We start from the raw sequence: 72,089 nt of genomic DNA, 5'->3' as shown, positions 1-72,089 counted from the left end.
TGTACAGTTCCTTTCGCGTCACCTCCATTGTCGGGTATGCGAAACGCACGTAGCGTCTATAAAATATAGCATTGCTACAACCTACCGATACGAGAGTGATGCCGCCTACGGGCATTTTACATAAAAACCCGGTCTTTTCAAATCTTTATGTTACAAATAGGAAACTATCACGGAAGCTACAGGAAAAAATCAGTCTCAGTCTTTGTTGATCAACTTTCGTACATAAAATAAGATTGTTGTCTGTACATCGCTCAGAATTTGAAAAGAACGGCATTTCTGTATCGATCGTGTCCACAATAACAAGGAAATTGACTTTATGGAGTCTTGGTTGTAGGCAGCTCCACATCGTTCATAAATAAACCAGCCCTCATGGATAATAAGATTTATTTACACCACACACAGTTTTAGTACACCTTTGCATGTGAGATAGGTTACACTGATTACACCAACAAGACACAAACAGGCGTGATGCTCATGCTCACTCCACGCAGCCGAATGACGCTAGTTTAGCAAGCTATACCCTGATGCAATGTTGCATCGTGCACAAGGGTGTGTTCTGTATGTGGGGCGAGTTCATTCTGCCTGATGCCGCCACATCACCCCCCCCCCCCCCCACGGAGAAGGAAAGTTCACAAATCGAATGGACGGGCAAAGCGAACTCTGCGTCCTGATCGTGTTGTGTACTTTCTGGGTGGTGATGACGCATCAGGTAAGTCAGGTGTAAAAGAAGTGCTAGGTTGACTGGATGAAATGGGGGTAGCAGATGTGTCAGGTGTGTTGGTGCGGGTAGGAAGAGGAAGGTTTGTTTCTATGTATGCAGGTTTAACACGGTCTGTACTCACTACTACTTCTTTGTTTCCGATCATTAGCGTCAAAGTCTTCTCATTACGGCTGACTACAGGGTAAGGACCAGATTATGGGGGTTGTAAGGGAGGCTTCACATGATCAACTCTCAGGAAAACATTGGAGGCAGTTGCCAAGTCTTTGAAGACGAATATTTTCCCTTGACTATGGCGGGAGGCAGGAACAGGTCTTAGTTCGGCCATTACCTTCCTTAGGTGATTTACAAAATCCGCAGGGTCAAGTGGAGTAGGGGGACTGGGCGAAGAAGTAACCATTTCCCCAGGGAGGCGTAGAGGCTCCCCAAAAACTAGTTCGGCGGGGGAAGCTTTCAGATCTTCCTTAAGAACCGCACGCATGCCAAGTAATACTAGGGGTAAGGCTTTTATCCACCTTGCACTATGACACATCAGAGAAGCTTTTAGCTGTCTATGAAGACGCTCCACCATACCGTTAGCGGATGGGTGGTAGCTGGTTGTACCGATTTTTGTTGTACCAAATTGTGTCATAAGTCTGCGAAAGAGTGTAGACTCGAATTGTCTTCCTTGGTCAGTAGTTATACGAGTTGGGAGACCAAATCGGGAGATCCAACCACTTATTAGCGTATCTGCTGTTTCTTCAGCAGTGATGCTGCGCATCGGCCATGCCTCTGGCCAGCGAGTAAATCTGTCAACAGCAGTGAGGATATAATTATAGCCTTCGCAGACAGGCAGTGGACCAACAATATCCAAGTGAATGTGGCTGAAACGGCCTGTGGGTGCTCCGAAATTCCCCAAAGGAGATATATTATGCCTCGTCACTTTATTGCGTTGACAGGACAAACAAGCACGAGTCCAGGCACGAGTGTCTTTCTGAATAGATGGCCAAACAAATCTATCTGAGACTAGACGAGAGGTGGCTCGAATACCTGGGTGGCTTAAGTTATGGAGCTTGTCAAAGAACTTGCGTCGAAAAGGAAGTGTCAGGAACGGACGAGGTTTTCCTGTTGATGTATCGCATACAATGGTAGTCGTGGTGCCCGGAAGGGTTACTTTTTCTAATGTCAGCGACGTACCACCATGCAATAAGGCTTTGAGTTCGTCATCGTCCGCTTGGGATCGAGCCAGCGCAGCGTAGTCATCTTCTAGTGAGATGGCTTCAACACGAGACATTGTATCAGCGACAACGTTATCTGCTCCCTTTAGATGCTGAATATCAGTTGTGAACTGGGATATGAAGGACAGCTGATTTAGTTGGGCTGGGGGTAGTTTTTCTCTGCGTTGAGAAAATGCATAAAGCAGAGGCTTGTGGTCCGTATATATGGTGCAGTGTTGTTCTTCCAGTATATAGCGGAAATGCTGGACAGCCTCGTACACAGCTAACAGTTCCCTGTAATAGGCCGGCCACGTTGTTTGACGCGCTGAAAGCTTCTTATTCAAAAATGCTAGGGGCTGCCAATGGTGTCCAACTTTCTGTTGCAAACACGCTCCAACTTGAGTATTTGATGCATCGGTAAAGAGACCTAGAGGCGCATCTGGCAATGGATGAGCGAGTTGAGTGGTTTGCGCTAGGCTTTCTTTGCATTCGTGGAAAGCACGTTGCAATTCTGGAGTCCAGGGGACAGGTTTAGAACCCTTAAGCTTAGAATTGGCTAGGACGTTCACCAACGGCGCCTGCAATTCAGCCGCATGTGGTAGGAAACGTCTGTAGAAGTTGACCATGCCCAGGAACCGGCGGTGGCCCTGGACAGTCTTCGGTAGAGGGTATTCCAAGAGAGACTGGATTCTCTCTGGTGGAGGTTTTGTACCGTCCTTTGAGAGCCGATAGCCCAAGAAGGTTACCTCACTTGCACCTAATACGCACTTGGATGGATTTATGACTACACCGTAATCAGCTAATCTCTGGAAAAGTATGCGGAGATGGTGCATATGCTCTTCAGCTTCCCGTGAGAACACCAGGATATCGTCGATATACGGGAAACAGAAATTTAAATCTCTAGTGACCTCATCCATAAAACGCTGGAAAGTTTGTCCAGCATTTCGTAACCCAAACGACATATAGGGAAATTCAAACAGCCCAAAAGTGGTTGTTATGGCTGTTTTGCAAATGTCACTGGGGTGAATTGGAATCTGTTGGTAGGCCTTGATAAGGTCAAATGTACCGAAAATGGTTGACCCAGCAATGTTATGGCAAAAATCTCCTATGTGTCGTACTGGGTAGCGGTCGGGTATTGTTCTTGCGTTCAGTGCCCGGTAATCGCCACATGGACGCCATGAGTTGTCCCGCTTAGGTGCAAGGTGCAAGGGTGAGGACCAGGGACTATTAGAAGGTCTCGCTGTACCACACCTTACCATGTCCTCGAATTCTTTCTTCGCTATCTGCAATTTTTGGGGTCCTAGACGACGAGGTCGACAAGAGACTGGTGGGCCTTCGGTTGTCCTAATGTGATGTACAGTATTGTGTTTAATATCACGTTGGATCCCAGGTGGGCGAGTAATGGACTGAAACTCAGCGAGCAACATGCTGAAAGGTGAGTCGGTGGATATTGCAGCAGTCTTTACGCTGGCCTGTTCGATAGAAGCTACAGATGCCTTAACGTGTAGGCCGGTGGTGCCGTCGAGGAGGCATCTGTTACGACAGTCAGGGAGTAAGTTATAGTAAGCCAGAAAATCAGAACCAATGATGGCTGTGCTAACATCAGCAATGACAAATTGCCAACGAAAGTCACGACGTAAACCAAGGTTGAGGTTCATGGAAAGGCTACCGTATGTCCTGATTGTACTACCGTTTGCAGCGCTCAGCTCATACCCAGAAGCTTTGCAAGTGCTTCCCAGAAGCTTACGCGGGAAACAGCAAAGGTCAGATCCGGTGTCAATCAGAAATTTTGCTTTGGTATTCTGATCAAAAATAAATAGACGGCGGCCCGATGTAGAACAGACAGTTGCCGTCTTCACTGGCTGTTCGTTCCGTTTTCCGCCTGCCAGGAACAGGGACTAGTACATTTTACAGCTTTATCTTGGAACTTTTTGTGGTACCAACAAAGCCGGCTCTGTGGAGTAAGGGAACGGTCACGGCTTTTAGATCTCCTTTTATTGTGACTCCTGCCTCGGGGCTGGTTACGGGCCAGGGCATCGACTTTACGTGTCAATTCCTCCATCTGGGCAGCTAAAGTGTTCGGCGCAGCTGTAGCATGTACGGCCAAGTGGCTATATGGTGGTGTGACAGTAGGTGAGAGTTCCAAGATCTTGTCTGCAAGCTCTGCTATATCAGCTAGAGGCATTAACTGGGCCGCTAATATAGCCTGCAAGTGCTGGGGTAGTCGACGCATGAAAAGTTGTTTTAATATACTTTCGTCATGAAGTGAGCTACCGGCTAATGACTTTAAGTGACGTAAAAATTGTGATGGTTTCCTATCGCCGAGTTCTTCGTCACCAAGAAGTTGGCGAACTCGTTGCTCTTCGGATACGGAAAGACGACGGACTAGTTCAGATTTTAGTTTTTCGTAACGTCCTGTGGTAGGAGGGTTAATGACAATGTCTTCTACCTCGGCTATGACCTTGGTATCAAGCTGTGAAATTACATTATCAAATTTAGTCTGGTCGGCCGTGATGCCTGCGAGCCTGAATTGAGTCTCAACCTGGGCGAACCAAACAGTTGGTCTGTCATACCAGAACGGTGGTAGCTTTGCAGAGATTTTGGCAACTTGGCCAACATTGCTAGATGTAGCATCGGTACCAGTAGACTCATGCTCCTGGAGCCGGGCTAGTAATGCTTCGTTCTGCTCTTGCAAAGGCTTCGTCAAAGCAATAAGTTGTTGGAGTTGGTTCTGCAAGTTGTTATTTTGTTCCTCTAAAGCTTTTAATCGATCCTCCGCCATAATCAAGATGGGTACACAACACAGGGGCAAGGAGAAAAAGAATTCGGAAAATACCGTACAAGATGACAAAGAAGTAGTCAGAGGTACGATGTGTAGTTGTGTAAGTGTAATGAAGATGTGAGGATGAGCAACACAAGCACAAATTTACAAATAGTTTGAAACAATCTTATAGGTTAGCTGGAAACTAAATATTATGCAGGTAGGCCTAGCATATGATAAGAGATTCACAAACATATAAACTATAAGTTAACAAAATAATCTTGCAGATGTTACACACTGATTTTGGTTATAAATGAAAATATTAAGCATAAACCGTGGGTTCCAATGTCCATTTTAAGTCTTGAGGAATGTCCATATAATGCAACTGTATGTTATACCTGTAATGCAACAACTTAGAAACCACTAAAAGTCACGATTACGATTTATATATATATAGTACAACAATTCAAGCAGTAGTAATGCATGAGAAGTAGGTTATTTTAAAGTAATTTTACTTGTTTGAACAGCAAATAGGGTAGGCCTATGTTGTGGAGTAGTCTGTATCTTAGGCCTTAATTAGCAAACAGAGAAAGAAAATTGCACAGAAGATTGCTGGATTACGTACATCAATTTAACACCAAGATTGTAAGTATGGTTAGAAAACTAGGTACTGTCCATTGTAGGCCTATACATTTCTTTGTGATGTTCGTACAACTTCACAACGAATTTATGTTGTGAATAATTTGCAATATTCCGTAACAAGTAAAACGTAGGTTATATACATACAAGTTTTTAGATGATGTGTTGCGTTCTTGAAGATTAGCAGATGCGGCGTAACAGAGAGAAGTGGCGTAAAGTTGCCGCGTGCGGACTGAAGCGATGCGTATCACCGACGGCCGTTAGGATTCTGGCGACTGTTTTTGTCGTTTGTCGAATTGGTTTCATACTCGGAAGAGGTGGTAGTTCCAATGAAGTAAACAGTCTAATGCCTCTTTGAAATAAAGTGTGGTAACATACCGTGATCTGTGGTGAAGCACGTGGTCCAAGATAGGTTATGGTATGAGCGTGTTCTCCATACTCGGGGTCACCATTTATGGGGTCTTGGTTGTAGGCAGCTCCACATCGTTCATAAATAAACCAGCCCTCATGGATAATAAGATTTATTTACACCACACACAGTTTTAGTACACCTTTGCATGTAAGATAGGTTACACTGATTACACCAACAAGACACAAACAGGCGTGATGCTCATGCTCACTCCACGCAGCCGAATGACGCTAGTTTAGCAAGCTATACCCTGATGCAATGTTGCATCGTGCACAAGGGTGTGTTCTGTATGTGGGGCGAGTTCATTCTTCCTGATGCCGCCACAACTTGTTGATTTTCTTTCTGTCTGTAGGTACAGGCATCACGAGGAAATGGCTGAAGATAATTTAATGAAAATCGGTAGGTGAAGTCGGGGAATGAGGCCCTTCAACCTAGGCTATAAATAATTATATTCACGCTGATAAAAATTGTAGTTTAGGGGAAGGCTTAAAATTTAATTCTCTAATATTTATGATCCTATCGATAAATACTACATAAATAATGTTATATAGAATTCATTTTACGGTTATTTATGTCTTATACATTTTTAATGTACCTGTTATAACAGAGATATTCATGAATTTCGATTTTTTGTCTAAGTCCATATCAACGCCGAGCCACGAGATAATGGGTGAACAGAATTTAATGAAAATCGGTATATAAAGTCTGGGAATAAGATGCTATAGTCTAGGCCATAAAAACTTTTTATTCACGCTGGACAAAATGGTAGTTTAGGGGAAGGTGCCTAAAATTTTATTTTTAAGTTCCTATATTATTGGTACTATTGGAAAGTAGGCTATTACATAATAAAAGTTATAGAGAATACAAGTTCCAATTTGTTGTATGCAGTTTTACCATACCGACCATGATCATAGAATTCATGAACTTAGACATTTGTTGCTTAGTCCATATCAAACCGAGCATTGCTAGCATTATTTAATCGTCTTAACTGGTGATGGTTTTTGTTATTTCTTAAGTTGTACAACCGCATGGTCATCGGTCCGTGTCGACAAGGAAAACTGTGAAGGTGATTATAAAAAATGAGAAAAGGTCGTAAAGGAACGACCACGTGAAGAATAAGACATGAGAGAGTCATGGAATAAGATGCTATGTTATCTCTGAGTCGGAAGAAAACCAAACGTGAAGGCCTTCAGTATCGACAGCTCATAAAACTGACCAACAATAACATTACATTGATCATTGTTGTGAAGTGATTTTTTTCTTCTGCTGTCACTCATCCCCCTTAGATGGGATTACTGCTGTGTCCTGAGTAAAACAGCCTGCCTGGATATTGGCGGAAAGTAACTGGGGAGTTAGATAACTTTGCACATTCTATATGACTGTCCAGTCAGCGACGCATACTACAGCTAGTAGGTATAAGATTTGATCTATTGACGCCATTTTTGGTACCAAAACTCTTGAGAGACAGACTGGACAAACAAATAGCATGGTACTTAAAATAACAAGGAATGTCTATGATAAAGTTTAGCGATTTAGTCTCTAGAAATTTAATCTCAATTCCAAAAATGATTATCAAATAATTGCTTATAGATGGGGGATTTTGGTCTAAGATAAACAACTCTTTTACGGTTGGATTTTACCGGAAAATTGCGTTTGACAACATTTATTTAGAACTTTTTCTATGCACTTCTACAGGTAAAGCGAAAAAATAAGGGAAATAACAGTGACGGTCATGTGAAAGATTAAGTCCAAGAGCCGAAAACTAGCTCTATGGGGATTTGCCATGTACATCATACAGTCAACATTTAAAGGCTTTGTTCTTCTGCCTGTAGTCTATTTTTTAAATATTACTCTACGTCGTAACTTTAGTGGTGGCGCCTAGTCTCACAGACCCATGTATATTTTTAAATATATTACTCCAAATTATAAGCAACAAACAGTTTTAATTATTTTAATAGTTAAAATGGTTTACAAATAATAGGTAACGTTATTCATGCTTATGTGCTACATTTTACAGATGCACTTAAAATTCTAAGAGTTACTGTAAAAATGTGTAGTGGTAGTAGACATTTCGTAACAAAAAATATTAGGGTCTAGAATTTGAATTATTTGATATTACAGTATACTGTATTCTAAAATAGCAAAACATTAAATGCAAAACATTTCCTTCAAAAATAATCACTCCGGCCTTGAAATTCTATGATTGAATTTGTTGTTTATAAACATTTGGAAACTGGATACCCCTGGCATGAAAATTCGGCATGACTTAAAACATAAAAACCTTTACAAAATTTGCACAAAAATCACATTATCTTTCTCTTCCTTGTCTGATTCGCCAGGGCTTGATTTTAAATCGCTTTCAGTCTTCTGTTAGCCGGCTCCATCGTGTAGGGATAGCGTGCCTGCCTCTTACCCGGAGGTCCCGGGTTCGATTTCAGGCCAGGTCAGGGATTTTTACCTGGACCTGAGGGCTGGTTCGAGGTCCACTCAGCCTACGTGAATAGAATTGAGGAGCTATCTGACGGTGAGATAGCGGCCCCGGTCCAGAAAGCCAAGAATAACGGCCGAGAGTATTCGTCGTGCTGACCACACGACACCTCGTAATCTGCAGGCCTTCGGACTGAGCAGCGGTCGCTTGGTAGGCCAAGGCCCTTCAAAGGCTGTAGTGCCATGGGGGTTGGGGTTGGGTTTCAGTCTTCTGTTAATAACACTGCTATACGCTCACTTTCTTGTTCACTGGCCATAGTTCACTAAATAAAATTTCATTAATATAAGAGTTCATACTAAACCCACCGAGAAGTAAGTAATCAACATTTGAAAACATTACTTTTAACACTCTAGTGCGCGTAGACGTAATTTTATAGGAATGTGTGTGTGCACTTACAAGGGGCATTCCCTACTCGTCACCACCGATTTCGCTCAAATTTATAGAACATGCAGGGCTTGGCTAGAAATGAAAGTACCCGAAGTGGGAACTCCAGATGGCCAAGCGCATGGAAAATAAAAATTAAAATGTTGACGCGGCTCTCGCACCGTATAAGCCACTTACGCTAGCGCTCACGCCGAGGTTGTTGGCGTAGCGGTAAGAGCTTGGACTAGTAAATCGATGGTCGTGGGTTCGGCTCCCCGTGTAGAGAATATTTTTCTCAATTTTTATATTATTCATTTATTTTAATTTGTTTTATTTGTTTATATACAAAAGGTATATAGGACGTCATTTTTTTAATGAGCGCACAATTGTAGAAAATTTGGAGTTGCGAACTTTCCCGACGTGTTCAAACAGAAATTCTTCTTTTTTCTCCTTTACTAGGTATCTAGCCTCATTGGGTATATGCCATAAACGTGAATAGTCGTTTCACAATCATCATCATCATCTGTTTACCCTCCAGGTTCGGCTTTTCCCTCGGACTCAGCGAGGGATCCCACCTCTACCGCCTCAAGGGCAGTGTCCTGGAGCTTCAGACTCTTGGTCGGGGGATACAACTGGGGAGTATGACCAGTACCTCGCCCAGGCGGCCTCACCTGCTATGCTGAACAGGGGCCTTGGGAAGATTGGAACGGATAGACAAGCATGAGGGAAGGAAGCGGCCGTGGCCTTAAGTTAGGTACCATCCCGGCATTTGCCTGGAGAAGAAGTGGGAAACCACGGAAAACCACTTCGAGGATGGCTGAGGTGGGAATCGAACCCACCTCTACTCATTTGACCTCCCGAGGCTGAGTGGACCCCGTTCCAGCCCTCGTACCACTTTTCAAATTTCGTGGCAGAGCCGGGAATCGAACCATGACCTCCGCGGGTGGCAGCTAATCACACTAACCACTACACCACAGAGGCGGCTTCGCAATAAGATTCGTTTTCACCTGACAAGTGAAGGTTGCTCCTGGCGACTGTACACAAACAATAGTATCTTGGCACAGGTAGAAAAAAGTCTGACAATGAAATCCCAATTTTTTACTTTTTCTATGCCTTTTGCTTATAAATAAATAAATAAGTAAATAAATAAATAAATAAATAAATAAATAAATAAATAAATAAATAAATAAAATGAATTATTCACCTCTTTGCGTAATTGGAAAATGAATAATATAAAAGTTGACAGAAAAACAGTCTCCACACGGGGAGTCGAACGCACGACCAGCGAAGTAGCAGTCCGCGTTCTTACCGCTACGCCAACAACTGCTCGGCGTGCGGACTAACGTAAGTGGCTTATACGGTGCGAGAGCCGCGTCAAAATTTTTATTTTTATTTTTATTTTCTATACGCTTGGCCATCTGGAGTTCCCACTTCGGGTACTTTCATTTCTAGCCAAGCCCTGCATGTTCTATAAATTTGATCGAAATCGGTGGTGACGAGTAGGGAATGCCCCCTTGTTAGATGTGTAACATGAACACCGGTGCCAAGTCTGACTGACCCAAACGGCTATTATTTCCGGTTCTGTAACTGATCATGCAACCCGAGAGTGCGAAGTCAAACTAGATAAGGGAGAAACACGTTTGCAACCCCCCATCATTCGTCCACCAAGTACAAAAACATGTGGCATGGGTGTGAGAGACTAAACGCCAGTGCTGAAGGGTTAATCAGATACTTGGCTTTTGTACTGGAAGGAAGAGATGAAATTTAGGGCAGCAATAATATAAAGAAGGTGAAATTTCGAATTGCCACGGAGAGCCGAAAGGAGAGTACGTCACGTCCAAGACGCTGACAGCCATACGGCCACCCATGTGCCCCCGTAATCTCAGGAACAACTTGCAGATTCGACAGAGAAAGGGGGTTGCGGTAAAGGTGTGCTCAGTTCATGTGAAAGCTTGTGAATTTGATTCTCCGACAGGAAGACAAGAAATGTAGAAAATAATCTTTCGTACGTGGAGAAACCCAGGGTTTCACTCAGCCTGCACAGAAATGACTAGGAAGTTAATTTTTCAGGATAAAGGTGGCTGGCAATAGATCTAGGTGCTCTATCCCACGGCCCCACTACCTGCCGATGTTAATAATAGCTAATATTTAATAGTTAATAATTATTAAATAAATAAATAAATAAATAAATAAATAAATAAATAAATAAATAAATAAATAAATAAATAAAAATCATTAAAACTTAGTTAATAATATTCATAATTAATATTAACAATTATTGATAATTATTAATATTTAACGATAGTTAATAATATTAATGGTAATAATATAACTAATTTTCAATAGGCACATACAGAGAATGGACAACAACAGACTTACAAAGGAAATCTTTGATGTAGTAAACAGTTCAAGTAAGAAAACAAATTGGTATCATGAAACAGAGGAAGATTTAAGGCAGGTGGGGATCAACGGACAGATGATAGGAGACAGAAAAGAATTCAGAAACAAAGTTAGGAATACAAAATTTATAGTAAATGAGAAGAAGAATAAGAAGACAGGAACATTGTGGACAGAACAAAGGAAAGAGGAGCACAGCCAAAGGATGAAGTGATTTTGGGAAGGGAACAGGAGGAACGAAAAGAAGTGAACATTGTATCATCATGAGATATTCGACTTCAAACACTGTCCAAGAGGGCAAAAATGATACGAATAAATGAGTTTTAATGATATTCCACGAACAGCTTTCGTGGCCTGTAATTCGGAGACAACTTTGCATTACTAGAAAAATCGATATCAACTAAGATATAAGTACGCCGTGCGTACATTTAGGTAAAGATCCTCCCGCAATCGTATTGAATCCCGAATGTGCTGATGTAGCCATTGAGTATATGACTGAGGAGCAACCAATCAAAACATATAATGCCCACCTCTGTACAAAATTGAGTTTTATGCAGTTTCATGGAGTATTTTTCTTGCTCTACACATGGGTTTCCGATTTGTAAGGGCTCGAGGGCCGCGTGATCACGGGCTGCACTTTAATAATATGTCAATTTTCGTAAAATTCTGCAAATAGAACAGAGGTACCTGTATGAAATAATGTGAATAGTTCAATTGAAATGAAGGTTTAATAACTCTAATTGTTTAAAACACTCTTTTGTAATTGCATAAAAATGAAATTAAGTATAAACATTATTTTACCCAGGACAATAAAATTTGAAAGAAAACCCAATACTATTAGTTCATATTAATTATTTGACAAATGACAAAAAATACATAAAGACAAACTGGAATTAATAAGGCAGTAAAAAAAACTTGAAGAAGGACAATTTAATGGAAGTAGTGTGAAGGGAACAGTGATATACAGTTGTAAGAGCCTAGAATTCAAGCAATGTATTTCCTGAAAGTTTCTTTGACTGATCAGCGCTGTGTACCCGCCAGTACTACCAATGAGAGAAGAACGAAGTTTTGAAACTGCTTTTAACGTGGCCTTAACATTTTCGATGTCCTTCAAGTTCCATGAGCCATGTGAGGACTGTAGTTGTTCATTGTGTGGCAAGCTATGCGATCGATACCACGTGCAATTTTGTGAGAACCGGCGTATGTCGCTTAAGAAATTCTGCTCGGAAGAGAGTTAATACTGTGCAGATTGAGAATTATTTGATGATTTTGTAATTTGTAATAATCTACTTTGTACAGTATGTAAGTTTCTCTATGGCCATTGGCTGCAATAAATGTATTATTACTGCTTTTTACACCAATGGCAATGAAAGTACAGTGGTCTGCCAAATTATACTCAGAACAAGTATTTGCCTTTTGGAAGAGAAAAGCTGTTATATTTTCCATTGGTAGTTCTACAGCTTGTCCATTCATGAGTTATTTATTCTTTGGAGACTGCTACATATTTCAAGAAGTTGGCAAGTCCTGATATAGTGTCATGTCATTGTTGGTCAGTCTGGAATGTCAGCACTATTGGCGCGCAAGTTGTGTATTACTATTGTTTGTTGATGTCCTATGGTTATTGTGGTCTATCTGTTCTCTTTTAAGGTTTGTAATTGCAAGTTACTTTTACAGTAACGAATGCGCAGTACTTAGTAATAAGAAGCCGTGTGGAACAATGCATTAAATCTGTTGTTATTCTCAGTTTAGAGATTCTAACCTACAAATTGAGATGGGAAAGCTTTGTGACTTAAGCCCTCATAAGAAAGCCACAATTTCTACATTATTACCCGCTGCCAGTATAACAAAAGGCAGATTGCATCAATCGTGGGGGTTTCATAGTCATCGGTGAGAGATATCGCCAAAAAAAATGAAAACAAGAACACCTCTTAATTCATGCCGCAGAGGTCAGTGTGGCAGAAAGAGGATAACTTTGCCCAGAATTGACAGAATAATTCGCAATTATGCAACAAAAAATCGTCGTACACCTGCTGAAGTATTAACCAATAAACTTTGGAAGTCTGGGATTGCTTTATCGCAAAGAACTTTAGAGCGGCGTTTCAAAGAGATTGATGTGAAATGCCACCGCCCTTTAAAGAAACCAAAGTTGACAATTGGTATGAAACAAAAAATGTTTCAGTGGGCTAAGGATCATAAAAATTTGTCAGAGGAAGATTGGAATGAGGTTTGTAAAATACATGCAATTTCCTGTGTTCTCATGATATAAAATAATATTGGTTAATACTTTCTTACACTGGCATTGTATTTTTTAGGTTTGCTTCTCAGATTAATCTTCCATACAGACCCTTGATGATAAAACAAAGTTAGTTCGACGCCGCACCAATGCAAAAAAATTCAATGAAGGCTGTGTTGTAGAATGGGTGGAGAATCCTCTCCCCATAATAATATGGTCTGTGATTAATGACCCTCTGTATATTGTTCGAAGCACAATGCGGAAGGATCAGTAGGAGCTGGTGCTAAGGAACGAACTTTTGCCTCAAGTCTCAGATTGGTTCCCGAAAAATAATTTTACCTCCAGGCATGATTCAGCACCATGCCACAAGACAAAATCAGTAACAGCATTCCTACAGAATCAAAAAAATTAATGTATTGGACTGGCCAGTCAACTCGCCTGACATGAATCCAAGAGAAAATATTTGGAAGCACTGGGGAAAGAAATTACTAAACAAGGTGTCATTACATGCAAGAACATGCTGCTAGAAAGACTTAATGAGGTTTGGAACAGCCCATATATGGAGGAACAGGCAAGAAAATGGATTACAAGTGCGCCAAGAAGGGTCTCTGCATTGATTGCGGCTAAGGGTGGCTTCACAAAATACTAAACGTTTGATCATTACAAAGACAATTGTAGTTAAGAAACTGTTTTTTTTCTGTGTAAAATGGTAAATAGAATATGTAAAATACAAATGAAATAAAGAAAATGCGTGAAATATTACCAGAAATGTACTTATTTTGCCAAAATGTTTGCAATTCCATGTTTTTTCTATCTGAGTATAATAATTTGGCAGACCACTGTATTTCTTGGTATTCATTGCATGCTACGTTGCTTAAAAATGTCCACAGTCTGGTTGGCATGGAGCTCAAGAATTGGTATGGAAACCCATAGCATTTGTGAGGACACATTTTCCGCCGAAGTTTGGATTTAATTTTTTTAAAATCAAAAATAATCTATTCAGGTTAAGTGAATATTTAAAAAAAGAAAATAATATTAAAGAATGAATTAGTTCTGACTTGGGTATATAAAGCTTATGCAACTTAATACATTTTGAACGAGCTATGAAATATCATATATATTATTTCAGTAGTATAGATCCCTTTTGCGGAGCTCACAAGTAACTGATCGTGACAAATGCGTATTGTAAAGAAAGAGAATAGACGTTAGCAGTGACGAATTTCACTCTCATTTCAAAAGTATCGATAATTTCTTTAAAACTGAGTTTAAAGAACTGTACGAAGGGTGCGATTTGCAAATACTGTTGCTGTAGAAAAATACGCACCATCATTGCAGTTTACTTAACATTTTTGCCCCTGGGACGCTTGTTTTATGTCATTATAATATGTTGTAATTATCAGTGAAGAAAAGAATGATAGTAAAACCAAAAATCACTTCCGGAACTTCAGTATTACAATGCACTTGCATTTGCTTCCGTTCAAATGGATACCGTAAATAGTAAAAAACCAAAGATTACATTAACTGGTAAGGAAGACTGTCTTTTATTGTACTGATTTGTGTATTCCTTAGTTCACCAGTAGTTCACCAGGGGGATACTCAACCACATACTTTATGAACATGCGAGATATCTCGCACGGGTCCCCTAGTTTTCGTAAAATTTCTTCACATTTCTTAAAACATTTCCTTAAAGCCCTTGCGGACCGCCATTTGGAAACTCCTGCTCTATATGGTACCGTATTTAAAATTTTATCTATCTGTATACTGTAACATTGAAATAATACCTTGGAAGTAAGCGTTTAAAACAAATCGTATATTGTCCGCACGGGTGACAGAATCAGAACGTATAATGCCCACAAATGACATATTTTCATTTTTCTTTCAAAATGTAATAAATGTAGCTTATTCTAGACAATAATATTCAGCTTATAAAATTATTTTACTGAACCAGTTATTCTTTCCTACAGGCAAATATTAATTTTATGCTGTTCTAAGAGGGCACTGCAAACTTGAAGTCATTGAAAGTCTAATTTTTTAAGTTATAATTTTCAGGTATTAAAATTAATGTGAACTAATTATAATAAAAATACAGCAAACTCGTCAAAACATGTAATGACCTATAAAATGGATCAAATCAAATCAAATCAAATCAAATCAAATCAAATCAAATCAAATCAAATCAAATCAAATCAAATCAAATCAAATCAAATCAAATCAAATCAAATCAAATCAAATCAAATCAAATCAAATCAAATCAAATCAAATCAAATCAAATCAAATCAAATCAAATCAAATCAAATCAAATCAAATCAAATCAAATCAAATCAAAATCAAAATCAAAATCAAATCAAAGTACCTATTCACAAATGTGGTCTCTACCTCGGTGTCAAATGATACACAAAAATACATTGTTCTCAACAACTAAATTTTAAATTAAAAAGAAAAGAAGACATTTTCCTAAAATACACTATTATACAATTTACATAAACAATTTTTCTATTCAACACACAGTCCAACCTAAATAAATTTATATTATTTACAAAATTATACTCATAATATCTTCTGTACTTACACACATAGTCAACTCATATATAGTATCTGGAATCACTTCAAAAATACTATACAACTTCGGTAAGATTTAAATGTACTGCACATTAATTTTTTAGAAGCCCATTTTGGTACCTAACCTGCATAACGTCTATCAGGATGATGGACAGCTCATCACCAGGTGTAATAGATCACTTAAATAAAGGACATAGACGATATAACATCTATATTTTGAAACATTTCCTTGAATTTTTAGTTATTTTTGTTATTTTTATTATTACACTAATATTATTTACTCTCATTTTTGTTTCAAGTGCAGATTACAGGATTTGTTTTCTGTTATATACGAACGCAAGACATACTTGCAGATTCTTTTCCACTGCTTAACAATAAAATATTGTTTTTAATAGATGAACTTATTTGTACAATTGCATATGCAATTGTTTAAAGTAGTGTACACCATGAAAAAATCCAAAATAATTTTCCTCTCTCCTGAAAGATTATTCTTAATTTGTTGGTTACATCCTTAGGAGGTGGTCTTGATTATCGTTGTAAGAGGAAGTACAACTAGGGAACCATCCTCTATAGGTATAACACTAATCAGAGAGAAAAATGGAAGGGATTCGACACTTAGAAAATTGAAGAATTTGGCCAAAGTAAGGCAAGGACCACGAAGGGCTTGAAAATGAAAGACTCCTTAGGCATCGAGTGCTCTAATACCGTCGGGGTCAGAAAAGAACAAGAGTTGAACAAGGGAGATCGGATAGGACAGATGAAAGTGAGGAGCCTGGCACAAGTAAGTGGAAACAATGCCAGGACTCAGCTGAGGGCCCCGTGTTCGCCAACCCACGCTCCAAAGTTCAAGGCCCCTTGGGCCCCTATTAATCACCTCTTACGACAGGCAGGGGATACCGCGGGTGTTGTTCTGCCGCCTCCACCCACAGGTGGAATTACTCCTTATTTCGGGGAGTTCTTCAATTTGGTGTTTGTGTTTATCCAAATACACTCTTCTTCGTATGCAAACAACACACCGCACTACCAACTATCACAGAAATACTCAACAGGGAATATATCCCTCCAGAAGAGTTGGCGTCTGGAAAGTCATCTGACTGTAAAACAGAGCCCCAATCCACATATGCGACACAGTTCGCAACCGCGACCACAAAGGGATATGGTAAAACCGGCGGAAGGTTAAGAAGTCGAGAAAAGGAAAAGACGTAATCTTTGCTATCATTGTTACCAGCAACTCTTATTCCATACCATTTTCCTGTCAAATGATCACATATGAAGTAATGGTATCTGGCAATTTTTCAACAATGTTCTACCATGGGTTGTTAAGGAAGGTAAGTCTGTTGTTGAAATAATCCCTATGTATGCGATTCCTTAGCTCTAATAAATGTTTATTTCGTAATATTTTAGTCTCTTACAACTTAACTGTATTACATAAAATCTCTTGTGCATTGTACCATATTCAGAACTGCTGTATAATCTCATAACTGCCGTGTGGTCTGGGAGGTCTGCGATTCAGTTGAAGTATCTGCAAGTTAAACGGGCATTTCAACACAAAATAAAAGAAGTTTTATTTTGATTGCTTATTGATGCTATCATCCATTAGATTGTTCAGAAAAATGAAATGATGATGATGATAATAATAATAATAGTAATTTAATTTCATAACAGAAGTAATTTTTCTCTGTACTATTGATTCATTAAATACACCATTTTATTTTAATTTTAATATAGGCTAATTATGTTTTGTAAGGTGGAAAATAAGAAATATTTTAAAAGTTGTTTGAGCTGAACATGTAGTCTTCTCATAAACCGAACTCTTGCGTTTCAGATCGATACATCAATCAATCTGTCGCGAGGATTCAGGCACAACCAAATTTCCAACCTAATGATTGAAAATCTGTCAGTGCATTATGTGCATTCTTTATTTCTTTTGATTCCAGTGCAAGTGGAAGGAATGGTTTGTATTCTGCTGAGACGGCAAAGAAATAGGCAACTACTCAGAACTTTACTGGACTTTCTTGTGGACTCTGTCAACGGCCCCATCCTGAAAGTAGGGGGATTCGGACACGAATTCCGACTACTATCTCGATGTCAGATCCTAAGTATTAACGGCAGACAGCTCTAATTGAAGATATTCTGTAAAACGATTTTTCAAATAGATAACTTTGTTTCAAGCTATTCCTGTTTCTGTATTCTACCCTAAAATTGCCTATTTCTTTGCCGTCTCAGCAGAATACAAACCATTCCTTCCATTTGCACTGGAATCAAAAGAAAAAAGGATGCACATTCTATAACAAATGAACTCATATTGTTTTTTTAGTACCATTGCCATCAGGCAGACAAAAAGGAACTCTTCATCAAGACCTTTCTGTAGTCATGAGGATGCTTCAGTCTTCGTAGTAATATCATGTATTTCAAACGTTCGTATTTCACTTGACTCTTCGTTTACACTTTGGGCGAATTTTCGGCAATTTCCGTTGTTCCCACTCCTCTCATTTCTACCTGAATGGACTCCAATGTTTTGTTTTTTGTTTCTGGAAGTACAAAAATTATAACTAGCATAGGTAGAATACAAAACGCCGTGAATAACCAAAAGCTTCCATACATATTAAGACTGTCCACAATTATGTAGAAGTACTTTGTCATTATAAAGGCCATAAACCACAGTATACAGTAACAAAGCTTTTGTGCAATCCACAGTATGGGTGATGGAATGATCTCCGTTAAGACTACGTATATTAAAGGACCTAATCCAATCGAGAGAGAGACAACGAAAGTTGATAAACAAAGAACTGGGACCCATCCTATGACACTAACATCAACGTCTATATCTTTAAGATAAAAATATACTCCGAGCGCTAGAAGGGACGTCGCCATTAATGAATCGGAGATTAGTAATAGCATTTTTCGCCCTGCACGTTCTACCAGGAAAAGAGCTGCCAGATTTCCAGTAAGCTGTAAGAAGCCTACAATTATTGTAGAATATTCTGCTGGTATTGCGCCTCCCGCTTCCTGGAATATTTTAGTAGTGTAGTTAAGAACGGGTGATATTCCACTTAGCTGGTGATTGAATGCCAATACTGTCATAATAAAAAATCCACGAAGTGCAGCTTTGGAACATATGATATCTTTGATTGCCGTAGAGCCTGTCTCAGAAGTTTCTATTGCTTTCATCGATTCCATGATACTTTCAATTTCTCCCTTTACGTCATGATCGTCTCCCCTAAACCAACGCAAGCTCTTTGTAGCCTCTTCTACTCTTCCATTACGTAAGAGGTATTTAGGAGTTTCAGGGAGCCAGAAAAATAGACATAAGAATATCAGTGGTATAGATACGCCAACATACAGCATATTGTGATACGAAATGAAAGCACCAAGAATATATGCAAAAGCAATAGCTCCATTATAATGTACAGTATATAGCAATCCGAGCATCCCTCTGATATTCGTGTCGGCGATTTCCACCACATACAAGGGCGAAACAACTAGATGACCGCCACCGCAAAATCCACACATGAATCTTGCGATATACAGGTGAGTAGCACTGTTAGCAAATATGATGATGATCCAGCCAGTTACCATGAATGTTGCTGTGATGTAACCGGCATTCTTTCTTCCAATTATATTTGGAAGTACAGTGAAGATTGGCGTCGCTGTAAATCCTCCGAAGAAAAGCGCTGCGACTACCCAGGACGCTTCATCTGACGTAAGAGTTACTCCTATGGGAGAATCAGGTTCTTGAAGAAGCAGAAGAGCACTAGCAGCCCATCCTAAAGCAAATCCATAGCCCACTGAATTCAGATTTACTGAAACAAAGAGGATATATGTTACGTTATGAGGTCATTCCATGTTAAGAAAACAGTATCGATCTTATACAACTATTGGTGAAACTCGGTATTTAATTTCAAGATAAAAGGGGGAAAACCTAGCTGAAAAATATTGTTCTTTTAGGAGCTCAAGGAGACGGGGTTTTAGAGGCTGCTTATTTTGGTTTCCACTAACATACCGGTAAATGGTGGCACCGAAATTGTAAAACACGGTATTTAATTTAAAGATAGAAATGACTGTCCACTTTTGATCTATTTTGTTCTTTTCAGAAGGAATGCTCTTCCTTTATTTATACCAACTACAAGAACATTTTGACTATCTATTTCCCTTTGTAGATTCTCTAATCAATCACAATGATTCGAATGCTAGAATATATTAGTATTTATCATTCATTCATTTGATTAGGCCATCTTAGAATCGCATGAAACAGTTTTCTTCTTCTTGTCTTCCGAAACTTTCTTCGTGTGGTGTTTTCCTTTCTTCCGTCCATTTATTGCCTGATCTTCTTGCCTTTGTCAGGAAATTTACAATCAAATATACCTTTCCTAATTTATTTTCTATTTGCAATTTGTTTTTTTAATGTTGAGTGGTTCCATATGTTCTTCGGCTTCTTTGAAAATAGCAGGTATGGTTTTCATAATTTGCATAGTGTTCAAAAATATATTTCGTTTGTCTGTGTTCATTCTCTAGAGGTGACCAAAGAAAATTTTCTTTTTTTTTCTGAAAGCATGACCAATTTATTCTGATGCTTTGTATTGTACCCGTCTAAAATGGTACATGTTTATTGGAGAAAGAAAATGTGACATTTTCTATTGTAATTTATTCTTTCTATTGCCAGTGCAAGAAGAGGCGAACAGCTGAAAGTCTGACCTTGATCGAATGAGAGCTAGGGAACACATGCCCGCCCAAGGATAGCGTTTTGTTTCTCTGTTTTCTTCAAATTCGCTGCAAGTGAAGTGTAAATCACGTGATACGCAGACAAGTGTGTGCGTAAGAAAATCGACTCCATCATTCTAGAAACGTCTGCCAAGAGAAGGACCACACCAATGATATTTTAAGTGTACGATACAACCAATAAATGTGTGACTAGCATACACGTCTCCCAGGACAGTAATTAATATAAGACGCGTCCAGACGAGCTTTACTCTCTCTCAGAACATTACTTTCCCTTACAATCTTACTCTCTTACTTATTATTCTTTGCATCCGGGAGATAGTAGGTTCGAATCCCACTATCGACAGCCCTGAAAATGGTTTTCCGTGGTTTTCCATTTTCACACCAGGTAAATGCTGGGGCTGTACCTTAATTAAGGCCACGGCCGCTTCCTTCCAACTCCTAGGCCTTTCCTATCCCATCGTCGCCATAAGACCTATCTGTGTCGGTGCGACGTAAAGCCCCTAGCAAAAAAAAAACTTATTATTCTCTTCGTGGGTAAGAGCTATCTTACGCTATTATTTCTAGCATTAAAAGGAATACAGTGTAGAACATTCTATGAGTTACGAACAGACAACATGTTCAGGGACATTTCCACTAGAAATGACTTCGGCTCATGGAGACGTATAACTTTAAACATTTGTTAATCAAGAAGACAAATTTTTAAGTGCAAGAGAGTTGTGTAATGAAAGTATACAGCAGCTTAACATTGGATTTCCAAACTATAAATGGAGTATTATTCAAGAAACACTCTATCATGTGTTATAATCTGGTCCAGTGTACATATTGAAGTATTTTATTAGTTTCAGCTATGAACGAGTTAAATCAACTGGACATCATCTGCTGTAATTTACACCAGCGAGGGATGTTCCCATCCATACGATCATCAATTCTTCGACTGGGGCCTCCTTCGTGGGACATAACCTCTACGATGACAGCCTAATAGAGATGAGCAGCTAGGGCTATGAAGTAAATCAACCGGAGCCGTGATGTAATTAATCCAGCACGAGGACGGACCAACAAAGAATCGACTCCCATCTGCTACAAATGAGTACCCAACTGTATTATTTTCTTTCAATTTCAGTAGATTATACTGTGATCTTCTTCATAGAATTAATATTTTCTATTATTTTACTGTAGATTCGAATTTTTCTCTCTTATGTTTTAAGGTGGAAGGTAGATTAGAGTATGTCTGAGTAGCTCTAATTTAATGAAGGAATGCATGTAGTGATCATGTGAAGATATAAATTCACGTTATATTGGCGTATAACGATATGAAAGTAATAATAACTGACAGACATAATGAATTAATTTAAATATATGACTTAGAATTCAACCAAGGTTATGATTAATGTGATATTGACTAGAATTTTCTACGAGTATTTTCCATAAATAAATTATATCAATCGTGATTCAATTTCATAGACATTCGGGGAATAATAATTGTACCGGTTGGTACACCTATACGCCGCACATTTGAATTTTCCGCCTTAAAGTACTCCTCTACAGCTGAAACTCTGAACTTTAAAACTGAATTAATACAACCGTTTATCTGAAGATGTCACTGTGTTAATTTCGAATTGTTTTTGTTTACTAATTATCAAGAAGTGTGAACATTCTCTCACAGATGTCTCTACCAAAAACTATGACCATGCACCCCGGTGCGAAGTGAAGGAACTTTTCTTGAAGATATTTTGTATTCATAAGTTGTTGTCTTTACTAAATTTCGTTCTTTCGTTGGTGGGTTGGCAATATTAATCCTTTCTTTTCGCCTGTTTTGAATTTACCCAATCAGTAATTTATGTAATTAATTTCCCTCCAATCACAGGTTTCTTCTTCATTTTTGACTTGTAACTTTTAGCCGACCAATAAACGCATGTGGGTGTGTCTTAATTATCCATGAAAGGTCTCGAATCTTCCACGAGGGTATAAAAGTCGCCGATTTTCTGGTCCCTCGGCCACTCGTACAACATCTAGCTTAGTGTATAGAAGAATAGCAGGAGGCGGGAAGCGCCTCTTTCATCACTCAGCAGCCCTTCAAAAAGGTAATGGCCGTGTAACATCTTTATTTTCTTGCTAGCTCAGCAGTTTAATCCTAGGGGAAGGTCCGAAACCATTTTTGATGTAACCTATACCATTTCGATGTAAAATTTTCATGTTACTTTAACTGTAAATCGGGGATAGAGAGTGCTTTACCCTCTCGAGCTCCCCTGCATTTTGATCTGAGGTGACTACGTTTTCATAACCGATTTTCTTCTCTTTCCTAATGTATTAAAATTTTCTTATACCTTCCTAGTGTGGGAATAGCCCCTGTTGAATTGGCCTTGCGCCACTTATGTTTTAACTAGTTTCATGTAGGAGTGCAAGTTCTCGTCTCCATTCCTTTTGTACTTAAGGCCGTTTAAATTAACCTTTTTTTAAGGTCCAGTAGAATGGGTACAAGGTACCCCTGTTCATTTGTAAGTGTGCCTTGAGAGGCAGGCAATGCGAAAGTTGTTGTGGCCTTTAATAGCCTTGAAAGATTGAGAGCGGTCAGCAGTAGTGTAATGGGAGAGTTCTGCGGCCTCCTCCCGCGGGAAATTTGAATTTTGGCGGGAAATTTGAATTTTGGCGGGATATTTGAATTTTGGCGGGAGATTTGAATTTTGGCGCGAGATTTGAATTTGTAAACAAAGCCACGTGCTTTTTGACAGCTGTCATCGACAACAACGCATCGCTAACCTCACTGCTGCCATCTTGACGGGCCTAAACCTCAGTAGTGCCAACTTAACCTAACTAGCGCGAGGTAAACAAAGCCACGTGTTTTTGACAGCCACGTGCCTTTTGACAGACAACAACGCATCGCTAACCTCAGTACTGCCATCTTGACGGGCCTAAACCTCAGTAGTGCCAACTTAACCTAACTAGCGCGAGGTAAACAAAGCCACGTGCTTTTTGACAGCCACGTGCTTTTTTGACAGCTGTCATCCGCCATCTTTAAACCACAGAGCACTGTGCTGCCCTCTTTATCGTAGTAGATGTAAAATTCGTCACCTGTCATCGGCAGTGCTGCCATCTTGGCGGGCCTAAACCTTAGTGCTACCAACTTAACCTCACTAGCGTGAGATAAACAAATCCACGTGCAGCTGTTATCCGCCATCTTTAATCCATAGAGCACCGTGCTGCCCTCTTTGCGGTAGCGGATAATTTGAAAAATGCTTTTTGACAGCAACCATCTTTGAGCACCGTGCTGCCCTCTTTAGCTACTTACCTTTGAAATGTGGCGGCGGTAAATTCCACGTGCTTTACAAACCTATATGCTTTTCTGACAGCTGTCATCCGCCATCTTTAATCCAGAGAGAACAGTGCTGCCCTCTATGTGGTGGCGGCAAATTCCACGTGCTCTTGTATGGAAACAAATCAACATGCTTTGTTGAAAGCTGTCATCCGCCATCTTTAATCACCGTGCTGCCCTCTTTAGCTACTTACCTTTGAAATGTGGTGGCGGTAAATTCCACGTGCTTTACAAACCTATATGCTTTTCTGACAGCTGTCATCCGCCATCTTTAATCGAGAGAGAACAGTGCTGCAATCTTTAGTTGAAATGTGGTGGCGGCAAATTCCACGTGCACTTGTTTGGAAACAAAGCCATGTGCTTTTTTTGACAGCTGTCATCCGCCATCTTTAATCAACAGAGTACCATGCTGCTATCATGCGGGCAATTTCGTCAGCTGTTATCCGCCATCTTTAATTCACAGAACACCGTGCTGCCCTCTTTATGGCTACTACCTTAAGCACGTAGTAGCGGGCAATTTGAAAAGTTCTGTTAGCTATCATCCGCCATCTTTAATCAAGAGAGCACCGTGCCGCCCTCTTTAGCATCTTTAATCCAGAGAGAACAGTGCTGCAATCTTTAGTTTGAAATGTGGTGACAGCAAATTCCGCGTGCACTTGTTTGGAAACAATGCCATGTGCTTTCTTTTGACAGCTGTCATCCGCCATCTTTAATCAACAGAGCACCATGCTGCTATCATGCGGGCAATTTCGTCATCTTTAATCCACAGAACACCGTGCTGCCCTCTTTATGGCTACTACCTTAAGCACGTAGTAGCGGGCAATTTGAAAAGTTCTGTTAGCTATCATCCGCCATCTTTAATCAAGAGAGCACCGTGCTGCCCTCTTTAGCTAGATACCTTTGAAATGTGGTGGTGAAAAATTTCACGCGCTCTTGTTTGGAAACAAACTCACGTGCTTTTTTGACAGCCATCATCCGCCATCTTTAAGCAACAGAGTACAGTGCTGCCCTCTTTGTTGTGGCGGTAAATTCCACGTGCTCTTGTTTGGAAGCAAAGCCATGTGCTTTTTTTTGACAGGTGTCATCTGCCATCTTCAACCAACAGAGCACTATGCTGCTATCATGCGGGCAATTTCGTTAGCTGTCATCCGCCATCTTTTAATGAACAGAGCACCGTGCTGCCACAGATTCTTAATCCCAGTTCTTTGACGTCAGGAAGGGCAACCGGTTGAAAACAATAGTGTATGATATAAGAGGCTAGATACTGCTAGTTTTGTGTCAGGAAGGGCAACTCAACAAATTCTTGCGATTTAAAATCTTAGTTTTGCGTCAGGAAGTGCATCCGGCTGTAAAACAATAGTTCTTGATACAGCGATTTAAAATCTAAGAAGAGCATCTAGCTGTAAATCCCCGATTCTCGTGTTAGAAGTTGTAAAACAGATTCTTAATCCGAGTTCTTTGACGTCAGGAAGGGCAACCGGTCGAAAACAATAGTGTATGATGTAAGAGGCTAGATACTGCTAGTTTTGCGTCAGGAAGGGCAACTAGTCTTAAAACAAATTCTTGCGATTTAAAATCTTAGTTTTGCGTCAGGAAGGGCATCCGGCTGTAAAACAATAGTTCGTGATACAGCGATTTAAAATCTAAGAAGAGCATCTAGCTGTAAATCCCCGATTCTCGTGTTAGAAGTTGTAAAAGAGATTCTTAATCCTAGTTCTTTGACGTCAGGAAGGGCAACCGGTCGAAAACAATAGTGTATGATGTAAGAGGCTAGATACTGCTAGTTTTGCGTCAGGAAGGGCAACTAGTCTTAAAACAAATTCTTGCGATTTAAAATCTTAGTTTGCGTCAGGAAGGGCATCCGGCTGTAAAAAATAGTTCATGATACAGCGATTTAAAATCTAAGAAGAGCATCTAGCTGTAAATCCCCGATTGTCGTGTTAGAAGTTGTAAAGCAGATTCTTAATCCGAGTTCTTTGACGTCAGGAAGGGCAACCGGTCGAAAACAATAGTGTATGATGTAAGAGGCTAGATACTACCAGTTTTGCGTCAGTAAGGGCAACTCAACAAATTCTTGCGATTTAAAATCTTAGTTTTGCGTCAGGAAGGGCATCCAGCTGTAAAACAATAGTTCGTGATACAGCGATTTAAAATCCAAGACGTGCATCTAGCTGTAAATTCCCGATTCTCGTGTTAGAAGTTGTAAAACAGATTCTTAATCCGAGTTCTTTGACGTCAGGAAGGGCAACCTGTCAAAAACAATAGTGTATGATGTAAGAGGCTAGATACTACTAGTTTTGCGTCAGGAAGGGTAACTAGTCTTAAAACAAATTCTTGCGATTTAAAATCTTAGTTTTGCGTCAGGAAGGGCATCCGGCTGTAAAACAATAGTTCGTGATAAAGTGATTTAAAATCTAAGAAGAGCATCTAGCTGTAAATCCCCGATTCTCGTGTTAGAAGTTGTAAAACAGATTCTTAATCCGAGTTCTTTGACGTCAGGAAGGGCAACCGGTCAAAAACAATAGTGTATGATGTAAGAGGCTAGATACTGCTAGTTTTGTGTCAGGAAGGGTAACTAGTCTTAAAACAAATTCTTGCAATTTAAAATCTTAGTTTTGCGTCAGGAAGGGCATCCGGCTGTAAAACAATAGTTCGTGATACAGCGATTTAAAAATCTAAGAAGAGCATCTAGCTGTAAATCCCCGATTCTCGTGTTAGAAGTTGTAAAACAGATTCTTAATCCTAGTTCTTTGACGTCAGGAAGGGCAACCGGTCGAAAACAATAGTGTATGATGTAAGAGGCTAGATACTGCTAGTTTTACGTCAGGAAGGGCAACTCAACAAATTCTTGCGATTTAAAATCTGTAAAATATATTTTTATTCCCAAGAGAATCGAACCCGAGACTGCCGGGTGAGAGGCATGCACACTAAACCAAACTGTAGGCTATAGGTTACATTTTTTTTGTTCCACAGTCCTTGAAGTTGTATCGGCGCAGTCATTCTGAGCGAGGCGTGGAATGCAGGTGTTAGCTGAAATTGTACACGTATCTTCCTGCTGTAGTAACCTTGAACGAAGACACGGTGTGCTGATAAGCTACTTGTAACTCACCGTGTAAGCTCCTAACATGATTGTACGGAGAGGTTAAAACACACAGTGCTATTTTGCACACCCGCCTCTTAGATCATACACCATAGTTTTAGGACCGGTTACCCTTCCTGACTAGGATTTTAAATCGCAGTATACGCGATAAATTTGTTATAGCGGGTTTTATACCTAGATATCCCGGTACCGGCACATAGCCTACTCCTACCGAAGAAGCCTGCACAAGGCTTATTGCCTCCATCCGGCAGATGAATCACCATCAACGTCTTGTACTCAAAATCATTTTCGAAGGAGTCTGCACAAGGTTTAACGCCCCCTATCAACAGCCCTTACTTAATACTGGCTTTTTTGCACACCCCGCCTCTTAGATCATACACCATAGTTTAACGATCGGTTGCCCTTCCTGACTAGGATTTTAAATCGCAGTATACGCGATAAATTTGTTATAGCGGGTTTTATAACTAGATGTCCCAGTGCCGGCACATAGCCTACTCCTACCGAAGAAGCCTGCACAAGGCTTATTGTCTCCATCCGACAAATGAATCACCATCAACGTCTTGTACTCAAAATCATTTTCGAAGGAGTCTGCACAAGGTTTAACGCCCTCTATCAACAGCCCTTACTTAATACTGGCTTTTTGCACACCCCCGCCTTTTAGATCATACACCATAGTTTTACGACCGGTTACCCTTCCTGACTAGGATTTTAAATCGCAGTATACGCGATAAATTTGTTATGGCGGGTTTTATAACTAGATATCCCGGTACCGGCACATAGCCTACTCCTACCGAAGAAGCCTGCACAAGGCTTATTGCCTCCATCCGACAGATGAATCACCATCAACGTCTTGTACTCAGAATCATTTTCGAAGGAGTCTGCCCCCTATCAACAGCCCTTACTTAATGCAGGCTTTTTTGCACACCCCGCCTCTTAGATCATACACCATAGTTTTACGACCGGTTACCCTTCCTGACTAGGATTTTAAATCGATAACTAGATGTCCCGGTACCGGCAAATAGCCTACTCCTACCGAAGAAGCCTGCACATAGCTTAACACCACCATCCGACAAATGAATCACCCTCAACACTCTTCAATCATTCTCGCTACTTCGGAAGATAGCGGGTTCGAAATCCTACTGTTAGAAGCCGTAAAAAATAGCAAATGCTAGGCGAGGAGGACCTGCGCGATCGTCATAACATGATCTAGCTAAATGTAGTTTTAGCTCAATACCTTTAAGTGCCTACAGGTAAGGAATACCGCGGATGTAGCTTAGTACCCTCCCGTTTAAGTCCAGAAGTCGAGGATCGCGCGCTAACTTTCCAAGGCTCGATCCGCTGCAGAACTCTTAAATTCTGACACCTCGGCATCAACATGAGGTTCGATTCCGGCTTAAATACGTCAGCCTGCGGGACTTCAGGAGAGCTCTTGTTGCATAAACACTTCGTTCCGACTGTACTGCAGTTGTCAGCGATTTTCACATCCGCTTGGTAACAAGCAGCATATTTACTCGCTGCAGTCTGCGTGAAGCGCTCACAGTTCTCTGTATGCGTTTATTACGTACACACATCTCCCGTCTAAGTACTGTCTGCTGTGAATATTATTCTTCAGCCTTTATCTTAAGGTAAGGTAGAACTGTTAGATACTTTTTGCAAAGCAACTTCTACGCTAGGTAATAGACATCTACATTCATACATGTTCTTTTCTTTTCTTTTTAGGTACCGTTCGAGTTACAGGCTTGAAAGTACGCATTTTATTCATCCGAGTAACAGTCTGCAGCACGTGCATTTTTAAGGTATGTTTTCGAACTTAGAGTTGTAAAGATAGCTAGGTTAACTGATGTACTCTACACAACATTCATTTATGTTTCTTCCTTTTAGGTACGACCAGAATACTATCATTCGAGTTTCAGGCTTGAAAGTACGCATTTTATTCATCCGAGTAACAGTCTGCAGCACGTGCATTTTTAAGGTATGTTTTCGAACTTTGAGTTGTAAAGATAGCTAGGTTAACTGATGTACCCTACACTACATTCATTTATGTTTGTTCTTTTCTTTTAGGCACGACCAGAATATTATCATTCGAGTTACAGGCTTGAAAGTACGCATTTTATTCATCCGAGTAACAGTCTGCAGTGCGAAGATTTTAAGGTATGTCTGACCTCTATTCATTGAAACTTGGTTTCTTCCGAACATCGTAACTTTAAGCTAATCATAAATAGTTGTTCTCTTCAATCCTCATGCTATAGACGAGATTAATCTTATAATTTCAAACACGCACACATAGCTATGTCTGTCCTCAACAGGCTGAAACTTGGTTTCTTCTAAAACATCGTAACTTTAAGCTAATCATAAATAGTTGTTCTCTTATATCCTCATGCTATAGACGAGGTTAATCTTATAATTTCAAACACGCACACATAGCTATGTCTGTCCTCAACAGGCTGAAACTTTTTTTCTTCTAAAACATCGTAACTTTAGTCTATTGATAAATAGTTGTTCTCTTCAATCCTCATGCTATAGACGAGGTTAATCTTATAATTTCAAACACGCACACGTAGCTATGTCTGTCCTCAACAGGCTGAAACTTGGTTTCTTCTAAAACATCGTAACTTTAGTCTATTGATAAATAGTCGTTCTCTTCAATCCTCATGCTATAGACGAGGTTAATTTTATAATTTCAAACACACACATAGCTATGTCTGACCTCAACAGGCTGAAACTTGGTTTCTTCCGAACATCGTAACTTTAGACTATTGATAAATAGTCGTTCTCTTCAATCCTCATGCTATAGACGAGGTTAATTTTATAATTTCAAACACGCACACATAGCTATGTCTGTCCTCAACAGGCTGAAACTTGGTTTCTTCTAAAACATCGTAACTTTAGTCTATTGTTAAATAGTCGTTCTCTTCAATCCTCATGCTATAGACGAGGTTAATTTTATAATTTCAAATACGCACACATAGCTATGTCTGACCTCAACCGGCTGAAACTTGGTTTCTTCTAAAACATCGTAACTTTAGACTATTGATAAATAGTCGTTCTCTTCAATCCTCATACTATAGACGTGGTTAATCTTATAATTTCAAACACGCACACATAGCTATGTCTGTCCTCAACAGGCCGAAACTTGGTTTCTTCCGAACATCGTAACTTTAAGCTAATCATAAATAGTTGTTCTCTTCAATCCTCATGCTATAGACGAGGTTAATCTTATAATTTCAAACACGCACACATAGCTATGTCTGTCCTCAACAGGCCGAAACTTGATTTCTTCCGAACATCGTAACTTTGAGCTAATCATAAATAGTTGTTCTCTTCAATCCTCATGCTATAGACGAGGTTAATTTTATAATTTCAAACACACACATAGCTATGTCTGACCTCAACAGGCTGAAAGTTGGTTTCTGCTAAAACATCGTAACTTTAGTCTATTGATGAATAGTTATTTTCTTTAATCTGCATGTCATAGAAGAGGTTAATCTTATAATTTCAAACTCACAGCAATGTCCGATCTCTATACGTTGAAACTTGGTTTCTTCCGAACATCTTAACTTTAAGCTAATCATAAATAGTTGTTCTCTTCAATCCTCATGCTATGGACGATGTTAATCCTTTAATTTCAAACTCACAGCAATGTCCGATCTCTATACATTGAAACTTGGTTTCTTCCGAACATCGTAACTTTAGTCTATTGATAAATAGTTATTTTCTTTAATCTGCATGTCATGGAAGAGGTTAATCTTATAAATTCAAACTCACAGCAATGTCTGACCTAGACAGGTTCAAACTTGGTTTCATCCGAACATAGCAACCTTAGTCTATTGATAAATAGTTGTTCTCTTCAATGTTTTATGCTGTAGAAGAGGTTAATCTTATAATTTCAAACTCACAGCAATGTCTGACCTGTACAGGTTCAAACTTGGTTTCTTCCGAACATAGCAACTTTAGACTATTGATAAATAGTTATTTTCTTTAATCTGCATGCCATAGAAGAGGTTAATCTTATCATATCAAACTTACAGCAATGTCTAACCTCTATAGGTTGAAACTTGGTTTCACCCGAACGTTATAACATTAGTCTAATGATAAATAGTTGTTCTCTTCAATCCTCATGCTATAGAAGATGTTAATCTTATAATTTCAAACTTACAGCAATGTCTGACCTGTACAGGTTCAAACTTGGTTTCTTCCGAACATCGTAACTTTAGTCTATTGATAAATAGTTATTTTCTTTAATCTGCGTGCTATAGAAGAGGATAATCTTATAATTTCAAACTCACAGCAATGTCTGACCTGTACAGGTTCAAACTTGGTTTCTTCTGAACATCGTAACTTTAGTCTATTGGTAAATAGTTATTCTCTTCAATCCTCATGCTATAGAAGAGGTTAATCTTATAATTTCAAACTTACAGCAATGTCTAACCTCTATAGGTTGAAACTTGGTTTCTTCCGAACATCGTAACTTTAGTCTATTGATAAATAGTTATTTTCTTTAATCTGCATGCCATAGAAGAGGTTAATCTTATAATTTCAAACTTACAGCAATGTCTAATCTCTGTAGGTTGAAACTTGGTTTCTTCCGAACGTCGTAACATTAGTCTAATGATAAATAGTTGTTCTCTTCAATCTTTCATGCTGTAGAAGAGGTTAATCTTATAATTTCAAACTTACAGCAATGTCTAATCTCTGTAGGTTGAAACTTGGTTTCTTCCGAACGTCGTAACATTAGTCTAATGATAAATAGTTATTCTCTTCAATCCTCATACTATAGAAGAGGTTAATCTTATAATTTCAAACTTACAGCAATGTCTAACCTCTATAGGTTGAAACTTGGTTTCTTCCGAACATCGTAACTTTAGTCTATTGATAAATATTTATTTTCTTTAATCTGCATACCATAGAAGAGGTTAATCTTATAATTTCAAACTTACAGCAATGTCTAATCTCTGTAGGTTAAAACTTGGTTTCTTCCGAACCTCGTAACATTAGTCTAATGATAAATAGTTATTCTCTTCAATCCTCATGCTATAGAAGATGTTAATCTTATAATTTCAAACTTACAGCAATGTCTAACCTCTATAGGTTGAAACTTGGTTTCTTCCGAACATCGTAACTTTAGTCTATTGATAAATAGTTATTTTCTTTAATCTGCATGCCATAGAAGAGGTTAATCTTATAATTTCAAACTTACAGCAATGTCTAATCTCTGTATTTTGAAACTTGGTTTCTTCCGAACGTCGTAACATTAGTCTAATGATAAATAGTTGTTCTCTTCAATCTTTCATGCTGTAGAAGAGGTTAATCTTATAATATCAAACTCACAGCAATGTCTAACCTGTACAGGTTCAAACTTGGTTTCTTCCGAACATTGCAACTTTGGTCTATTGATAAATAGTTGTTCTCTTCAATCTTTCATGCTGTAGAAGAGGTTAATCTTATAATTTCAAACGTTCAGCAATGTCTGACCTCTATATGTTGAAAGTTGGTTTCTTCCGAACATCGTAACTTTAGTCTATTGATAAATAGTTATTCTCTTCAATCTTTCATGCTGTAGAAGAGGTTAATCTTATAATTTCAAACTCACAGCCATGTCTGACCTCTATAGGTTGAAACTTGGTTTCTTCCGAACATCGTAACTCTAGGCTAGCACACTTACCCTTGTATATCTTATTATTACTATGTGTGATGCAAGTGCTAACGCTACATTTATATATTTGTTCTTTTTAGAAAAACCATGGAGAAGATTAACCAGCTAGGTCATATTTCAACTCCAACTACCAAGCCGTTAACAAGTCTACCGCTAAATGAGCAATTTAAAGTAATTTCACTACGAAGATTAAAAGCGAAATTTGGAGAAAGGATTTTATGTGTCTGCAAAGACTTTCAAGTTTTTTACCTAATAGATTTAGCATGCTAACTGATTTAGAAATAGAAGAACTAAATCAACGTTCTATTTTCATTATATATCGCGGCATAGAGAACAAATCTTGTGTTATTAGTTTTACTGATGCGTGAAAGCATGTACATACAAGAATTACATCGAGAAAGCGAAAGTATGCAAACATCACTACAAGTAAAATCATTCATGATAAAACTAGTACATACAAGATATGAATAAATACTGTAGAATTGGCATATTCTTTTATTTTAGATTAGGTATTACCTTCTCCTCCTACTCCTTCCTCTCGAAGAAGAATAAGAGCAAGAAAGAAGATGTTGATTAAATTCGTAAGTATGTTATCGTCTAGCACAGTAAGTATGTTGAGAAGAGATTTTTTTCCTAAACAGTGCTTGATTCTAGTCTTGTAATATAGTGTACTACAACATCCCACTATAGTATGTGTATATATGTTTTTTGAACGGTAGTATGTATTCAAGCCTAAACTTGCACACTCTCGCTTTGCGATGCATGTTCGATAAAGATGTACCTTAGCAGAGTAAGTAAAGGTAAAGGAAGTTATACACATCAATTATAGTCCATTTTGGTTGAAAGCGTCCTGCGCGAGAAATGGTTGCGCATGCAGTGGTGGGAGCTATCGTCCCCCCACTCCTACAGCAGGTCCAGTCGCCAGGCTAGCGCTGAAGTGAAAACGTCTCTCAAGCGGCGCGTGTTGTTACGTGCGGGCTAAGTTGAAATTACTGAAGTGACGAGCATGGCTTCTAGGTCCGCTTCTAAATCTGTGAGACCACTGCGAGGCTAGGCACGTGGAAGTGTTTATACAATGAATGAACATATGAAAGTTATGAAGCGAGAACACGACTTGAAATTAAATACTGTGCAGACAGTTTCAGAAGCGACAGGAGTGGAAACAACACTGGTGAAGAAGATAATGAAAGAGAGTGAACTTAAGTTTGGCACTCCAACAGGAAAACAAGGTGAAAGAAAAAGAGATTTCCAGTTGGTGATTTCGTAAAAGCAGCTATGAGGAGAAAGATTCATGAATATTACGCCGTGAGAAAAGAAATGCCCACATTAAAAAACCTTTCTGAATCTTTGAAAGAGGATGCCATAGTGCAATGCAGTCCCTCACAACTTCCTCCATATCATCCAGATCTCAATCGCACTGAGTCAGTTGGGGAAATATCAAAAGAGAGGTCCGTGATAAGAATATATTTCAATTAATAGTAACACAGCATAATTAGTTTTTTAGCATAAAAATGTGTGCCATAGCATCTCTAATGCCTTCACTGTTCATAAATGAGGCGCTCCTATTCCCAATATAAACAAAAATGATTATTCTGTACGAAATATTTCTCAATCAATCAATCAATCAATCAATCAATCAATCAATCAATCAATCAATACTGATCTGCATTTAGGGCAGTCGCCCAGGTGGCAGATTCCGTATCTGTTGTTTTCCTAGCCTTTTCATAAATGATTTCAAAGAAATTGGAAATTTATTGAACGTCTCCCTTGGTAAGTTATTCCAATCCCTAACTCCCCTTCCTATAAATGAATATTTGCCTCAGTTTATCCTCTTGAATTCCAACTTTATCTTCATATTGTGATCTTTCCTACTTTTATAAACGCCACTCAAACTTATTCGTCTACTGATGTCATTCCACGTCATCTCTCCGCTGACAGCTCGGAACATACCGCTTAGTCGAGCAGCTCTTCTTCTTTCTCTCAATTCTTCCCAACCCAAACTTTGCAACATTTTTGTAACGCTACTCTTTTGTCGGAAATCACCCAGAACAAATCGAGCTGCTTTTCTTTGGATTTTTTCCTATTCTTGAATCAGGTAATCCTGGTGAGGGTCCCATACACTGTAACCATACTCTAGTTGGGGTCTTACCAGAGACTTATATGCCCCCTCCTTTACATCCTTACTACAACCCCTAAACACCCTCATAACCATGTGCAGAGATCTGTACCCTTTCTGTCTTATAGATCACTCGTGACTTGACAGCAGACGCACTCGACAAAAAGGAAGCTCTTTGCGGATATTGCTTGCACAGTATTCGCAAGACAAATGGAAAAAATGTTGCGACCACGTAAAAGACACTGAGCAGGAATACTGGGAGCGTGACAACACCAAGCATAAGGAATTAGCATCAGACCAGTCCGACATCAACCTCGGTGAAACTTCAGATGGCACTGATTCAGACGAGAGTGAAGATTATTCTGAATAATTTGTAAATAAGATCCCTGAACTCCGAATATTAAACAAACGTGATCATAGAACACGTAAGAAGTCCGATAATATTTTTGCTCTGATTTTATGAGACAGATTTATATTGTCTATTGTTCCGGAGCAATTTGTTGCTGTTTTGTTGTTGTTGTTGTTGTTGTTGTTGCTGCTGTAGGAGACCTGTTCTCTCAGTCATAACAATAGCAGGTTATTCAAGAGTATTATATATTATTACATTTCTTCTGATGGACAAGAAAAGTAGATATTGCTAATGTTATTATGAAAGTAGTTGAAGTATTTCTACTAATGCTTCTTCTCTGCATTTTACTGACAGATTCGCATTAATTAATCTCTTTTATAAGTATTTCACTAGAAATCACGTTATATCTCCGGGCTGTCAGTGGAAACAACTTCCTCCTATTCGTTAGGCGATTGATGAACTGATAGCGCGTACCGATGCGCGTTTCCTTGGTATACAGTACAGTTTCAAAGGAACTTCCTTTATTCGCAGTATTACCAGTTGCAGGTTGTCTTATGTTCAATTGATTTTCTACTAAATCGTTCAAACCTTTCAACTTTATATAACAGATTTCATATTCGTAAACCAATAAACCAAAACCAAACCCCATGGCACTACAGCCCTTGAAGGGCCTTGGCCTACCAAGCGACCGCTGCTCAGCCCGAAGGCCTGCAGATTACGAGGTGTCGTGTGGTCAGCACGACGAATCCTCTCGGCCGTTATTCTTGGCTTTCTAGACCGGGGCCGCCATCTCACCGTCAGATAGCTCCTAAATTCTAATTACGTAGGCTGAGTAGACCTCGAACCAGCCCTCAGGTCCAGGTAAAAACCCCTGACCTGGCCGGGAATCGAACCCGGGGCCTCCGGGCAAGAGGCAGGTACGCTACCCCTACACCACGGGGCCGGCTTTCATATTCGTAAGAATGTATAATAATAAATGGCACAAGAATAAATTAAAGGCTACAGAGTGCCAAAATATTGACCTCCTCTTCTACTATACACTGAGATTTATTTCACGTTGTATCGAAAGCATCATCCGATATGAATTCTTTTAGGCATGACCCTCTGATTTCTTGATGTCACCAACATTTACTACGAAAGTTACGAAGTATTTCCGTACTGGAATAAAACTGAAATTTTAGAATATTATGCTCAAAGGCCTGTGTAGTTAATTGACAAGGTTTAACGCAGACAATCGAAATGTAAGACTCGATTTGTACAATGTACGGTACTATTTTATTTTCACTAGTTTATCATATTAATTCCTACACCTTTAAGTTAGTGATATATGTACACCGATGAGCCATTGCCTAATGACCACCCCGACCCGGGAACGTTTCGCGCCTAAGCTTTTCACACTATTTCAGTCCGTTCCCAGGGTGCCTGAACTCGACTGTGTCAGCTGTAGGAAAGGTTCAAGTTCTTCCCCCACCACCAGCGCGAGCGCTCCCATAGTTCCTCGCACTCGAGGCCAGGCCACACCTCCGGTCGTCCAGAAAGACGCTTACTACGAAGATGGACTATAATGTTCTGATCACATGTTAAGGTTAACGACATCGAGTGCAGTGTTCGATTCTAGTCTTGATCACTTATCTAGTGTTTTGAGCACATCAATTAATGTTCTGATTACATGTTAAGGTTAACAACATCGAGTGCAGTGTTCGATTCTAGTCTTGCTATGTTTTAATCTCATTTCATGTTCTAATCACATGTTGAAGTTAACAACATCGAGTGCAGTGTTTGATTCTAGCCTTGTTATGTTTTACAATCTTGCTTTTTTGCAATGCATATTCGATAGAGGTGTACCTTGAAAGAGTAGGAAGAGTTCGATTCTAGTCTTGCTATGTTTGAACCTGATTTAATGTTCTAATCACATGTTGAAGTTAACATCAAATGCAGTGTTCGATTCTAGTCTTGTTATGTTTTACAATCTTGCTTTTGCAATGCACGTTCAATAGAGATGTACCTTCACTGAGCAGGAAGAGCAGCTCAGTAAGTATGTTGAGAAGATAATTTTTTATTTTTCTAAACAGTGCTTGATTCTAGTCTCGCAATGCTGTGTTCTGCAACATCGAACACTAGTATGCAGTTCAAGTTGTAATAAGTTTTGAACAGTAGTATGTGTGTGTTCAAGTCTAAACATGTGTCACTGCGGGTATGCGAGCGGATGACAGCTGACGAAATTGCCCCGCATAGGGCAGCACGGTGCTCTGTTCATTAAAAGATGGCGGATGACAGCTAACGAAATTGCCCGTATTATAGCAGCATAGTGCTCTGTTGGTTGAAGATGGCAGATGACACCTGTCAAAAAAAAGCACATGGCTTTGCTTCCAAACAAGAGCACGTGGAATTTACCGCCACAACAAAGAGGGCAGCACTGTACTCTGTTGCTTAAAGATGGCGGATGATGGCTGTCAAAAAAGCACGTGAGTTTGTTTCCAAACAAGAGCGCGTGAAATTTTTCACCACCACATTTCAAAGGTATCTAGCTAAAGAGGGCAGCACGGTGCTCTCTTGATTAAAGACGGCGGATCATAGCTAACAGAACTTTTCAAATTGCCCGCTACTACGTGCTTAAGGTAGTAGCCATAAAGAGGGCAGGACGGTGTTCTGTGGATTAAAGATGACGAAATTGCCCGCATGATAGCAGCATGGTGCTCTGTTGATTAAAGATGGCGGATGACAGCTGTCAAAAAAAAGCACATGGCTTTGTTTCCAAACAAGAGCACGTGGAATTTGCTGTCACCACATTTCAAACTAAAGATTGCAGCACTGTTCTCTCTGGATTAAAGATGCTAAAGAGGGCGGCACGGTGCTCTCTTGATTAAAGATGGCGGATGATAGCTAACAGAACTTTTCAAATTGCCCGCTACTACGTGCTTAAGGTAGTAGCCATAAAGAGGGCAGCACGGTGTTCTGTGGATTAAAGATGGCGGATAACAGCTGACGAAATTGCCCGCATGATAGCAGCATGGTACTCTGTTGATTAAAGATGGCGGATGACAGCTGTCAAAAAAAGCACATGGCTTTGTTTCCAAACAAGAGCACGTGGAATTTGCCGTCACCACATTTCAACTAAAGATTGCAGCACTGTTCTCTCTCGATTAAAGATGGCGGATGACAGCTGTCAGAAAAGCATATAGGTTTGTAAAGCACGTGGAATTTACCGCCACCACATTTCAAAGGTAAGTAGCTAAAGAGGGCAGCACGGTGATTAAAGATGGCGGATGACAGCTGTCAACAAAGCATGTTGATTTGTTTCCAAACAAAAGCACGTGGAATTTGCCGCCACCACATAGAGGGTAGCACTGTTCTCTCTGGATTAAAGATGGCGGATGACAGCTGTCAGAAAAGCATATAGGTTTGTAAAGCACGTGGAATTTACCGCCGCCACATTTCAAAGGTAAGTAGCTAAAGAGGGCAGCACGGTGCTCAAAGATGGTTGCTGTCAAAAAGCATTTTTCAAATTATCCGCTACCACAAAGAGGGCAGCACGGTGCTCTATGGATTAAAGATGGCGGATGACAGCTGCACGTGGATTGGTTTATCTCACGCTAGTGAGGTTAAGTTGGTAGCACTAAGGTTTAGGCCCGCCAAGATGGCAGCACTGCCGATGACAGGTGACGAATTTTACATCTACTACGATAAAGAGGGCAGCACAGTGCTCTGTGGTTTAAAGATGGCGGATGACAGCTGTCAAAAAAGCACGTGGCTGTCAAAAAGCACGTGGCTTTGTTTACCTCGCGCTAGTTAGGTTAAGTTGGCACTACTGAGGTTTAGGCCCGTCAAGATGGCAGTACTGAGGTTAGCGATGCGTTGTTGTCTGTCAAAAAGCACGTGGCTGTCAAAAAACACGTGGCTTTGTTTACCTCGCGCTAGTTAGGTTAAGTTGACACTACTGAGGTTTAGGCCCGTCAAGATGGCAGCAGTGAGGTTAGCGATGCGTTGTTGTCGATGACAGCTGTCAAAAAGCACGTGGCTTTGTTTACAAATTCAAATCTCGCGCCAAAATTCAAATCTCCCGCCAAAATTCAAATTTCCCGCCAAAATTCAAATTTCCCGCGGGAGGAGGCCGCAGAACTCTCCCATTATACTACTGTCAGCTCTTTATGATGTTTTGAAAGGTGCCTCTAGGAGGCTTGACATTACTAAATGGGAGCAAGTGCTCCATGTAATGAGGGGTTTTCTGCCCTTTGGTAATTTGTGGTTGTGAGCTGAGAGCTCATAGATTGTAAAGGTGGGGCTTGAAGCCCAGATCATTAATTTGTCTCTAAATCCTTGCTTTTCTGGTCTTGTACCTGATTATTGGATAGCTGTTGACTTGTTGTACTCGTTAAGTTTTCAAATTCTATGTAAACATTTGTTAAATTTTGTTGTCTAGTGAAAATATAACCTTTATTTACATTTTTAATTCATCTTTCGGACTTGTAGTTAGACCCATTCCAGCCCGCACCTTCTTTCACATCTGCTGTTCCACAGATACCTCGGAACAATAATAATAACAGTAATGAATTTAAAAATAAAACCGATAGTTTTTTAGATGATAGTGGAGAACCTTACCCATTAATAATGCAGTTCAGAAGATAAATGGAATTTATTTATTGGTGAATATCTTGCTAATAAAACGAAAAGTGCTCCTGTCAACAGGCAGAATATACGGTATGGATGAGTCCCTTTTATGAATTAGGAGCTAAATTGTGTAGATTGGAATGATATACTGTGAGCACGTGTAACTACTGCGAGCAAAAGGTGGTCAGTTTAAATAATAACCATTCTGTAGGTTGCTCAATACAAATAAATAATGAAGATAAATTATCTCAAGGAATAAAAAAATGATAAGAAGTGTAGATGATTTCTTCTGTTAATATCCCAGTGTTATGATATTTTGGGAATTGAAATACTAGTTGTAACAAGTGATATTTCTGAATTCCGTCACAAGATTCTTAAGTCGATATAATGAGCAGATGAAATAATAATAATAATAATAATAATAATAATAATAATAATAATAATAATAATAATAATAATAATTACAAATTAGATAATTTAGCTACCACTTAAATACACCATTAATAAACGTGTATTTGCATGTGAATGTTTGTGTGATACTGTGTGCTGATTTTCACATATTGTGATGTCATGTTTGGCCATATGAACATTATTTTTGGGACATCTGAATTTCACGCGTGCTGCCGTGGTGGAATATTTCAGATCTTGTCGAATATAGGAATTGACGAGTGTGAAAGAAGTATAATATGTTATTAGTGATAACTGTCTTCAGACACTGCATGGATTGCCTATAAGAAGTGGGCTGTATGTGCCGTCGCAGGGTCTTGCTGAAATAATGCGACACTTCTTTCTCTCTCTGTTAATTTTTCAAAAAAGGGCCGGAAACTGGTTTGCACATACCTATCACTAGTGATAGCTTTCGAAAAAATTGGGCCTGATTCCTTTCGCCACTATTAACGCACCGCACTCCTTGCATTCTGTCACCGGCCGACTCACTCAGGAATTCCCGCGCTCAGGATGGAGCGGTTCCGCTTTATTCTGCTCACCCGGTATGTTTGGTAGTTAAATGCCGTGATGAATCACACTGGCGAGAAGATATAGTATCCTGTATCCCTGTGTATTTTTATCGACCCATATAGATATGTAATTTAAACAGCATAACAAGATATTCAGTATGGCTTTTAATATAAGAATTGTAAACATTGAAGATATCATTGGCTGGACGGGGCTATATATGCGGAGTCCAATAACTATCGAGAAGAAGAAGAAATTCTTCGGGGGATCAATGCGGTTAAGGGCGCGGTTGTGAGCTTTCATTCGGAAGTTCGAACCCCACTCTTGGCAGCCCTGAAGATGGTTTTTCGTGGTTTCCCATTTTCACACCAGGCAATTGGTGGGGCTGTACCTTAATTAAGGTTACCGCCACTTCCTTTTCATTCCTAGCTCTTTCCTACCCCATCGTCGCTATAAGACCTATCTGTGTCGGTGCGACGTAAAGCCAATATTGTATATATACCACAGAACACACTATGGAGTATTTCAATTTCTACTAGGACGTGAAATTTCCTGTCGCGATGATCGGACTCGTATGAGCTCTACTTTTCTACTCAAAACGCAATTTTTTAACTTTCGAGTGTGCTTTTATGGGGAGTCCGAGACCTTGAATCGAAGCGAGACTTCGTTTCTACTGCAACGCTGGCATTCCGAGTCGCCTGCATCTTCCAAAAATACATTGAAATGGTGGTAATGATGATGATGATATAAATACGATGAAAAATAATTTGCTTTTGTGTGCAAGTTATTGTCGTAATGCAAAAATTGGAATCGTGCTGATGTATGGAGGGATAGCCTGGCATCTAGCGGCACTATTTGAATTATTGCTCCTCTGTCACGGCCTACTCGATCCCTCGCTGCGCCGGAGCTAGCTAGAGCGACGCATCAAGTCGGCCGTGCCTCTGTCAATTTAGTACTTGAAAGGACCGCGCATGCAGAGGCCTTTACTTATCTCGTAGACAATGTGCCGATTTACATGATCCACTGCACCAGCGCGCTCCCGACATTACGTATCACAATTTGAAACTAAAGCTCCGTCCCCGAAGTTTTCCGATTATTTTCTTACAGCAAAAAACGAAACTATTGCTCCCTCAGGAGCGAGAGTCTTGTTCAGACTACAACTCTGAAAAAAAAAAAAGAAAAAAGAAAGAAAAAAAGAAAAAAAGAGTATATCTGAGGTGGTAGAGGCGTCTTCGGTTGACCCGAATTCGCTTTAGAAGACAACACCAAAACCATTCAATAATTGTTGCAAGTAAGTATTTCTGGCTTCCTGGGCATCTGGCAGTCCAGATCTCAATCCATTGGATTAAATATTGTGGTCAATGGTTGAGTAAATGGTTTCCAAGAAGACATATCTTAATAATGGCAGCATAAAGAGAGCCTTGACAGAACGAGTTGGCCGTGACGTCAGGGATTCGTAGCTGATAGCTTGCAATTCGGAAGATGGTGTGTTAAAATCTTACCGTCTGCAGCAAGTAAGCAGAACTGAAGATGGTTTTCCGTAGTTTCTCTTTTTCACATCATGCAAATGCTGGGGATGTACCTTAATTAAGGCCACGGCCGCTTCCTTCCCACTCCTAGCCCTTTCTTATCCCATCGTCGCCATACGACCTATGTGTGAATTGGTACGACGAAAAGCCAACTGTAAAAAAACACCTTACCAAAAAGGAAAATAAGAGTAAAAAGGGATCTCCGAAGACTGCCGTGGTCAAATTTATAATGAACATCGTACGTGACGCAATTGATGTATGGCCAGGAAGATTTTTTATTCAGAAAAATTGTGAACATTTTGAATAAATACATGTTCTTTCATATCCGAAAATTGTATTTCTCTTTTCCAATTATTATTATTATTATTATTATTATTATTATTATTATTATTATTATTATTATTATTATTATTGTCCGACTCCTTGGTTGAATAGTCAGCGTTGAGGCCTTCTTTATAGAGGTCACGGGCTCGATTCCCGGCTGGATCGGGAATTTTAATTTCGTCTGATTAATTCTTCTGGCTCTGGGACTGAGAGTTTGTGTATGTCCCAACACTCTCCTCTCCATGTCATAAGATATACTGTAATAGTATATGTGGCCACACTAGGTTAATTTTATTTTGAAAGTTAATTGACCATGACATCTGTAAGGAATACACTAGTTCGTTTTAAATCTATAATAAATTTCAGAATCCCATCGTCATAACAAAAGGCTAACTTCGTATTTTGATTCTGAATTCTAAAGATGTAGTTTGGACTAAGGACAGTCCGACTCATTGGCTGAGTGGTCAGCGTTGATGCCTTCGGTTCAAAGGGTCCCGGGTTCGATTCCCGGCTGGGTCGGGGATTTTAATCGCCTCGGATTAATTCTTTTGGACTGGGTGTTTGTGTTTGTCTCAACACTTTCCTCTTCATATTCACACAACACAACACAACACAACACTACCGAACACCACAGAAACACGCAATAGTGATTACATCTCTCCATACAGGGTTGGCACAGGAAGGGCATCCGGCCGTTAAACAGGGCCAAATCCACGTGTTTTACGTTCCACTAAATACATACTTTAAAGTTTTTGGAGATGCGAAGGCGCCGGAATTTTGTCCCGTGGGAGTTCTTAACGTGCCGATAAATCTCAGATTATGAGAATGGCTTATTTGAGTGACATTAAATAGCATCGGACTGAGCCGGGATTGAACCGCCCACTTGGGTTTAGGAGACCAGAGCTATTATTTTTTCCTTCTTCCTTACCCGTTTACCGTCCGACTCGTTGGCTGAATGGTCAGCGTACTGGCCTTTGGTTCAGAGGGTCCCGGGTTCGATTCCCGGCCGGGTCGGAGATTTTAACCTTCATTGGTTAATTCCAATGGCCCGGGGACTGGGTGTTTGTGCTGTCCCCAACATCCCTGCAACTCACACACCACACAAAACACTATCCTCCACCACAATAACACGCATTTACCTACACATGTGGTTAGCGTGCTGGCCTTTGGTCACAGGGGTCCCGGGTTCGGTTCCCGGCAGGGTCGGGAATTTTAACCTTAATTGGTTAATTTCGCTGGAACGGGGGCTGGGTGTTTGTGTCGTCTTCATCATCATTTCATCCTCATCATGACGCGCAGGTCGCCTACGGGAGTCAAATCAAAAGACCTGCATCTGGCGAGCCGAACATGTCCTTGGACACTCCCGGCACTAAAAGCCATACGCCATTTCATTTCATTTTTTACCTACACAGGGCTGCACTCGGCTAGAAATAGCCACACGAAAAAAAAAAAAAACGTTTACCATCCAGGTTTTGTTTTTCTCTCAGACTCCACGAGTGATCCCACCTCTACCGCCTCAAGGGCAGTGTCCTGGAGCGTAAAACTTTGGGGTTGGGGATACAACTGGGAAGGAGGACCAGTACCTTGACCAGGTGGCCTCAACTGCTATACTGAACTGGGGCGTTGTAGGGAGATGGGAAGATTGAAATGTATAGGCAAGGAAGAGTGAAGGATGCGACCGTGGCCTTAAGTTAGGTACCATCCAGGCATTTGACTGGAGGAGAAATAGGAAACCACGGAAAAACACTTCGAAGATGGCTGCGGTGGGAATCGATCCCTACTCTACTCAGTTGACCTCCAGAGACTGAGTAGACCCCCTTCCAGCCATCGTACCACATGTCAAATTTCGTGGCAGAGCCGGGAATCGAACCCGGGCCTACGGGAGTGGCAGCTAATCACTCTAACCACTACACCACAGAGGCGGACATTGTAAGATAACAAGGGTTGGCAAAGGGAAATTGGATAGTTAAAAGTGTGGAGTCTGACACAAGAGAAAGCAATGTTAGATTCAGCTAGGGAAAGCGTGATCGCTAACACATACTCCCATGTTGGGATCCGCTGGTCCTCTTATAGTCGCCTCTTATGGCAGGCAGGGGATTCCGTGAGTGCATTCTCCCACCCCCACGCACAAGAAGGGAATATGAAGAATATTACAATCATGGTTTCATTCCTTTACATGTTTATTGAATATTATTAATATGTAGTCGAACCTCGATATCTCGAATACCGTAGGGGATACCAGGACGAATAGAAATTAATAATGTGACGACTCCCTCTGAATCACATGTTAACAGACACAGTGCATATATTCTCCGCTATCTGCAGCGTTGCTATCGATAGAAAGGCCAAGTAGACGCACTTTTTGTCGGCTTAAAACGGAAGTGTGTAAACGCTTCTGGTCTTGTTCGGTCATTTTATACGAGCAAAATATCTGGTATTAAAATTTCATGAACTGAAAAGTGAAAAAAAAAAATCAAGTATTTGAGAAGTAGGATGTATACCATGTTATACTACCGCTTGTGAATATGCCTACAACTTGCTATGTCGCGGGTTACAAGTCGAGTTACGATAAACAGTCGCATGAATTATTTTTCACCCCGGAAGATCTCAATCTGTTCTCCAAGTGGTCGAAGGCTACGACAAGATCTGCCTTTGAGTGATAAAAGTCGTATCTGTGATCTGCATTTTACCGCCGACTCATCAAAAATGTAACAGTCTAATTATTAATGGTGAAAAAAAAAAAAAGAGGGAATTCCAAGATAGAGACGCAAACTGGATCCCACAGGAGTCCCACAACTTTTTCCAAATCTTCCATTATAATTATCCTGAAAAATCATAGTAAGAATATATCCATATCAACGCCAGTTAAATCAGACGTTCCTTCCACTCCTGATTATTCCTTACTGGACTTCTATAGTATTAGCTCTGTATGCTCCAGTGCTGGTGATGACACACAATTAGTACTGAGAGTCAACGGGAATTCATCTTATAAAAGAGAATTAAGCAGCTCCATAGGAATTTACTTGTAAGATCCATGATTAAACTGAGCATGCTCACCTCTAAATGCTCTACTACAGCCCTCACTCAACGCCCTCTCGAACTGGTGCCGTACTTGGAAACTTATCCCCAATGCACAAAAATGCAGCCACATGACCATAACACTACGTAAATCTCCTCTATCGACATCATATTACCTACTCGACAAGCCCATTACTGTAGTTACGCGACAGCGTGACCTAGGTATAATATTCGATACAAAATTACAATTTAAGAATCACATAGAAACATATACAACCAAGGCTATGAAATTGCTAGGCATTCTCTACCACTTCACAGAAATTTCTGACCCATTGCTCTTCGTCACTTCTTCCTCACGATCGTTCAATCCCTCGTGAACTACTGCTCTCCGATTTGGACAACGGCCTCCACCTCCAATATCAACCAGTTAGACAGAGCAGTATCCTTCTTTGCTACAATTGATAGGAACAGAAACCCCAAGCTCAGAAATCTGTCTACGCACCAGGTATTAAGGGCAATAAATGTGTCACCGCTGCACATCAGGCGACAGGTAGCTGACCTGAGTTTCCTCCACGGGATTTTAAAAGGGCATTACCGCTCGGAACATCTTGTCTCAGTCTTCTCTCTCCGCGTTCCTTCCCGCTCCACCAGAACCAAAGATTTTCTCCACATTCCCCACACTCAGCTGTCAATAATTCAACAATATTTCCTAATTCGGCTCTCAACTCTCTTTAACAATATTCATAGGAGACAAGAGCTTGATATACCGGGCGAGTTAAGGTAATCGCCCACTGCAGGGAACCGCGCCGCGCCGCGCGGAACAAGCTTGTGGAACATTCCACGGGCCATTTTCCGAGACTTCGCCCATACAGCACACCTCACCGCGCCGCTTCTCTCCAGTTGGGGAAGTGCAGCTCACACAGAAATATGAGTTCCAGTTCCGAGGAGGACTTCTTATTTGCGGTTGCGATATTTGCAAATGAGGAAGAAGGAAAACGCGAAAGAAAAGTTTGGGTCCACAACATTTGTGAGAAAAGGGAAACGTACGGAGAGTTTCACCATTTATTTCCTGATCTACTAAAGGACCGAAGTAAATTTTCCCACTGCTTTCGTATGTCCCAAGAAAAATTCTATGAACTATTGAACCTAGTTAAGCCGTGTGTACCGAGTTCGATAGCTGCAGTCGCTTAAGTGCGGCCAGTATCTAGTGTTCGGGAGATAGTAGGTTCGAACCCCACTGTCTGCAGCCCTGAAAATGGTTTTCCGTGGTTTCCCATTTTCACACCAGGCAAATGCTGGGGCTGTACCTTAATTAAGGCCACGGCCACTTCCTTCCCACTCCTAGCCCTTTCCTGTCCCATCGTCGCCATAAGACCTATCTGCGTCGGTGCGACATGAAGCAACTAGCAAATAAAAAAGCCGTGTGTAGAGCGAGAAAATAATATCACCTTTCGCCGAGAAAGGCGTACAGTGCACAATACCACTAACCGCGTGCTGGCACTAGTCGAGGACTCACGAAGACTGCCGAAACGCCACGAAACCACATTCTTTCCGTTATTCCTTCCTTCTACCCTCGTCCATACAAGCGCGCCGAAAGGAAAAAGTTCCGTTCCAGAAACCTGGGGGCTTCTGGTGTGGAAATTCCACAAGCTTGTTCCGCGCGGCGCGGCGCGACTCCCTGCAGTGGGCGTTAAGCCATTTCATTTCACAAGAAGCAGACCACGGAAATTTCTTCTCGGCTGCGCTGCGCTGCGCGGCGCGGTGTAGTGGGCGATTACCTTTAGCCGTGCGGTTAGAGGCGCGCGGCTGTGAGCTTGCATCCGGAAGATAGTGGGCTCGAATCCCACTGTCGGCAGCCCTGAAGATGGTTTTCCGTGGTTTCCCATTTTCACACCAGGAATATGCTGGGGCTGTACCTTAATTGAGGCCACGGCCGCTTCCTTCCAACTCCTAGGCCTTTCCTATCCCATCGTCTCCATAAGACCTATCAGTGTCGGTGCGACGTAAAGCCACTAGCAAAAAAGAAAAAAATGAGTCTGATATAGCATCAAGTAAAAGTATATTCGGGAGGGGTGTAAACAGTCACCTAAGGATAAGTTGATTGTGAAGAGGTTATACCACCATTTTGACCCACGACTTGGCTATGAACATGGATATTCTCATGGTTTTCGATTCGGACAGTTGTTCTTAGGCTGTGTACCTGATCTTGTTATCTTTTGTTATGTTTGTTCTATTTTATCATTCAAGTTTACATTTGTTAATTAGTCTGTTGACAGTGCAAGTGAAATTTGCTCAGTGTAGCTGTGTCTTGTGCTTCGTGAATAAATAAATAAATAGAAAAGTTGTTATATAAGAATTACATGTGTATATCATACGCATTTATAAGAATAATGTGGCAAGCCCGCAGAGGATTAATATGTTTATTGCGATAGCCTGTATTTCACAGCAAATGCACTAAATAGTAGTCGTTCCTTTTTTTTTAAAGGTTATAACTTATAATTGCTATAGCGTTTCATTTGCAGTCAGTTTCGTAGCGAATTACTGAAAGAACGGTTAGCGCAACTAAGCACAAAACTTGTATGATATTGATTATATTACTGGCGAACCAATTTCTTAAGTAATGTCCTTATGTCATTACTAACTTTAAAATACTTCCTACGTAATTTTCACAGTTTACTTTCAAAACATAGAACACTATTATCTTAATTTGCATCAAATATATCGCACATAAACACAGTCATCAGTCAGCAAACACAATGCACGGTCCTGAAACACCACAATAATGAATACACGGCTCAAATCACTTATTTAAACTATACATTCCGAATTAAGTCACATCAATTCTCATTTAGAAACACATGTTCAGAGGCAGCTTTCTACAACAGCTCCCCCTGTGGGCGGGGGGGGGGGGTGGTGGTGGTGGTGGTGGTAGAATAACACCCATGGTATCCCCTGCCTGTCGTAAGAGGCGACTAAAAGAGGCCCCATGGGCTCTGAAATTTGGAGCGTGGGTTGGCGACCACGGGGCCTTTAGCTGAGTCCTGGCATTGCTTCCATTTACTTGTGCCAGGCTCCTAACTTTCATCTATCCTATCCGACCTCCCTTGGTCAACTCTTGTTCTTTTCCGACCCCGACGCTATTAGGTTTGCAAGGGCTAGGGAGTCTTTCATTTTCATGCCCTTCGTGCCCTTGTCTTTCTTTGGCTGATATTTTCTTTTTTTCGAAGTGCGGACCCATTCAATTTTTTTCTCTCTGATTAATGTTATATAAAGGATGGTTGCCTAGTTGTATTTCCTCTTAAAACAATAATCACCACTCTCACTATCACTATCTACACCAGCGCCGCGTAGTTAAGGAACATATCATCCAGCACAAGTCGTCACATTATACATTCCTATTCGTCCTGGGGTACATTTTATTTCGAGATATGGAGAATTCTCCTTTTTGAGCATGTATAGTGCATAATCGAATCATGAAACTATTGTTATTTAACCATATATAAACAAACTCGAATTAGTTTATCAGTTTAATTAATGTGCAAAACCTATTATCTAGCAATTCGTTGAAGACAGAATACATGGAGTAGAGAATCATGAAACCTCTGTTAACACCATCTACTGTTTTTTACTGCTAAGCTTCCTTTCTTTCAGATAGATTTCAACAAGGCTCATTGCCGTGAAAACACTATCATTTACAATCGAAGAACAGCATCGCCTGGTGTGCTGGCTGTACAGGACAGGGCTCAAGCAACAGACTATGGTCAACACACCAGGGATGGACAGCTGAAATGTGAAATGAAATGTCGTATGGCTTTTAATGCCGGGATATCCCAGGACGGGTTCGGCTCGCCAGATGCAGGTCTTTCTATTTGACACCCGTAGGCGACCTGCGCGTCGTGATGAGGATGAAATGAGCATGAAGACAACACATACACCCAGCCCCCGTGCCACTGGAATTAACCAATTAAGGTCTGAACCGAAGGCCAGTTCGCTGACCGTTAAGCCAACGAGTCGGACGGGTGGACAGCTGATATCGCTATATAAAGCATGTCAAGGTCGCCCGTGAAGATATACTGTACAATAAATGCCGTATTGCACAGTTAATGTCGAACAAAATTGGAATTACATAACGTTTTCTTCTTCTAGGCAGGGAACCTTCGTTTCGAGAAATCGAAAAATACGCGTAAATGAATTTCAGATACTAGAGAAATAAACATAGATGAAGGATAAAACTAACACCGAGCTCGATAGCTGCAGTCGCTTAAGTGCGGCCAGTATCCAGTATTCGGGAGATAGTAGGTTCGAACCCCACTGTCGGCAGCCCTGAAAATGGTTTTCCGTGGTTTCCCATTTTCACACCAGGCAAATGCTGGGGCTGTACCTTCATTAAGGCCACGGCCGCTTCCTTCCCACTCCTAGCCCTTTCCTGTCCCATCGTCGCCGTAAGACCTATCTGTGTCGGTGCGACGTAAAACAACTAGCAAAAAAACAAAAAAAACAAAAAAAAAACTAACGCTCAGGAAATTGACGTTGCTTTGAGATAGTGAAAATTCGAGCAATGGAGGTTCGAGATATCGAGAATCGACTGTATTATTAATATGTGGTTTTCAGATAATAGGCCTTATCATACAATTTAGTTACCTATGATGGCGGCGATAAATTGACGTATTTGCTTGGGATTCTTGTTTACTGCTGCTGCACTGTCACACATCCTGGGCGCTAACTCTGCTGTGATGCTGGAAATAGGAATGCGAACTTGTTAAGTGCCTGAAGCATTCTGTACTGATGCATTGTCTCGAAGGTCTTTACAGTGATTAAGTTCTTCATGTGGCTGGTAGGGGTCTTAAGCGGTATGACGAAATAGCTTTATGATGTTGACTCCAAAATAACTATAAGAGATGTCGTGGCTGACGAAATAGACCGGCTAAGGAGCGCGGGTCAAATTCTTGCATGACGTCAAGCAGCTAGACTGGCAGCTGCACGGCGTAAATTGATGTTCAGTATAACCACTAAATCAGAAGTTCTTAACATGGAGTCCACGTACCTTGTTGCAAATGTTCTTTGTTACTTATTCACAAACTGCACGTATATTTGATATTTTTTCACGTATGTTTGTTAGTCTCTGTAATGAGACCAGAACCCTAACATTTTATTTTCTTCAAAATTAAATGTCTATTTAAAAGCAGAAACAGTATTATACTTAGATATTGTAAATTTTTTAAACTGGTAGAAGTTTACGAGAAGTGACAAGTGTAGTTTTCATATTATTATTAAATCAATTTACCCTTCAGGTTTGGTTTTTCTCTCGGACTCAACGAGGGATCCCACCTCTACTGCCTCAAGGGCAGTGTCCTGGAACGTGAGATATTTGGTCGGAGGTACAACTGGGGAGGGGGACCAGTATCTCGCCCAGGTGACCTCACCTGCTATGCTGAACAGGGGCGTTGCGGGGGATGGGAAGATTGGAAGGGTAGACAAGGAAGAGGGAAGGAAGCGGCTGTGGCCTTACGTTAGGTACCATCCCGGCATTTGCCTGGAGAAGAAGTGGGAAACTACGGAAAAACACTTCGACAATGATTGAGGTGGGAATCGAACCCCCTCTACTCATTTGACCTCCCGAGGCTGAGTGGACCCCGTTCTAGCCCTCGCACAGCTTTTCAAATTTCATGGCAGAGCCGGGAGTCGAACCCAGGCCTCCGGGGGATGGCAGCTAATCACACTAACTTTTAGACCACAAAACGGACGTATTTATATTTAGTAAAAAATTTAAAATATTAGAAGATTACGATAAGTGTCAACGTGTACTTTTCATGTACTGTATCATAATTCATTAAACATCTCACTAACTCCACAAAACATTTTTAAGAATCGTGTGTCATTAAAGTGCCGGTCCCGCGGTGTTGGGGTAGCCTGCCCGCCTCTTACCCAAAGGCCCCGGATTCGTTTCCCGGCGAGGTCAGGAATTTTTCCTGGACCTGAGGGCTGGTTCGATGTTCAATCAGCCTACATGATTACAATTGAGGACCTTTCTGACGGTGCGGTAGCGGCTCTGGTCTTGGAAGACAAGAATAACGGCCGAGAGGATTGCACTTCCCCCACGAAGATGTTGCCCGAAATTACGAGGAATATTAGTACGATTTACGCGTTGCTATACAAATGGTATCAGTATTGATATAGAACTTTTCAAAGCTGATAAAACCACAATTTTTTTTCAGTGATGCAGAAAGACTCCCCAAATAATTTTTCTAAAGTCTTAGGAATTGCTATCCTTTCTCCTATTAGCCGATCTACTAACTTACTTCTTCCGGCCCCGTGGTTTAGGGGTGGCATGCCTGCCACCCACCCGGAGGCCCCGTGTTCAATTCCCGGCCAGGTCGGAAATTTTACCTGGATCTGAGAGCTGGTTCGAGGTCCACTCAGCCTACGTGATTACAAGTGAGGAGCTATCTGACAGTCAGATGGCGGTCCTGGTCTAGGAAGCCAAGAATAACGGCCGAGAGCATTCGTCGTGCTGACCACATGACACCTCATAATCTGCAGGCCTTCGGGCTGCGCAGCGGTCGCTGGGTAGGCTAAGGCCTGCCAGTTCTGTAGAAGCATGGGTTTGGGTTTTTAACTTACTTCAAGTCCCTGTTCTCGGTGGTAGAATGGATTTGCTGGATAGTATATCTTCTTTTCATGATATAACTCACCAAAAGGGAAATTAATGGAATATCGAAGAAAAGTACCTAAGATTACAGAAAATTCCGCGTGAATTTCATTTTCCTAACACACCTTACTGTTCTAAGACTATTCCTAAAGTACACAACCCGTTATAGATGTAGAAGACAAGCATTTAGACCAGTATATTCGAGAAAGCATGGAATCAAATAAGCAACATACGGAACGCGATTCAGTAAATGGCATTCCTTCACCCATACGACCTGGACCAAACTTTCGTTCGCCAGCCCAAGGAAAGGAGAAGTGTAACATAAAATAAGGAAGTCTACTTGCCAAGGAATGGGGGAGGCGGGGTAGGGGGGGAGGGGCTGTTTTGCAGACGTGGCCGCAGATCAAATGGTACTATATCCCAACCCATTGTCTTTAGTATATCCCCTGAAACCTTATCAATTCCAGCTGCTTTTCTATTTTTTCAACGTTTGTATCTTACTGTAAATGTCATTGTTATCATAGGTAAATTTTAATACTTCTTTAGTATTAGTCACCTCCTCTATCTGGACATTATCCTTGTAACCAACAGTCTTTAATTACTGCTGACTGAATACTTCTGCCTTTTGTAGATCCTCGCATACACACTCCCCTTGTTCGTTAATGATTCCTGGAATATCCTTCTTGGAACCTGTTTCTGCCTAAAGTACCTATACATACACTTCCATTTTTCACCAAAATTTGTATTATTGCCAATTATGTTTGCCATCATGTTATCCTTAGCTGCCTTCTTTGCTAGATTCAATTTCCTAGTAAGTTCGTTCAATTTCTCCGTACTTCAGTGAGAATAGATGGTAGAATGAGTTCTTGGTTCAGGGTACTTTACAGGGGTTAGGCAAGGCTGTAATCTTTCACCTTTGCTGTTCGCAGTTTACATGGATCATCTGCTGAAAGGTATAAAATGGCAGGGAGGGATTCAGGTAGGTGGAAATGTTGTAAGCAGTCTGGCCTATGCTGACGACTTGGTCTTAATGGCAGATTGTGCCGAAAGCCTGCAGTCTAATATCTTGGAACTTGAAAATAGGTGCAATGAGTATGCTATGAAAATTAGCCTCTCGAAGACTAAATTGATGTCAGTAGGTAAGAAATTCAACAGAATTGAATGTCAGATTGGTGATACAAAGCTAGAACAGGTCGATCATTTCAAGTATTTAGGTTGTGTGTTCTCCCAGGATGGTAATATAGTAAGTGAGATTGAATCAAGGTGTCGTAAAGCTAATGCAGTGAGCTCGCAGTTGCGATCAACAGTATTCTGTAAGAAGGAAGTGAGCTCCCAGACGAAAGTATCTTTACATCGGTCTGTTTTCAGACCAGCTTTGCTTTACGGGAGCGAAAGCTGGGTGGACTCAGGATATCTTATTCATAAGTTAGAAGTAACAGACATGAAAGTAGCGAGAATGATTGCTGGTACAAACAGTTGGGAACAATGGCAGGAGGGTACTCGGAATGAGGAGATAAAGGCTAATTTAGGAATGAACTCGATGGATGAAGCTGTACGCATAAACCGGCTTCGGTGGTGGGGTCATGTGAGGCGAATCGAGGAGGATAGGTTACCTAGGAGAATAATGGACTCTGCTATGGAGGGTAAGAGAAGTAGAGGGAGACCAAGACGACGATGGTTAGATTCGGTTTCTAACGATTTAAAGATAAGAGATATAGAACTAAATGAGGCCACAACACTAGTTGCAAATCGAGGATTGTGGCGACGTTTAGTAAATTCACAGAGGATTGCAGACTGAACGCTGAAAGGCATAACAGTCTATAATGATAATGTATGTAATGTATGTATGTATGTTCCACAGCCATTTCTTACTCTATTTCTTTCCAACCTGCACCTCCTTCTTAGTCTTAGTCTCTTTAATCTGTTATAATATAGTGGGTCTTTACCATTCCTTACCACCTTTAAAGGTACAAACTTGTTTTCACATGCCTCAGCAATTGCTGTAAACTCATCCCAGAGTTTGTTTACATTTTAATTTACCGTTTTCCACCGATCATATTTACGTCTTTTAAACTCCCTCATGCCTACTTTTCAGCCATATGGTACTGCCTAATAGTCCTACTTTTAAGACCTTCCTTTCTACCACATTTGTTTTTAACTACGACAAAAACTGCTTCTTGATCACTAATACCATCTATTACTTCCGTTTATCTATAGGACTTATCTGGTTTTACCAGCACCACGTCCAGGATATTCTTCCTTCTAGCTGGTTCCATTACTTTCTGAATCAGCTGTCCTTCCCATATTAACTTACTTACCGTTTGTTGGTCATGCTTCCTGTCGTTCGCATTATCTTCCCAACTGACATTTGGTAAATTGAGATCACCCGCTACAATCAAGATAATTTCCATATCGTTTCCCACATAGCTGATTATCTTATCAAATAATTCCGAATCAGAGTCAGCGCTGCCCTTTCCCGGTCTGTACATTCCAAAGGCACTAAGTTGCCTATTATCTTTAAAGATGAGCCTTACACCTAGAATTTCATGTTTGTCATCTTTTTTTCGTAGCTTACAATTTCTTCTTTCACCAGAATGAATATTCCCCCTCCTACCATTCCTATCCTATCTCTACGGAACACACTCCAGTTCCGTGAGAAAGTTTCTGATTCCATTAAATCATTTCTCAGCCATGACTCAACATTTACCACATCCCACACACCCCCAACTATTTTGGTACTTATACCTGCTTGTCTTACGTTGTTGGTACCATCGTGAAACACCATCACCTTCTCGTTTCCCTCCGCCTTCTCTTCTACTTTCCTCAACAGCTGCCTTAAACTAATTCCTGGATAACACTCTACCCTAGTTCCCTTTCCTCCACACACTTTCCCCACATGTCTAACTATGGAATCCCCCATGACCAGAGCCTCAACCATACCCACCTCCTTTGATCCCCTCCCCTCCTCGTCAGCTCTGACGGCTGCAGAATCTACTTCCTCCTCCCTTTTCTCCCTCCCTTGACCTCCTGTTCCACCTGTCTTTTCCTATCGTCTACTCTACATTTCTCTTTCCTACCTTTTCCTTTCCTCCTACTTCCACATTTCTCAACAACAGTTCCCTGTTCCTCATCTTCCCTTTGTTGTTACCTTGATGGCTGACGGACGTGCGTGAGATCAGCTCCTCAGTCAAAGTGAATTAGCAGGTGTTATTTCCTAGTAACATATATCAAACGTTGTGTTAAAGTGTGCAAACATAGTTTGAAAGTGTTTAAAGTGAAAGTGTCTCCCTGTTGTGGTCATATTTTTATCAGTTCATTAAAATATTCCATTGTAAAACAAGATGACCAGGAGTAACAAGCGCAACAGCAAGGAAGCGAACGGTAGTGCCAACCTCGTGGAAGAGACCGTCACGAGGATCCTGAATGAGACTCTCAGCTCGGGTAAGTTTCTGGACAGAATTATAGAGGCGATATCGGAGCGAGTGACCACACTTGTCGTTAAGGAACTAGAGAAATCTCTCCAGTTCAATGCTGAACTTGTAGCGGATTTAAAGAAGAAACTTGAGTGTCGGGACAAGGAAATCCAGGCACTTAGGTCAGAATTCGAAGCTAGAAGCGACTCTCTCGAACAATATAGTAGGAGAAATAACCTTAGAATCTTTGGAGTGCAGGAGAGCTCACAAGAAAATACTGACGAACTTGCTGTAAACGTCTTCAGAGATATAGGCGTGAATATAAACATCAATGATATTGATAGAAGTCACCGTGTTGGGCCTAAATCAGTAGGGAAAACTCGGCCTATCATTGTCAAGTTTACTTCCTATCGTACACGACAAGAAGTATTCCGTAACAAAAGGAGACTAAAAGGCACTCATGTTACCATCCGCGAAGATCTCACGTCCGTTAGACTCTCCATACTGAAGGCTGCCATTCACCGTTTCCATGTAGCGAACTGCTGGACTGCAGACGGCGATATCATCATTAAGAAACTCGATGGGGGCAAAGTGCGCATTAACCGGCTGTGTGACTTACCGGAGGATAGAGATAGCAACTAAACGGACAATTCACTTGACTGTTCTGATCTCTATTTACTATATTTCATTTTATTTAAATACCACCTTAGTGTAATTTAATTAGATTAGCTCACTGTACTTAGATTATTTCATTCACATAATTATTAATTTTTCATAAGGTAATTAGATTAGCTCACTTTAGTTAGATTATCTCATTCGCATAATTATTACTTTTTCATAAGGTGGCAACGAGCACTAATGGGTTACTCTCCTCTGACAGTACCGGACATTCCTTCCCAGCCACAATCCCGTTCAAGGCCTCACTCACCCCTCCACTCTCCACAAACAGAACACGACCTTGTGACAACTGTCCACTGACCCCTCCTGGAATTACCCCCCTTCCTTCTCACTCAACTAGAGACCTGCTACTAGCTAAAGTTTCCTCTTTCCCGAAAGGTCTCCATATAGCCCATCTAAATGTACATTCATTGTCTGCCCATTTCCACGAACTTAAAGAACTTGTCCCGGACGTATTTGATGTTTGCCTTCTCACTGAAACCTGGCTTCATGATCTGATCCCTTCGAAGACTTTCAACATACCTGGCTACTGTTTACTTCGGAACGACAGAGCTGGAAAGAGGGGGGGAGGTGTAGCAGCGATAGTCAAAACCAGTTTAAAGCCTACGATAATTGCATGTTCAGATAGCGAATACAATAGAAGACCGGAGTTCCTGCTCTTGGAAATAATCGTAGCCCATCAGAAATGTGCTGTCTGTGTGGTGTACAAGCCACCTGCGATTGGACATTTGGAGGACGTAGAAAATGCTTTGTTACGCGTACTCCCGCAATATGAACATGTAATTGTCATGGGCGACTTTAACACAGACACCGGAAACAACAATTCCGAAAGTCGGCAGCTTTTAAACATGACTACATCTTGCGATATGAGCATTTTGCAAACACCCCCTACTCACCACACCGCCACGTCACACACGACAATCGACTTAATGATTGTCAAGAATACAGACAAAGTACTACAACACGGACAGACATCTGTACCAGGAATTTCAGCTCATGACCTAATATACATATCCTACTCCTTAAAGACCCGAAAGAAAAAACCAAGGACTATTACATTCAGAGATCTCTCTAAAATTGACTACAGTATGTTCACTGAAGACGCACTAGATGTTCCATGGCACCATATACTAACAGTTGACGACATTGACGTTAAAGTAAACATATTTAACGAATATCTGACAGCGCTCTATGATCGACACGCCCCGCCGAAAACAGTACGGGTAACGCGAGCCCCAGCACCGTGGCTAAACTTAGAGCTAAAGGAGTTAATGGCAAGACGAGATGCCGCACATAGAAAGTTTAAGCGACAACCGACACAAGACAATTTTGACGCATTTAAACGGCTACGAAATAAAACATCGCAGTCAGTACGCAACGCTAGAATTAGACATGCACATACCCTGCTAAATAAAAATACTAGACCTGCTATGGCTTGGAAAGAACTAAGACACATGGGAATAGGTAAACAAAGAGACGACCATCCTATTGACGTATCCCTCGACTCCCTCAATACATATTTTACCACTCCCGGACATACCATTGACAGAGAAAGGAAACATAGAACACTATACAGCAATTACAACTCCCCTGCACCTGACAGAGAAAAATTCTACTTTTCACATGTGACACCCTCGCAAGTTAAACAAGCCATATTTGGAATAAAATCGAAGTCCAAAGGGATAGACAACATAGAAATAGAACTTATTAAGACAATAATTGACATAATTTTACCTACTATAACTCACATATTTAACCACTCACTAATGACTGGCACGTATCCCTCCTTATGGAAATCTGCCGTTGTCGTCCCGCTCGCTAAAAAATCACCGCCTGAAGACGTAACTGACTATAGACCTGTGAGCATATTATCGGTCCTTTCAAAAGCCCTAGAATTCATTGTACACCAACAAGTCTCCAACTACTTGCAAATACACGATATTCTTGACGAACACCAGTCTGGTTTTCGACGTAACCACAGCACTACTACTGCACTACTTAAGGTTACAGACGACATTCGCAATGCGATGGACAAAAGACAAGTTACCATACTAGCTCTTCTTGATTTCTCTAAAGCTTTCGACTCTGTTGACATAGACATACTACTTTCCAAACTATTTAAACTCCAGTTCTCGACAAACAGTTTTCAGTGGATGAATTCATACCTCCGTGGTCGTCTGCAGTGTGTAAAAAACAACAACAATGAATATTCATCCTGGCGATCCGTAGAGGTTGGTGTTCCACAGGGGTCTGTCCTAGGACCGCTTCTATTTTCTGTCTATATAAATGATATTACGTCGTCGGTAAACAGCTGCAGACACCACATGTACGCTGACGATATACAATTATACTTGCACTGTGAACCGGAAAGACTAACCGACGAAATTAAAAATTTCAATAGAGACTTACAAGAAATCTGTAACTGGACTGACATGCATGGACTTAGATTAAATAACGTAAAATCTCAAGCTATAATAATTTCACATCCTCGGCTTTGTTCAAAAACTATAAGCAAATTCACTTTACCAAAACTTTACCTACAAAATTCACCCATTAATTTCAGTGAATCTGTCAAAGATCTCGGCGTTATGATAGACGAACATCTTTCTTGGAAGCAGCAGGTTACCAGCATCTCCAGGAAAGTATTTGCGACACTCAACTCACTTAGAAGATTCCGCAACATTTTTTCTCGAATATTAAAAGAACGCCTTATTTGCACTCTGGTATTGCCTCACTTCGACTACTGTGACGCCGTGTACAACGACCTGACTACTACTCTTAACGACAAACTACAACGCGCGCAAAACGCCTGTGTTCGCTATATATGTGACCTACGTTACTTTGACCATGTTACACCTGCCTACGATGAACTCGGTTGGCTAAAACTCAAACAGCGCCGTAATCTTCATGCTTTATGTCTTCTTCGTCGAATACTCTCCTCATGCTCACCTCCCTACTTGTACAGTCAATTTCACCACCTCTCATCCAATCACAGTTTTGGAACACGGTCAAAATCTGATACACTCTTATCTATTCCACCTCACCGCACCACACGATACACAAACTCATTTGTTATTTCTTCGGCACGACAATGGAATGCACTGCCCGTCTCTGTCAGAGGAGCTTCGCCTGCTAGTTTTAGGCAACTTTGTCACCGCTACCTACTAAGTAATGCTATGGAGATATTGTAGATTTAACCTCCCTCAAACTAGAGACTTTATATAATCCCACTGTTATTACTAAGGATAATAGAAATTAGCTAATCATGTCATAATTGTGTAAATAATCATCATCATCATCATCTTCATCATTCTCCTATTTTTTTTTTTTTTTAATCATAATATTGTATTGTTTAGTAGTTGCAAGATGTTTCAATTGTAAGTGTACTTATTTCAATTTTGCACATGTAAAAACTGTCTTTTCTGGTTAGATGGAAGAGAGGGCCTAATGGCCTTAATCTTGCCAGACAAAATAAATCTATTGTATTGTATTGTATTGTATTGTTCTACCTGCAGTACCTCGTACCGATTTCTCACAGACACCTGCCCTGTATTCTGCAATCTCCTTCCCCTTAAAACATTAGACCACCTGTCTTTTACAATTTCCCCCTTTCCTTCTCATCGCTCTCTTACACCTACTGTAACCTGTACACTGTTTGAGGGAGGCCTACTTTCCTTCCTGTCCTCTCAACCTATATACTTTAAGCCGTAGAGTTAAGCACTGGAAATGATTAAGTTGTGTATGAATTTGTGTGTGATTATGCTGAATTTAGAATCTTAAAGTAGTAGTATTTCTTGCAATATTTTCTTTCCGTGTATTTGCTTGTTGTACTTTGTAGTAGTAGTTGTTGGGGAATTATGTTTTAACTTTATTATCACTTGTAATGTTAAGCTAGTAGTAAGCTCAACCTATAGTATTGTAAGCTGTAGAGTTAAGCACGGCAAATATTTAAGTTGTGTGTGAATTTGTATACGATGATGCTGGATTTAGAATGTTAAACTATAGTATTTCTTGTAATATTTTTTTTTTCCATGGAATCGCTTGTTGTACTCTTGTTGTTGTTGTTGGGTAATTATGTTTTAACTTTATTATCACATTACTGTAAGTGATCTATGCCACCGGGATATTACCGAATTGCGATGTATTGGTTTAATAATAATAATAATAATAATAATAATAATAATAATAATAATAATAATAATAATAATAATAATAATAATAATAATAATATAATCCATATATAAATAGACGTGTGTGTCCGTATATGTCATCTTGCAGCTAAAGTATCCACCGCAGACCACTAGTGTTTTTATGCGTTAGTAGATTCGAGCCTCCCATCGTTCACTACAGTTGTTGCATGTCGGTAGCTCTACTGGTAGGGTAGATGTGGGGGTTGAAAGTGGCTGACTATATAAAAAAAAAGACGCGTGTGTCCGTATACTTCACCTCGGAGTCACAAATACCCACCGCAGACCACTGGTGTTTGCGTGTGGTAGTAGCTATGGGTGTCCCATCGTGCACTGTAGTGGTTGTGTGTATGTAGCTGTGGTGGTATGGCAATTATGGGGGGTTGAAATTGGCCGACTATATATGAAAATAGACGCGTGTGTTGGTATATTTCACCTTGGATCCACAAATACGCACCGTAGACCACTGGATGTGTGGTAGTAGCCTCGAGTCTCCCATCATGCACTGTGTTGGTTGTGTGTGTGTAGCTGTGGTGGTGTGGGAGATATAGGGGTTGAAAGTGGCCGACTATATATAAAAATAGACGAGTGTTTCCGTATATTTCACCTTGCAGCTTCGACTGTCACCGCAGACCACTGGTTTTCGTGTGTGGTAGTAGCCTCAAGTCTCCCATCGTGCACTATGGGGATTGCTTATCGATATCTGTGGTAGTGTGGGAGATGTGGGGCTTGAAATTGGCTGATTTCTTCATTGAATGTATTAAAATGAGTGAGAATGTACTGGAGGGAACGGAGTGATATTGTACTCTAGAAGGTTGTGATGTGTACTCCTTGGTTTTATATACCATCTTTGATTCATCTCGCAGGAGTGTGGTGACATTCGAACCATAACAGTTTGCTGCTTGAGTACATCTGAGAGTATTTTCTGTAATTCTTCAATATCAAGCAGATAGGCCCTACTTACTGAAACAGCTCCTTTACTATATCATCGCGGCAGTAATCCTAATCGGCAAAGGAAAAGGAAAATCGGTTTTCATACCAGGAATTCCATTGATCTCAAATGATTTGTCATTTTGTTTCAAACGATTACAATTTCCAGTGAGATTACCTCGTAGCATGACGATCAGTAAGGCTCGGGGTCAAACGTACCACAGTTGCGGAGTTAATTTGAAGGATTCCTGTTTCCTGTTGCTTTCTCCCGTGTCGGACAAGCATAAAATATGCTTGTGCATGCGCAAGACAACAAGACACCAACTGTAGTGTATAAGAATGTATTTCCATGAAATGACTTAGAATGTAAGATATTCATGTACCCCGAAATAATAAAAATAAAAGAAGAAACAGAAAAAGGGTGGTCTTTTAATGGATGCCTTCTCTATTAGAGAGAGAAAAACCGAGCTCGATAGCTGCAGTCGCTTAAGTGCGGCCAGTATCCAGTAATCGGGAGATAGTGGGTTCGAGCCCCACTGTCGGCAGCCCTGAAGATGGTTTTCCGTGGTTTCCCATTTTCACACCAGGCAAATGCCGGGGCTGTACCTTAATTAAGGCCACGGCCGCTTCCTTCCAATTCCTAGGCCTTTCCTCTGCCATCGTCGCCATAAGACATATCTGTGTCGGTGCGACGTAAAGCAAATAGAAAAAAAAGACAGAGAAAACCCCACGGATGTACAAAAAACCCCAGCGAAGCGGGTTATCTTCAGATAATGATAATAATAATAATAATAATAATAATAATAATAATAATAATAATAATAATAATAAAATGGAGAAAATCCCGAAAGACTGGAAAGTGGCTGTAATACTCGTACATCCTTTGCGTAAGAAATGTAACAAGCAAGATGTCAACAACTATAGAGGTATATCCATTTTTGCCAGTAGCTTATAAGATGTTTTCAACAATATTACCGAGCAGGGTAGAAGCAACTCTTGACAGTCATTTGGGTGAATATCAGAGTGGATTTAGGAAGGGCAGATCTTGCTCAGAACAGATATTCAACCTGAAGTCCATAATCCGTCACAGATTAATGAACTCCAAAGACACAGTAGTAACATTAACAGATTTTTAAAAGGCTTTTGACTCTGTTGATAGGGGAATTCTAAATAAAATAATCCGAGAGTTCAGAGTTAAAACCAAATTGGCAAATCTAATCCGTGAAACCCTCAGACACCATATCGAAAGTAAAATTTATGAGTGAAATATTTGAATCATCTAGAATAAATACAGGTGTAAGGCAAGGTGATGGTTTATCTCTACTCCTATTCAATTGTGTCCTGGAGAAAATAGTAAGAATTTGGAATAAAAAATGCAAGAACAGAGGTTTTGAAATAAATGGTCTAGAATTTACAGATGCTTTTGCCATACTTTTAAAAATCTGAAAGATGCAGCAATACAAGTCAATATCTAGGAAGAAGCCAACAGAACATGTTTAAGAATTTCTGCAGAATTTTTTTAATGTCAAATATTAAAAATAATTCTCCAGAGTTTTTAATAACAGAAATGGGTCGAATAAGGAGGGTAAAGAAATTCAAATATTTGGGAAAAACAATTCAAGAGAATGGTTTGGAAAAATCTGCTGTAGAAGAAAGGATACACCAGTTGGAAAGAGCATACGCTACAACTAGGAATATCTACAGCAAAAAGTGTTTATCTAAAGACCTCAAATTACAACATTACAACACAGTAGTCAAACTGGAATGCCTATACGCGTGTAAATGTCTAGTACTGAATTACAAGCTGAATACATTAGAAGTACTGGAAAGAAAAATTATACGGAAAATACTCGGACCGGTAAGAACTACAGAACTCTGGAAATCAAGAAGTAATGATGAACTAAACCGGAACATAGAAAACATAACTGATACAATGAGGAAGAGGCGATTGACGTTTTTTGGACATTTATACAGAATGGATGACAACAGGTTAACCAAACAGATCTTCAAATATCTTTGGAACAAGAAGTCAACAACAAACCTGGATTCATGAAGTCAAGAAAGATTTCGAAAGGAACACCATAAGGGAAGAAGAAGAAACGGAGAGAGAGAGTTTTTTAGAAAGAAAATTTTAAACATGGAAGGATTCCAAGGTCGAGAGGGAAAGAAAACAGGCTCAAAATGGTCGGAGGAGAGGAAAAGGAGACATAGTGAGCAGATGAAGGAGTATTGGAGGAAGAAGAAGGAACAACAAAGGATGAAGCATTGCAATTGTCACGTGGATCCTAGAAGACCCTGACGGAGAAAGAAAGAAATAATAAATAATAAAACAAATCCAATAGCACCACAGTGGGCTTTGGCCTACCACTGCTCAGCCCGTAGGCCTGGTGACGCGTGGTCAGTGCGACGAATCCTCTCGGCCGTTATTCTTGGTTTTTCGGACCGGGGTCGCCATCTCACCGTCAGATAGCTCCTCAGTTGTAATCACGTAGGCTGAATGGACCTAGAAACAACCGTCAGTTTGATGTAAAAATCACTGACCTGGCGGGGAATCGAATCCGGAGCTTCCGGGCGAGAGGCAGGCTTCCTCTAGACTACAAGGCCGTCTAATAATACTAATAATGATAACATAATAATATTGGATTTTCGCCTCACTAACGACTGTACTTTTACGGGTTTCAGAGACTGCGAGGTCCGACATTTTGTCCCACAGGAATTCTTTTACGTGTTGGTAAATCTGCGGAGAAAAGCTCCTATTTTAAGGCTCTAGCCTTCTGGGCTAGTAGCCTGTTCGATCTCCTAAAGCACGGGTCTCAAAACCTTGCCCGCCGTAATCGTAATGCCCGTGCTAGCAATACCGGTGCTCGCGGTCGCAAGTCCCTTGTACTTCCCCACGTTGCTGACTCCATGGTTGTGTCTCATTTGCGATCACAGCAAAAGTTGTCCCACTTGCGATCACTTCCATTACAGTGGAAAACAAGAATGTGAAGAAAGGCCAGTTCGTGTCCCATTTGCGACCACTGTGAAATTATCAGCAGCCTATCAGGGTTTTCCAACGTCCATGCAGCAGGGGGACTGTTAATTAGGGCGTACTCCACACAACCTCTCTCCAGAAGGTTTTTTAAGATAATAGTCTATACTTTTTAACATACTGAAATTATTCCACCTGTAGATCTCCATCGTTGATGTAGCTTTTATTATGTTATCTGCGTATTTACTTACGACATGCAGGTCATTGAGACGAAGAAAGGAAAGCCTTGTACTTTATATGATGGATACTCTTACATAAATTTTCGTAAAAGTCAGGAATGTTTGGTGACATGAGTTTTTTTATCGCTGGCTTTACGTCGCACCGATACAAATAGGTCTTATGATGACAATGGGATAGGAAAGAGCTAGGAGTGGGAAGGAAGCGGCCGTGGCTTTAATAAAGGTACAGCCCCAGCATTTGCTTGTTGTGAAAATAGGAAACCACGGAAAACCATCTTCAGGGCTACTGACAGTGGGGTTCGAACCCACTGTTTCCCGAATGCAATCTCATCTTTTCGCGCTATCATTATAGAATTATCATTTCTTTAACTTATTTTAATCTAAACATTTTCTTAACATTAAGTTCTGGAATCTTGTACATCTAGTCCGAGCGTACAGACAAAAATTATCATTTTATTTATATAGGTGAAAGTAGGCTGAGCGGCCGCGCGTTTTAATGCGCTATGGCTATGGCGCCAAGCATTCGGGCAGTTCTCAGAATGGTTTTCTGTGGTTTAATATTTTCACTTCCAGGCAAATGTCGATACAGTTTCTATCCATAGGCCAGAGGTGAGTCCTCCCACCCCTTACCCAATTTCATTCACCATAACGCATTTCATCTTCATTAGCTCCTCGACTGATGTTGGTGCCAGGAAGGGCATCTGGCCGTAGAAACATCCCGTATAAATTAATCTCATTTCATCTGGAACCGGTATCAAGAAACGAGACTAAGGGGTAGATATACATACCGATAGATGAAAGTAGGCTGATTATATTTTGAGCAGCTGTTTTCTTAAGTGTCGGTATGAATGTGTGAACAGTTTAAGCCTTATTTAAGCAGTCATTTAACAATGTCTCATATTGTATAAGAAAGTGTTAAGTCTCTTAAGTCTGAGATGAGCTACAATTGCTTCAAAAAACTGTAGCACTATCGAAGAAGCAAAGTGTTACAGCAAAATCCTTTGTTTTGAAATTGGAAAGTGTAAAATTCAACGGTTTTAATACGCCCACCTTTTGTCTTAATTCTTAAAACTCATTAATCGCCTTTACACCCGAAACCATCTGGTAACTCTAAATAAAAGGTTCATTTAAGTCCTGCTTAGTCTGCCAGTCCCAATATTAACGTATCAGTCTCAAACGGTAAATATAAGTAATTTTATGAGTTTCAACATACGATTCGTAAGAATCCAAATCTGCTGTTTCGCCATTTACTTGAGGGATGTCGTCCTTTACCAGTCCTACAGTGGGGAATTCCCTCACAGCAACCTGACTGTATGTCACTGATAACAGTGATCGCAAATGAAACTGATCGCAAATGGGACGACACCGACTCCATGCTTTGTGCGCTGATAGACTCCATTTACCTGTTTTGGTCTACAAGTAATGGTTGAAACACACAGCTACATGAGATGTGGCGTAAGGACTGACACAATAATTTGTTAGTGTGTGCTTATATTTGTGTACTTTTGTATCAACACGGTTACTTAAGGACATGCTACTTTTAGGCTTGTTTCACACCTACCCGGCTGCCGGGTAACCAGTAGCCGGCTCCGGCAAGAATGGAAATATTTTTCACATATACCCGGCAAGAACACGGCAGCAGTTGTGTACACATCGCGTGTTGGAATGGATCGCAATAAATTACTAGCGTTTATGGTCTTGTATAGGCGTTTGAAGAAAAGGAGAAAAAATAGACTGCTATGGATGAATCCAGTCTATATGGGAAGAGACGAGGTTGGAGCATTTTTTATACTTTTTGAAGACTTAAGAAATGACAGCGACAAATTTTTCAACTATTTTAAGATGAGTGTACAAACTTTCTGTGTCAATTTCCGCCATAAGAACAAATACGTAATACACTAGAGCGTAAAAACAAGGAAACGCAACACTCGAGAAGACTAGACACTGCCGTGCTGGCTAGATGGGTAAACTTCCACTGACTCACAGCTCCCACTACCCTCCCAATCTGGTTTTTTTCACCCGGCAGCCGGCCCGTACAGTGGGGGCTGCCGGCTTCCTACTACAATAGCACGGCAGCCGGGTGCCGTTTATACGGCAACGACTTTTACCGGGCAAGTGTGAAACGTCTCGTACACTTCTTGTCCTGACAACCGTGTACCCGGCACCGGTTACCCGGCAGCCGGGTAGGTGTGAAACAAGCCTTATTGAAGCCTAGTTTTCTTTGTTCAAGTTTATAAAAAAAAATGTTTTCTTACAGAAGAGATATAGAAGCGTTATGGTATTCTGCATTATTTCGCTTCACAATTGTTCATTTAATAGTTGACCATGTTAAACCCGCTAAAAAGTAAATGTCTTCATTTTGTACTTCATTGCTTATGGCAAATTTTAATTTAATTATTCATTTTCTTAGTACACGGTGATTAAAAGCACGTAGTTTCTCGCCTTTTATGCAAACGCCGTGTTCAACACATTTATTTATGTAGGTCTTTACATGAAATAATGTATGCATGTATTGAACAGAGAATTGTATCATGTGTATGCTTAAGTCTTTTCCGGTTTCACTAAGAGATGGCGCCAGCGAACAGTACACAGTGTATGAATTTGACACATATGTGAGCTTGTTCGTCTAACATTAACCTACCAACACACACAAGTTGAGTTCGCCAAACACTAGCGTCTGTGTTGTATCGTTCAGTGATCATGTCGACGTTTGTGCCTGAAAAAGAACATTTGCGGCACGCATTGCTTTTCTTATTTAATCAAAAGAAAACAGCTGTGGAAAGTCATGGTTTGCTGGTAGAAACATAATGAACACGCCCCATCGATTAGAACATGTGAGATCTTGTTCCGACAATTTAAATGTGGTGATTTCAATGTGAAAGACAGTGCGCGCTCTGGTACCGGTATTGTGTATTATGAACTCTTGAAGCCGGCGAAACCGCTACTGCACAACGCTATCGCAAACAAATGATTAATTTAAATCACGCATTGATCGAAAGACGGCCGGAACGGGAGAGAAGACATGGTGAAGTGATTTTGTTACACAACAACGCGCCGTCTCACACAGCAAAACCAGTGAAAGACACTTTCAAATCGCTTGGTTGGGACATCCTTCCGCACCCGCCGTACTGCCCCGACCTGGCGCCATCTATCACTTCTTCGCATCAATGGGGCACGCGTTCGCAGAGCAACACTTCAGCAATTTCGTGGAAGTTGGAAAATGGCTCGACGAATGGTTTGTCGCAAAAGACAAGCAGTTTTTCTGGCATGGTATTCATAACTTATCGGAAAGATGGGCGAAGTGTGTAGAAGCCAGTGGCCAATATTTTGAATAAACACGAAATTAATTTCCCTTGAAAATTAGGTGTGTTCTTCACCACAAAAACGGGCAAAAACTTATGCATACACCTGGTAGTTATGAACGTGTAATGTGCACTCCTCCAGGCTTGCGCTATATTGAAACATCCTGGGTTAGTACTCGAAAGGCTAGGGCCACACTGTGGCTACTCCGACCACTACTCTTATACTTACATCTCCTTCACACAATATACATAACATTTGTTTGAGCGCCAGTTGCTTTTTTAAGAAAAACAACAAAATTCGGTAGAGCATACCTCTTATATCAATTATCTCAAGGCGTGAGGTGATAAACTCACATATCTGGCAATATACAGGGATATGGATCAGGACAATATTAAATTACTGTTGCATTTCCACAATTGAGGATTGTACATGGAACTGGAATCACTTATTATAATTAAAAATAAAACTGAGTTTATGACTAAATTTACGTCACAATGAACAATCATTTACGTCTTTTAATTTAACAAAAGAAATATATCGTGAGATTTGCGGTACAAAGAAAAGGAAAATTTAATCTAAACAAAAAAAGCTATTGGCATGAACTTGAAGTGAGATGTGATATCGCCGCTGATTACACTCTTCTTCATGTTATGAATGCATAACATGTCTGATGCTTTAATTACCTGTTGTCTGCATACACCGCTGTTGAACTTGAAATTCTTGGGAAAACCTGTGAGCTGAAGTCGGGAGCCGTCTGTTGTAATCTTCTTATATAACAAGGAGTTGGCCTACATACCATGTACGCGTGTAGGGAGCTCCAATGTAATTACGTCCACTCAATATTATAAGAGATTGTAAAATATTCTTGAAGCACCTTGTGAAGTCCATCCTCACAAGAAGATGATGTTTCTTTATCAGCATAGTACCCGTCTCTGCTCGGATACAACCACCACTTGTAGACCTCCTCGATTATTACTTCTTCAAACACAACTCTTAGCTCTGACCATCACACTAAGACCACTTCTTCCATTTGATACATCTGACTGTTACATATGATCTGCACGATATCAACTGCTTATGAACTGAGTAAGAACAGAATACCTCTCCCCACCGTCGCCTTGACTTTATATAACCTCGCGATGACGACTCCTCTCCCTACTCCTGTTCATCCCTTCCACTTCCACATACAGTAGCTGGCGAATACTGACACTTGGTCGCAATCACGTGTCCACGCACTGATGTCATCAGTCACGCGCTGTCTAAGCGTACCCAAGCGGACCAAGAATGAGTATACCGAATGCGTCACCGGGAAATCTCCTTGTACACAACATTCCCAGTTAAACATAGCCTCGATTGCAAAATACTATGCCAGCTCATCTAGCCAAAGTTACAAGCCACAGCATGACAATATGAAACCAACAAATCTCACTTACTACAATACAGAATAATTACAAACATATTCACTTAACCTATGATGAAATACAATAATATACGTGATACCTAATTATTACAGTCTAAATGATGAGAAACAGAATATATAAATCTAATGAATCGGGTTAATAATGATAATAATAATAATAATAATAATAATGATAATAATAATAATAATAATAATAATAATAATAATAATAACAGAATGGAGTCTGTAACCCTGTTGTACGGTTACAGAACGCCTCCCTCATGAAATAATCGATTAAATGAATCGATTGATTCATGAAATATCTACACAATCACCTGAAATCGAGTACACCATAGACACATGTATAAAAATGCCCTTTACAAATTGGGTACATGTTATCATCCATCTGGATGTTCGTTGTTACACATATAAAACATTGATCAATTATCATTTTCACTTTGATTATACAGTATTATTTGCATACAGATTACATTTCTTTCTCACTTCTGTCGTTTCAAACGTTCATTGAGTGTTCAAAAGTAATTCTCGAAGACATTTCATTATATACACTGTCTCCAAGCACTGGAGTTTATTGCACTGCCGTGCTTCACTTATTATCACAACACACGCTAATTTCACTGAAGTCCTGTTCGCAATGCCAGCTTCATAAAATATGGTGAATTAACATAATAATGAAAATTAATCAACAAACTCACATGATATATTTCTTAAGATTTCTTATATTATATGTGCCTACGATATTTCCTTCCTTGTCTTCTAATGAATAAGCACATTTCCCAATCCGTTTCACTACGGTGAAGTATCCCTGATATAACAAGAAAAACTTAGAAAATTGACCAGCTTCTGCTGATGACGGAAGTGGCACTCTGAGTAAAACCTTGTCACCAAGCTCAAATTCATCCAAAATAGTCTTACAAAAATTATCATGCACAATCTTACCGTGTTATCCTTCTTAGGTATAATAACAAGTGGATTTAAATTAGGACTACATGATGGTTCAATTATATTATAATCTAGCATAATGTCAATCTGCTCTTCAACAGCGCTAGCATATTTTAACGGAATGGGATATTTCGGTCCTACAAAAGTTGAGTTATCAATAACATTAAATTTGTGTTCGTAAAGATGTGTTCTACCAGGCCGGTCACTAAAAACATCACTATGTGATATCAATAATTCACACAATTCGTCCTTCTGACTTTCCGCTAAATTACATTTCTCCACTGTCTCATACAATTCATCTCTAGAATCTCTCTGTATGGACACATGGCAGACATCAATATTTTTCCTAATATTAGGAATTTCACAAGATCCTTCCGTACTAGAACACACTTTATTCGCACTAATTTCTGACAAAACATCATATGGTAAACTGACTTCCCTGCTACTCTTTCCCCAAATAAGATTGACATTACACAGATCAAAATTTAATTTAGCCTTGTGACACGTTAACCAGTCGGTACCTAAAATAACGGCATAAACTAAATTAGGCACAACTAAGCATGGTTGGAAAATACATTCTCCACTTATGTTAATGGGGACAGCTATTTGTTTATTCACTCTTTGAGACTTGTTTCCAACAGCTGTTACGATGAACGTATTCCTCACTGGAATTTCCGCTACCTCATACTTCTCTCTCAAAACTTCCTCATACAGCTTGGAATTTACACATGACTTCTCACTACCAGAGTCCAACAAAATCTTAACTTTTCTGCCCCATATCAGCAGTTCAATCGTCGGTGTAACAGTAACACTACTTAAATTATCCTCATTACTTAATATAAGATCACTTAACAAATCTTGCCTTATATCTAAATTTAAATTACACTTATAAAATTTATTGTCTACGATTAAGTCGTCACTTAAAACATTTGAATTATTGCTACTTAGGTCACAATCATGTTCACTTACAACTATAGGCTGGTCGACATTGTCATACTTATCTACCTTATACGTGAACTCACCATTTACGGACTGTCTCAGTGACCTGTTTATACAGTCCGTTGCGCGTTTAAAGTACTTGGTTCGGTTACGACTTGTTGGTTACACACCTCAGTCGGCCTCCCCTGTTGCCTATTTCCTCTAGCGTCATTATTATTATTATTATGGCCTGTATTCTCCCGCCTCCCAGCTTCTGGTTGATTACCATAATCACGCCTCCCAGTCCTGAAATTTTCCGAACTATTCTGATAATTTCTCTCCCTGTGGAAATTATTATTAGGTCTCTCCTGATATTCTCTTCTGTAGTTACGATTATTCATAGTCCTGTCCTGATTATTAGATTGGTTACCCCTTCCTTCTACATTCCTATTTAGTGTCCTACTATTATTCAAGCTACTACCTAAAGCATCAAAACTTTCCAACAAAATCTCCATTTCCTTAATAGTCTCCACTCTTTGCATACAAACAGCTTCTCTTATTCTGTCGGGATAGTGCTTAGCCATAAGTCTAACTATATCAGCCTCAGGTCCAATACATTCTAAATTTCTCCACACCAAAACATGAGCCAAAAAGTATTCAGTCATTCTAACACCCTCGTTAGAATTATACCTGCCAAACATTACTCTCTCTCTCTCTCTACTCTGAACACCTTCACTCCAAAATTTAGCCATGAATTTCTCCTTAAATTCAGTTAGACTAGACATCGAGCTTTTATATACTTGAAACCAAGACTTAGTCTCTCCTACGAAAGCATTAGATAAGATCTCCAATACAGTTTCCCAGCTAATAATATTGTCTCTTAATTGAACAGCAAATTTCTTCTCTACTACTCTCATAAATTCCATCGGGTTGAATTCTTTCCCAGAAAACTTAGGTAAATCATGATCTCTAGTGATTAAACCATTATTTACA

The 72,089-nt window shown here is 40.3% G+C and overlaps 1 protein-coding gene across 3 annotated transcripts; it reads right to left on the bottom strand.

Annotated features, from left to right (window-relative positions):
• Positions 1-17,127: 17,127 nt before the first annotated feature.
• LOC136880998 (facilitated trehalose transporter Tret1) lies at positions 17,128-50,241 on the bottom strand. Of its 3 annotated transcripts, XM_067153574.2 has the most exons (3): positions 50,088-50,241; positions 19,340-19,566; positions 17,128-17,285 (listed from the first exon to the last, which is right to left on the bottom strand). In XM_067153574.2, exons 1-3 carry the CDS (start codon positions 50,155-50,157, stop codon positions 17,220-17,222), a joined length of 363 nt encoding a protein of 120 aa, XP_067009675.2. In that variant the 5' UTR covers positions 50,158-50,241; the 3' UTR covers positions 17,128-17,219. The 3 variants fall into 3 exon arrangements, 2 of the variants coding, with proteins under 2 accessions (XP_067009675.2, XP_068085311.1); XR_011018699.1 differs by lacking the exon at positions 19,340-19,566 and having other exon boundaries at positions 50,088-50,223; XM_068229210.1 differs by having other exon boundaries at positions 17,128-19,566.
• Between the last annotated feature and the right edge of the window lie 21,848 nt (positions 50,242-72,089).

The sequence above is a fragment of the Anabrus simplex genome, chromosome 9 (assembly GCF_040414725.1).
Source record: "Anabrus simplex isolate iqAnaSimp1 chromosome 9, ASM4041472v1, whole genome shotgun sequence".
Lineage (NCBI taxonomy): Eukaryota > Metazoa > Arthropoda > Insecta > Orthoptera > Tettigoniidae > Anabrus > Anabrus simplex.
The sequence above is the reverse complement of the archived record's forward strand: the minus strand, read 5'-3'. Positions and strand labels throughout refer to the sequence as shown.

Coding starts and splice junctions, on each gene's coding strand:
- LOC136880998 (XM_068229210.1), bottom strand. CDS start 50,157: ATGTGTGACAGTGCAGCAGCAGTAAACAAGAATCCCAAGCAAATACGT. Junction 19,567..50,087: donor ATTTATCGCCGCCATCATAG/GTAACTAAATTG, acceptor TCTTTGTTTCAG/TAAATCTGAATTCAGTGGGC.